Raw genomic sequence first — 71,541 nt, 5'->3', positions numbered from 1 at the left:
ATGGTAAGAGATGTCTGTACTTGGGGAAGTCAGACAATAGGGCAAAATACGGAATTAATTTTAGAGGTGATGAAGGAAATAACTGAGGAACAGGGCAGAAAGCAGGGAGGTTTGTAGCTTATCTTTCCAACTTTGTGAGCTCTTCTTTTTCCCGCCCTTTATGCTCCACCCCACTTCACTCCTAACATTAACTATATAAGAAAGAAGGATAGAGTGGGGAGAGAAAGTGAGATTTCTGAATCTAATTTCTTTCTTCTTTGAGCATGACTACTAACAAACCAACCACAATCCCTGCCTATCAGGGTCCTAGCTTTCATGTACCCTCTGAAAAGTTCCCAGAATTCCAAACGTCACAAAATTGCAGAAACAATCAGCAGCTGGCAAAACCATGCCTCTGCTAGAGCACAAGACAAATCATAGTTGCTGTGAAGCAGCCTCATATTCCCTCATCCAGGATTAAAACAAAAACATAACCTTATAATATTTCTGTGTTCTTTAAAAAAAAACAAAATTCTAAAATTCTCACTACAGAGGTTCCTTTTTAGTAAGGATCACTGAGCGAATATTTTTATTTTATTTCAAATCTTTTTCTCTTTAAATTTTGTTTATTTTTATGTATATAAAATAATAATTTTATTTATTTATATTTTAATTTATATCATATATAAACATAAAATATTTTATTTACATAAAATAACATTTTATTTATATAAAAATAATATTGTTTTGGTGGTTTATTAAATAATGCTTATTTGAATTTATTTTATTAAAAGCAGATATACATGTGTATTTTTTTCTTTTGAGACAATGTCTTACACCTCCCAGACTTGCTTTGAACTCACTATTTAAATAAAGATAATCTTCAACCTTCTGATCTTCCCTTTTCCCCCCTGAGTACACACAACTAGGCCCAGTATGTTATTAGCATATATTATGCATATGAAATTACAGATTTTTTCATATCCTCACATATATGAAATGTTATACATGTATAAAATGTACTTTGATAACCAAAAAATGTGGGCATAGGGGTCTTTTCTGAGACTGATACTCCAACCACGGACCATTCATGGAGATAACCTAGAACCCCTGCACAGATGTAGCCCACGGCAGCTCAGTATCCAAGTAGGTTCCCTAATAAGGGGAACAGGGACTGTCTTTGACATGAACTCATGGGCTGGCTCTTTGATCACCTCCCCCTTAGGGGGAAGCAGCCTTGCCAGGCCACAGAGGAGGACAATGCAGCCACTCCTGATGAGACCTGATAGACTAGGGTCAGATGGAAGGAGAGGAGGACCTTCCCTATCAGTGGACTTGGAGAAGGGCATGGGAGGAGAAGACGGAGGGAGGGTGGGATTGTGAGGGGCTGAGGGAGGGGGCTATAGCTGGGATACAAAGTGAATAAACTGTAATTAACATAAAAAATAAAATTAAAAAAATGTACTTTGATGATATCACCCCTCCCCCTCTCATTTGCATCCCACTAGGTCCAGTAGACCTTATTTAGTTTCTTGTCTCTTTTTTAAAATCTCTTTATGCTAACTCCAGAGGAGCTGAAGTGGGAAGAGGTAATTGTGTCCCTATAATCATGAAATAGTTGCTGTGACTGTGGCAAACTTCTTTTTTTGAGATAGGGTTTCTCTGTGTAGCCTTGGCTTTCCTGAACTCACTTTTGTAAGCCAGGGTGGCCTTGAACTCACAGACATCTGTCTCCAGGAGTGCTAAGATTTCAGGCGTGCCCACCGTGCCCGGCTGTAGCAAGCTTCAATGGAGAACCACATGTGTTGTAGGTGACTATTAATATTCACTATTGGTTTATTAACGCTTTTATTAACGCTGCTGTTAGTCCTAAACAGCTGTATGCCCAAATCACCACACAGAGACTGGGTTTATTTAGTTAACTAAACACAATGCTGGGCAATAGTTTGTCCCTAAACCTCCAAGCCCTCATAATTTCCTAACATTTAGATTTCCCACATTATACTTGCTTTTAGTGATATATTAGGTCCAGTCCATCTCTCTGCGTTGTTCCAAGATCTCTCTTCTGCCTCTGAACTCCCAGCTCTCCCTCGCCCCTTTTCCTCCCATTCTCTTCTTGTCCTCTGGCTCCTCCCCTCTATTGCTCAACATTGTGGCTGGTTGTTTTATTTTGGATGTTTACACCAAGTTGAGACAGGTGATGCTTAGAATAAGTATCACAATGCAATGTCCAGATTGAAACCAGAGAGGGGGGGGGGATCAGCATTTGAATGAACAGGGTAAAGTGTATACATTTCACCAACACACATGCCAAGATAACTCTATCTCACTTGAGCCTCACAGTAATTTTTTCTCCTCTTCCTCCTCTTCTTCTGATGTAGCCTAGGTTAGCCCCAGACTTGCTATGGCTTTGTGGCCAAGAAAAGCCTGACTGTCTGAGCCTCCTGCCTAGTTGTGGGTGGCGCTGGGGATCCAGCCCACTGCCCTGTGCATGCCTAGTGTCTGTACTACCTGGTCTACACCCCTGGCCCTCCAGGCACTTTCCTGCTTTTATTCGGGCACAGGGGGTGCTGCTCACAACTCAGGCCGGTAGACACCCCAGGGGTTCTGTCCTCAGTGGTCCTTAAATCTCGGCAGGCTGACAGCAGGGATAACCCTCTCAGAATTTTCCTGACTGGCAGACTGAGACACTGAGTAAAGCGCATTGCTCCGGCCACACGCTTGTCAAGTGGCAGAACAAGGGGTCCAGGGCAAACTCTCACCTTAACAGTCAGTTGATACCTGATTCGGTTGGTGTGATATAATTTGCCATCCCCTGCCCATCCCCCAATGCTACTTTTCTCTAGAGCAGAAACTGTTGGGCCTGGAGGCCACAGCCTACCCTTAGGCCATGGGAGTGACAGCCAGGCCTCTGGCTGCTGGCTCCCACAGCGAAGCCCGCCCCCACCCCCACCGGCCTATCTGCTGAGAGTGCACTGCTGGGGGCTATGGCTTGGGGGTGGTGAGCCACAGCAGCTCAGCTGGGCAGTCTGTGCTAGAAGGAAGAGTTCCCTGCCCGGAGCTGTGTTCTGTTCCCATCCTGCCTCCAGTCTGCCCCCTCCACAGCCCCAGACTTCCGCTTGAGTCAGCCCAAGGCCTGCGTGGGGGCGTCCTCTGGTCTTCGGCAACATCCTGTGCTCTGCCTTCTGCATACCTATTTTCCATTCCCAGGGAATTCCTCCCATCAGGTTCACTCTTTTTTCTTTTTTTTTTTTAAACACCCAGGAGCCAAACAGCCCACAGAACGATTAAAATGGCTCCCCTGGGGTACCCTAGAGCCATCCCTGTATTACATAGTCTCCTGCCTCCAGAGTCTGGCAAGGGCCTCCCTCCTTTATCCCCAAAGGCTCCAAGCTCTCCTTCAGCTTCTCTATGAAGAGTTTCTCTTCCTCAGAGTGGCTGTACTGACTCCACCAAGCTGTCTGAACTACCAGGGCACCAGGCCGCCATATTGTTTGCCCAGCATCCCTCCCACCCTGTCCGATGGCAGTTCTTACTTGCCCTGAGACACTGTTCAGCTTCAATTCCGAGGTTAGACAGGACCACCAATCATACAATGCGTTTACTTTCTTGTGATTGTGTGTCTTTTAAACACGTGACTCAAGTTGGCCAATCAGAACTGACTTGGGATTTGTATGCGCCGGGTAGGAACAAGAAAAGGTCTCTGTCATTAGTTGGGGTTTGATGAACTGCAGGATACAGGGTGCACGTTTCTTTCCTTTGCTTTGCCAGGGAGGGACTGCCATCACCAGTAGGAGAAATTGAGACCAACACAGAAAGAAAGGCAGAAGGAATAAAAACGCAAGCTGCTCATTTTAGAGTTTTTTAGCATCCAGGATGCCATGCCCCTCAGTCACTGAGCCAGATTAATGTATTACTTTTGCTTGGACTATTTTGGTGTCAGTCACTTGCAATCAAGAGTGCCAACATATCCGGTCCTACACAGGGATCGTGTGTTTTCACACACCAAATGCCGTTAGTGCGACCTCTTCTTAAACAGACATAGCCCCGTCACAGGGCGTCCCGAAGCATTTCTTCAAAATAGTTCTTTGTTGTTTTTATAGGTCTCTTAATTTCCTTGTTGTCGTTGTTGGTTTTGCGACAGGATCGCACTTTTAAGCCTCCTAAGCATGGACATTGCCAGTGCATTCCGGTGCATGCCGGTGTTTGCCGGTGTATTCCCAGAAATTGTGCTTTGGGGTATGAAAGAACATAGGTAATTAACAAGAAAAAAATTTTGTCATGTTTGTTCACATCTGTAATTTCAGCAGTTGGACAGTTAAAGCGGGAGGATTGCCAATATTTGGGGCCAGCCTGGGCCACAACGTAAGCCCTTGTCTGGGTCAGGGGAGGTCCTGTGTCTGAGTACATGGCCCAAGCTCTAGAACGTTGCAGATCATTCCCGAAGTGTTTTTCACGTTATTTCTTTCTATAAAAAGTTTTAAAACAATTTGTATGATTTTCTGGGAATTTTCAGGTTGGCTTGTTCCCAGCCCCTCTCTGTTTAGTCCAGGTTGGCCTCTTGACACTCCAGCTTCGGCCTCTTGCATGCTGTGGGTATTCACAGCTGACAACATCCCCTCCTGGAAGCTGTGCTTCAGACGAACATCTCTTAGCAATGTGGTGTGAGTTTCTCACTGTGAGCAGGCAAGCTCACACACAGCGGGGGTGGAGGAGAGAACAAGCTATGTCTTCCCCCTCTCACGCTCAAGGCCTACATTCTTTCCGTCTTTTTACTCCAAGGCCTGTAAGAAGAATTTTCTGTGGAAGGTCAGTAGCTTTGATTAAGTTTCTTTATTTAGAACATGCTTTTTGCTGATGCTCATTCCATTACCTTTGAGTGTGCGGAAGCGGAGCCCATTAGAAGAACGGGCAGTCGGGACCTCCAAGCGGACTTGGGAGTGCTGCTGAGCCCAGGCTCATTTAGCCAGTGCGGTTTATTTTATCGACAGCCTTCTCTCTCTCTCTCTTAATGCTTCCTGCATTGTCTTGGTTTGCCACTGCCAACCTGTTTATGGTGAAACAGTGCTGTTTCACCATAGCCGTCAGTGCCAACTTCAGCATCCATTCTTATCTCTGCTCCTGCTCCTCCAGCTGGTGACCTACTTCCGATGGCCCTTATCTGACTTTTGGACACTCACACTCAGGCCTGCGGCAGGCCCAGACAGAAGTGAGACACCTCGTCAGTGGTCCTGGGTGGGGTGGCTTTACAGACCTGCCCTGACTCTTGGCTTATAGCTTGTGTGCCCTCCACTCATCTGGACAGCTGGGGTCCCTGCATTGCTTGTTTTTTCTGTTCCTGTGGTTTTCCAGCTTGTGGCTTCTGTCTCCTCTCTGTCGTTTAAAGTACTGCTGGAGTGCTGCTCTCGTGTCCCCAGCTGCAGAATTGAGGTGATAGTGCTCACAGCATCAACGCTGGTGTCCTTACCCTAAAAAATGTGAGTTGTAAGGTCATGGGAGTGGCTCGCTTAGATGAAACATCTGCTCAGGACACAGTGAGGGCCTCTGTCAGCAGGGGAGGGAGAGAGCAGGCTCTGGGTCAACACTTATCAAGGCAGAAAAAAAAATATATATATAATTATCTCGGAGCAAGGAATTCTGCTTCTAGGAATTTAGCCAGGAGGGAGGACAAAGACCCACATGTCTTTGCAACAGTGTTTATGACACAGCAGAAACTGGAAACCATCTAAATGTTTATCCTCTGACAGGGTGGGTGACTGCTGCCTGCTGGTGAGTTCAGCTCTCTGTGGTGATCCACTGGGCAGCTGTGGGAGGAGGGCACATGAGTTTTCAGGAAATGCAAACATTGGGGTGAAAAAATACAGAAAAGGGTGTGTGTGTGTGTGTGTGTGTGTGTGTGTGTGTGTGTGTATGTGAATCCCAGGCATGGGTATGAATAGTGAGAAACTCAAATCATATTACTAAGAGATGTTCCTTTAAAGCACAGGCTATTTCTGGAAACAAAAAATAAGCAGAATAAGAGAATGTTTTCCAGGGAGGGGACACAGAGGTGGAAAGAGTGTTTTAAAGTGTGTTCCCTAATACAATGAATCTTTTATCATGCGGATATATGCAGTGTTAACAAAATTTTGAAACGGAAAAAGGGAGTAAGCAGGCCTGGTGTGCTGGTGTGTGCCTGTAATCTCAACATCCATGAGGTGGAGGCCAGAGGATAGAGTTCAAGGCCAGTTTGGGCTATGATATGGAGAATCTGTCTCACAAACAAACCAATATTTAAAAGAAATGGAAAGGAGAGGCCTGTAGGTTATTTCTGTCCTGACGACTCCCTGTTTATTTCTAGAACTTTCATGTGATACAGATATCAGCTCTGACAGTGACCTATGAGGAATGGAAGTCCACCACATACTTTTGGGACACACATTCACAGATTGTGCCCATGGGTGTGGAAGCCAGTCACCCAGCCCCTCATAGCCACACGTAGCCTCCAGCACCCCTCCTCAGGCTGCCAACTGCGCTGGTGTCTCTTTAGGCCTGCACTGTGTGCTGCAGTGTCTTCACACACAGCTCTCCGCCGCTGCCTTCCTCCTTTCCCACAGCCCGCGTGGTAGCCAGGCCGCCGGTGCATCCTGACAGACATTTGTCCTTGTCTGTCTGTCCATTCTTCTCACAGCTGCCAGCGTGAGCTATCTAAATACTAAGTAGTAAGGGTCAGTGCTTAATTCCTGACCAAGCTGGGCATAATAGCACATACCTGTAGTCCTAGGACTGATGGGAGGTGAGGAGGAAGGAAGGAAAGAAAGGAAAAGAAAGAAAAGTTAAGTTCCACTTCATAGATCATTGCTCTCAGAATAAACACAAACTCAGCACCATGACAAAGATGCATGGTCCAGGCCTGAAACGTCTCCTTGAGTCCCTATCGCCATCTCTTCTCTGCTCCAACCATCTTTGCCTTCTTTTTGCCCCCAGTCTCTTTGCATTCTTTGTCCTGGTAGTTGAATGCCTCTTCCTGGTTCTTCTCATAACTGTACCTCGCCACTCAGTTCTCAGCTGAACATGGCCTTTCTGAGAAGCCTCCCTGGCTATGTGGGTACCGAGGATGCTCCTTCCCTAAACCCAGCTGCCACTCTGCCTGAACCCCCAATACCCACACTTAGCTCCTTCATGGCAGGTATCATTTTCAGTAGTTGCTTGGCTGACTTATTTAAATTCTGATCACTTTCCATAGAATGTCAGGGCCTCGGGGCATTGCTTGTGTTGGTCTCGCCTGTGTTTCAGTGCCCTGCCTGTGCCTGGAGAGGGATGTCACTGGCATGGGTAGTCACCGTGAGCAGCACCGCTCTGAGAAGTATCAGCAGGTGCTCCACTCTGGCAGCCTGCAGCTTACTTGTGTGCCTCTGGGGGAAGTCACATGTTCTGCAGCTGGGAAGCAAGGCAAGCTGCGGGGCAGCAACAGCAGTTTTGCTAGAAGGCTGTTATTCTAGAGTCCTGCAGAAGCTTACCCTCCGGCTCTCCAGGGGGGGCCGTCTTCTGCCCACTTTCCTGTTCTGGGAATCAACAGTGTTCTTGGGAAAGACTTTCCCCGAAGACAGGGTTGGCCGGGGGAAAATAGCCCAGTGCCTGGGAGGAGGAAGGGGTGAGTCGGAGGGGAGGGGAAGGAATGCTTTTGGGAGAGAGGGCCTGTCTCCAGGAAAAGTCGAAGGACTGGACCAGAAAAGATGGATGTCAGGGAGGTTGGCACAGAGGGAATCCTCAGCCCCGTGCCCAAACTCACTGTGTATGCAGAGGGCATAAACGGATATTCACCATGATCATACCATAGAGGGTATAAATGGACTGTGCCCATTTTGAAAGGAACAAACCGGACCACCTCAGACTGTCTTCTGCCTCATTTACCTTCTAATATAATCCTTCAGGCTAATTCCATTCGCCCTTCCCCCTGCCCCCTGCCCATGACATGGTCTAGCTATGTTTCCAAGGTGGACTTAAACTCCTGGGCTCAAACAATCCTCTCACCTCAGCTTCTCAGGTAGCTAAGACTGTAGGTATGTGTCAGCTTGCCCAGTTTGGGCGAATACTCTTGGCTCTTCTGGTTGAGGAAAGCTAGGGAGAGGAAGGGACCTTGCCAAGGTCTCAGTTACAGGGCCTGGATGTAAGCATATTTAGGCTTTTCTGCTACCATTTGGGGGCTTCCAGGACCTTCCCAGGATTCATTATTTTGGTTAGACCTGTCTTGTTTCCTTGCAGTTACCAGAAATAAAACAACCACAAAGAGAAGAGAAAAAAGATGTCGTGGGTCTGTTGGGGGACAATAGGGCTAGGAGGAAGCAAGCCTAGAAGGTCTGTGAGGGACTCTAAGATGGACCTAATAGGGGACACCCAGGAAGGAAGAGGAGCAGGCCAAATCTCACACTGCTCTGTAACAGGCAGTGGTGTGACTGTCCAGCTCGAAAGGCCTCAGCTCTGGAAGAGGACTCAGGAGGTTCCTGCAGGGCAGGGATTGTCCTCACCCTGGGCTTGGGGCCTAGCCTCCATTCCTGATCTTCCAAATGCAGGACAGTCCCAGCCTGCAGGGTTTTCCTGGAAAGTCAAACACCCTGAGTGGGGACAACAGGTGCAGAGAGCATGTGATTCACAACAGACTTGGAGCCACTTCCCCAAGATGCCAGGCTGAGGGAGCAGAAAGATACCAGATAGAGACACAGTCAGTCTCGACACTGTGAGGCTGCGGGGCAGTTTGAGATTTGGCCTGCTTCTTTCCCTCCCTGGGTGGCCCCTGTTGGGTGCTCTTGCCCTGCCACTGAGGTGGTGGTGACCCTCCCAACCTTCACCCTCAGCTTTCCTTACACAGCCTCACAGTTCCTCCTCTAAGTAAGCACCGAGTGAAGCGAGTCACTAGAGTCTTCAGAGAGCTGCCATGGAATCTCTGTGTCCTTCTCAAAAAATGTGTGGGTGAGCTGGGTGTTATGGCGCGCACCTTTAATCCCAGCAATTGGTAGGCAGAAGCAGGTAGATCTCTGGAAATTGGAGGCCAGACAGAGCTACTCAATGGGCCGCTTAAAAAACAAAACATAACAACAACAACAACAACAAAAACAGAACAAAACAGGTGAATATGCTTCAGGAGCCGAGAAGAATGCAGAAGGAAAGGAGAAACACTCCGTTCAGCTGAGGGCCGGGCCTGGCAGAGGCTGGCTGGGATCCGGTGGAGAGGTGAAAACTTCATGAGGGTCTGGCATGTGACAGTTGGTGTGCTTTAAAACTGGGTGAAGGCTGTGTTGTCGGGGCCTGGTGCTCTGGGGTCTGCGCGTGCCTCCTCCTGTGGCCGGTTCCTAGCTCAAGCCCCTTCCCGACCCTCCTCCTCTCTTGTTCAAAGTTTCCAGAGTGGCCACCCACAGAGCAGCTCAGGCTGGGTGCTGAGTCATAAGACCACAGTGCCTACCAGGGGCTGAGAGTGACAGATGGCTCTCTGAGGGCACAAATGGGGCGGGGGTGGGGGAGGGGTGGCGGCTGCCGCGGCGGCAGGAGGCAGATGGAGGGGGCAGTGGCTTTGGACCCAGCAGGGGTTCAAAGAGGTGACTCGGGAGTCCAACTACACCCAGCTCTTCCTTTGTCCCGTCTCACTCCCAGTCCCAGCGAAGCTTGTCACTGCTGCAGCAACCAGCCACCGCCAGATTGGCCCGAAGCCTGAGGCCCAGAGCTTCCTCCCGCCAGGCTGGGTTGGCTGTGGGAGGTAGAACCTGGCTCTGTTTATCCAGGCCACGCTCTTCCGGAGCAGATGGGTGCTTGTCAGTGCTGCCAGCCAGGAACTGGACTGAAGCCCTTTCGCTGCCAAGTGGCAGGTGACTTGAGGGCTTGGAGGAGAGCATGTTTGGTTTGACTGTCCAGGAGGGACGTCTGTCCAGCTGGGAGCTGTCTGCACACCTGAGTGAGCACAGCCTCCAAGGAGCATGGGCCACAGGACACAGTATGGACTCTGACCTAATGAGGCTCAGTCTTTGCAGTGACTGGGAGCCGGGACTCAGGGGACCTCAGGCTCTCAGAAGCGCTGTTGGGTGTCTGCCCGTTGCCACCACAGGGCTTTACTACTGCCTCAAGCTGGGTGGCTCAACACAGTAGAAATACCCTCTCAATTCTGGAGGCCAGCCTTTAAACCAAGGTGCAGGAATCCTTGGTTCCTTTTGGAGGCTGGAGAAGAGTATCGCCACACTATCCTGGCTTCTGGTGGCTGTGAGAAATCTGTGCTTTCTTGCTTGGAAACTTAGACATGCCAAATCTCAGCAACTTCTTTTCTTTTTACTATGTCTCTCTCTCTCTCTCTCTCTCTCTCTCTCTCTCCCTCTCTATCATCTATCTATTCATCCATCTATCATCTATTTACCATCCATCTATCTACCTGTTTATATCTATCTATATCCATTCATCTCTTATCTGTCTATCATCCCCCTATCTAGTATGTGCTGGGAGGATGTGCATGCCAGGGCAGCATGTGTGTGGAAGTCAGAGGACATCTTGATGGAGTCAGTTTTCTCCTTCCACCATGTGGGTCATGTGGGTTGAACTCAGGTCCTTAGACTTGGCAGCAAGTAACTTTGCCCACTGAGCCAGCTCACTAGCCAGCATCTCCTTTTAAAAAATAAGGATACCAGTCATGTGGAGTTAAGGGACCATCATGTGCCTGTATAAACTTCATCTTAGTCACATCTGCAATGACCCTAATTCCACTGAGGTCTTGGAAAAATATGAATTTGGAAAGATGCTACTGAGCCAGGTACACCTGCCTCCTCCTTCCCGTCTTTTCTTCTCCCTTCTCCTAGTCTGCTGTCTAGACAAGTGATATTCTGGGCTCAGCTGGCACTTCCAGGGGGAAGGCATAAGGCTGCCATGTTTCTGAGAGCCAACTGACTCCTGAATCACCCCCTGTGAAGGAGAAAACCCATTAAAAGACTGTGAGGGTGTGGTGTGTGATTGTCATCAGCTATTTGTAACATGAGGCCGGAAGGCTGGAAGTTCAAGACTAACTTAGTTTCTGTCTTAGATAAAAGAAAAGAGAAGGGGCAGTGCTTCAGTGGCAGACTTGCTTAGCATTGCATGAGGCCTTAGATTCAATTTCCAAAGCAGAAAAGGAAAAAGAAAAAAAAAAAAGGCACTCAATTTACAACTATAGTTCCAATCCTTTTGGGGTTCTCAAGCCTTTGGTGATCCAGGGCAAAGCCCTGGATTTTTTCTCAGGATAAATGCAGATACAATGCAGACACAAACACAAATTCCTCTTTCGGTGACACAGTGCTCTGATGCCCACGGGTCCTGGAGCTCCAGGGAAGGCCTTCTCTGGGCTGTGGAATTCTTTATCTAACAGGTACCATAATGCTTGTGATGTCTTGCCATATTGGGTCAGGACTGGGAGGTGTCCTCAAATAAAGCTCTCTCTCTCTGTGTATGTGTGTGTGTGTGTGTGTAGGTGTGAGACTCACCTGGTTTTCAGGTATTAATTGGGTGTTAAATAGAAGACAAGCTTTTCAAGCACAGCTCTTGGTGTTCTGGGACTTCAGAACCTTCCAGAATACTTGTGAAGCCTGCAGCTGTGTCTTTCCAGTGTATCTGCTCACACAATCCCTGAACCCAACTGGCTTCCCACTGAAAAACTTGCATGTGCCACCAGTCAGGCCACTGGGATGTCCCACTCCACAAACAGTCCTCCAGTGAACTCTGGCCAGTGTCCTCTGGCCCACCCACTGAGTTTAGTTTTCCAAGGAGACACAAAATTCTCCCAAGGCTGAGCAACACGGTGCTCGTCAGCCTGACATAAACCTAGACATATCAGCTAAGGCGAGATCCTTTTGTTTGTTTTTCTGTTTTGTTTTTGAGACAGGGCCTCTCTACATAGCCTTGGCTGTCCTGGAACTTTCTGTGTAGACCAGGCTGTCCTGGCACAGAGTGAGAAGGTCTCAGGTCTCACCAGCCCCCCATTTCCCTACTCCTGCCTCCAGGCTCTGGTTCTTAGAGGGAGGGAGAGCGAGACTATGACCTGGGGACTGGATTAACAAGCTGGTGTCCCTGGCTCCTGGCATGCAGTTGGCGGCAGTGAATGCTTACTGAAGAGGAACAGCGGAGGTGGAGAGGTCTCCTGAGGTACCAATCCACAGCCCTCCCACTCTGCAGCATCTCCTCTCCCCAAGTGGATCCCAGCCTCTTCAATCCAAAGGGACTCCACTGTGGGATCTACCTTTTGCTCACTAGAGTGCATGCCTCCCACCCCGGAGCTGTATCATCTTAACACTGCTCTAAATTGAAACCCAAGAATGGAAAGGAGCCTCTGGGCAGGCAAGCCGTGCGTCGGAGAACCAGCAGCACTGGGGCCCCCCCAAGCCACGTCGGGTTAGCCCTCTTACCTCCTACAGGTCTTACACAGCTGCGGGTGGGATGTGTGAGGCTGACCCTGTGCATCCCCCACCACCCACCCATAAATTTTGCCGCTGCCATGAGCTCAGCTGCTGTGCTAGGAAGTCTGAGCAGTGATGAAGAGGTTGAAAGCCACCACATACTTCTAGGAGCTTCTGAGAGGACAGCCCCCTCCAGATTCTGGGTCTGACTTTGGTAACCTTGGGCCTGAGAAGCAGGATTCTGTCTAAGGGGGACAAACCCAGTTTTCCCCATCCACTTCCTTCTACCTGCTGGTAGGAGATAGGACACCTGCGGACCCCAGAAACGCAACAATATTCATCAGGCTCTCTGCTCCCTGCATCTCCTCAGCCCACCATGCCCAGCTTCTCCCTCGTTTTTGTTTTGTTTTGGTTTTGTTTGTTTTTTGTTTTGAAACAAGGTCTAAGGTAACCCAGGCTGGCCTCACATTCACTATATAAATAAGGATGACTTTGAACTCTGGATCCTTCTGAGTTAGAAATTCTGGGGCTGTAGGTGTGCTCCATCACACCTAGCTTCCATTAAATGATATCAATGCTCCCCCTCCTTAGTGTCTCCTCCCCCCTTCCTCCTCCTCTTCCTCCTTTTCCTCCCTTCCCATCATGACCAGCTTAAAAGGGTCTCTTCTTTAATAATGATCCCCTCGAAATATGAATTCAGAAGGCAAATGTCACTGAATAATGTGGACTTGAAGCTGAGTAATTTTGGGTGAGCCCTTTCATATCCTAAACTCAGCTTCATCGGCCGCTAAAACAGCTTCTGGCTTACACTTTAGGGTTAATTCCAGAGCCAAGGGAATGTTGCCAAAGGACTTATATCCACAAGGAGCTCATTTTGTCAGCTGAGATGGTAAAACTGACTTAGCATTGTATCTGAAAGATTGTGTTGGGACTAAAACCTAGAGGGTCTTTTGCATTTCATCTCTACTCAGGAAATTCCAGGGACCAATATCACACTGCCCTTGACTCTGTTTCCCGACCCTGTAGCTCTGCCTATATGGCTTCTTTGGCATCTTGACAAAGGCTTTGGCCAGAAGAGGTCCTTGGTGTTAGTGGCCCATGGTTGCAGATTGTCTGTCCCCTGGACAGGAGAAGCACAGACCCATGTCTGGCTGCATGCTCAGCTGAACAAGAGTCATTTGTTGGGTCCTTTGTATATGTTGCTGTTGTGGTGTTTTGTTTTGTTGTTCTGAGAAAGGTCTGTAATATACAGCTAAGGCTGCCCTTGAACTTGCTATCCTCTCTCTTTGCCTCATGAGTTGCTAGGACTATACATAGCTCAGGTACCACCACACCCAGCCTTTCCTCTAGTCTCTCATTTGAATGTGAGAATAAAATACTGACTAGTTTTATGTCAACTTGACACAAGCTAGAATCGTCAGAGAGGAGGGTGCCTCAGCTGAGAAAGCCTCTGTAAGATCAGGCTGTAGGCAAGCCCATAGAACATTTTCTTAATTAGTGATGACAGGGGAGGGCCCAGACCATTAGAGAGGGTGCCATCCCGGGCTGGTGGTGCTGGATTCAATGAGCAAGCAAGGCTGAGCAAGCCGTGGAGAACAAGTCAATAAACAGCATTCCTCCACGGCCTCCTCATCAGCTTCTGCTTCCAGGTTCCTGCCCTGCTGAGTGAGTTCCTGTCCTGACTTCCTCAGGTTCCTGCCCTGCTGAGTGAGTTCCTGTCCTGACTCCTTCAGTGATGAACTGGGACATGGAAGCATACGCTGAATAAACCCTTTCTTCCCCAAGTTTCTTGGGTCAGGGTATTTCATCACAGCAGTAGTGACCCCACCTTTCAGAACTGATAGGCACATAAAGCAGAAAAACAAATGTCAGGAGAGGAAGGAATGCCAGAGTCAGGAAGGGCCTCAGTGAGAAAGTGACTCCAGCCTGACTGAGGAGGGGCATCTGTGCCTGTGGTTGCCAAGTCAGAAGAAGGGGACCAGCAGCCTCTTGAGGAGCTGAGATGGGAGATCAGGAGGTGGAATCCAGCCTCCTCTCCAGGGCCCCGCTGGTCCTGCCCCAGGAAACCTAATCCCTACTTCAGCTAACTGAAAGTGTCCCTTCTTGGGGTAACCTCTTCTCACCAGGCCCTCTGTCAGTGGCTACTGGGGGAGATAAAGGAATGAATGGTCGCTGCTCTTTCTTTGGCCTTGGGGAAGATAGAGCCTTTCAGGACCACATGCAGTGTTTGACAAGGCAGGCTGTAGACTCAGCCTGAGGCCAGGGCTCAGGAGTATGTGGACAGCACTGGGCATAGGAGAGGAATTTTACCTTGGCAGAGGCTTTGATTGGTAGGAGAAAAGTAGCTCTGGATCACAGGAACTCATGGGCTGGAAGGAACCAGAGAACAATCCCATTCTAGACTTTCACTCAAACCAGAGTATAAGGCCAGAAATAACTACAAGGAACCAGGAGATGCTAGGACAAATGAAGGAGATGCTAACTTTTTTTTATCTATCTATCTGTCTGTCTGTCTGTCTATCTCATCTATCATCTCTATCTATCATCTATCTGTCTGTCTCTCTGTCTATATTTGAGATAGGGTCTCTTGTAATCCAGACTAGCATTCAACTTCTGATCATCCTACCTTGCCTCCTAAGTCCTGGGATTGCAGAGTCATGTTACCATGTTTTATGACTAACATTAGGAATGGTTACACTGAGTGAACACTGGTGAGTGTGTAAAACCCCGTCATGAAGGCACCAGGAAGCTCTCAGATGTTTCAGAACCATGCAGGAAGGAAAGGCCTAATGAAGTGAATGGATCTCAAACAAAGAGATACAGATGACTCAAATATTTGAGCAAGTGTTCAACATCTTTAGCCATTAAAGAAATTTAAATCAAAACCACACTGAGAGACTATCTCATCTCAGCCAGAGTGGATGTCATCAAGAAATTAGATAGCAGCAAATGCTGGTGAGGATGTGGGAAAACGGGAGCAGAGGCACCCACACCCACACCCACAGTTTTTATTTTGTTTGTTTGTTTGTTTGTTTGTTACAAAGTCTAATTCTATAGACTAAGCCAGTCTAAAACTCATAGGAGTTTCCTGGTCTCCTAAGAGCTAGGATTACTGGCATGAGCCATCATACTCTGCTAAGAGAGACCATTGTACGTTACTGAAGGGAATGGTGCTGTCACTGTGGAAATCAGTATGTGTACTCTTAAAAAAATAAAAATAGAAATAGAAATAGAACTGCCATTTGACCCAGCTATACCACTCCTGGGTAACTGGAAGGATCCTAGGTCGGCATGCCTATCCATCCATGTTTATTGCCAGCTGAGGTATGGAGCCAGCTTAGATGGCCATCAGCAGATGAAGGGATAAAGAAAATGTGGGCCATAAATACACTGGGGTTTGGTTCAGTGAAGGAAGAGATGACGGCGTGTACAGGAAAATGGATGGAACTGGAGATCGTTATCTTCAGCAAATAAACCATTCAGGAAGACAGATAGCGTGTGCTTTCCCTAATATGCAAAGTCTACATGTGTGCTTGTGGGAGTGTGTGCACAGGCGTGCACGTGTGTGTGTGTGTGGTGTGTGTGTGTGTGTGTGTGTGTGTGCGCGAGCGCGCTCGAGGAACATGAAAGTAGAACTAAAAGGAAGCGGCCTAAAGAGGTGGACAAGAGAGGTTAAATGAATTTACAAGTCAAGAAAAGAGGGGGAGAACTATTGAGAGGGACTGGCAGGCAGGGACAGAAAAGTGGGAATGAATGAGAACAGAATATAATTATATATCGTATGTATATGAAAAATGGCAGAGTGAATCTCATTTCTTTGTATTATAACCAAACAATTACCTTTGAAAACATAAGACAGGGTGGCTAGGGGGAGCTGGAAGTCATCTGATGAAAGGAAAATGTCAGCACCCCATGGAGAAACATCACCCTTGAGGGGGGCGCTTGCAGTGTTCTGGCCAGTGTCTCACACCCTGGGTCTAAGGGAAGAAATCCTTTGCGGGGTGGATTCTGGCTCCTAAAAAAAAATGTTTGGAACAGTTTTGTTCATGGCTCGGCTGGCTTCTGTGCTAGGAAGGTGGGAAGGCTAGGGTGGGTAGAAAATGTCCCCACCCCCTCTGCAGCTGGCAGAGGAAAGTCCTGCCCATGTCTGCCACTTCCAGCCCCTCAGCCATGGTGGCAGGCGGGTCCCAGTCACCTGTGCCCCGGTGTGGGGGCCAGGAGCCCTCAGTCTCACACTGACGTTTCTGCTCCTGCCTGTACTCCCAGCTGGTGTTCAGCAATAGTGCCATTTGGTTACTGATTTCCGTTACCAAGCTCGGATCCATGAGAGCAAAACCAAATTGTCCATTAGCACATTTTGGGCATTTACTGTGGTCAAGGCTCCACATAAGGCACAGAGCCCAACGTCAAATTAACTGCTCTGCTCCCTTCTAGAATCCACACTGAGCTAGGATCTTTTTCCTCTTTTAAATTATTGATATAGTGTCTCAATATAGGTATCAGATCTGTCTCCTCCTTCCAGTCATGCAGCTCTTGTTTAAGCCTGGCTTCCCATAAAGATTTGTTTTGTTGTTGTTGTTTGGAATTTTTGTTTGTTTTTCAAGACAAGATTTCTCTGCATAACAGAACCCTGGCTGTCCTGAACTCTATTTGTAGGCCAGGCTGTCCTTGGACTCCCAGAGATAACCCTGCCTCTACCTCCCAAATACTGGGATTAAAGATGTGAGCCACCATGCCTGGCTTAGATTTCTTAATTATGTAAACAAATGTTTTTGAGAAGTTCTTGAGATTAGTCCACAGCGTTCATCATCTCAAAGATGTGTGCGCACGCGTGCTCACACCTGTGCATGTTCATGTAGGTGCTTGTGCCTGTATGTGCATGTGCGGGTGGTTAGAACTCGGGTTCAGCTATCATTCCTTAGGCCACTATCTACCTTGTGTTTTGAGGAAGTATCCTGCTGGGGTTTGCCAGTTAGACGAGGGTGGGCTGGCCAGAGCGGTCCAGCATTTCTCTTGCCTTCACCTCCCCAGTACTGGGACTACAGGGCACCATGCCTCTTATTCGTGGACCCTGGGGCTTGAGCTCAGCTCCTCACGGTGTGCGGCAAGCAGCTTATTGGCTGAACTTTCTCCTCAGCCCATCAGAGGATTAGGATTTTGTTGTTGCTCCTTTAAACATATTTCTTTTAGGGCTGGGGCTTTGGCTTAGCTGATAGAGTTCTTACCGTTCAAGCATGAGGACCTGTGTTTGGAACTCCAGCACCCAGGTAAAAGCTCAAGTGTATAGCTGGTGTCTACCATCTCAGCCCAGCCAAGGGCTTGAGTTGAAGGTTCAGTGAAGACCAGATGTATGGCCTGTGCTGGTAGACACGACCCTCCTACCAACCACATAAGCCCCTATTTTAATTTTTCAAATGCATTTGAAAAACAATTCAAGTGAAATGGAAAGAGCACGATGGGATGCAAAGCTTCTCTCATTGCTTCCGCTTCATCCTGTTCCTCTTCCAGGATCCCGCTCTTAGTGGTTTCCTATACAGTGCCCTCCAGAAAATACTTACTGCATTTGCCAGCATTATAAATGTATGAGGACTTCCTACGCTTAAAAGGTTCTTCCAGAATGTTTCACTATGCATTGATAATGCATCTTTACTTTGGTCCTGTCATGACTAAACCTGCCAACAGCAGTAGGAGAAACTCACTCCATGTGGCAAGCTGCTGCCTTGGACTAGCTGGTACTCAGCAGTAGGCTTCCTCACCTCCTGAGGTTTTCTCATTGTGAAAGTCATTTTCAGGAGCTCAGAGAAGGGGGCATGAAAAGGCCTGGCTGCACATCAGCTCTGGTGCTTGGAGCATTGCCCTCACCCCTGAAGATAGGGGAGGGACTGCCAGCTCTAAATGTCATGGAACGGCTTGCCAACAGCTGTCCCTCAGAGTGACATGCAACTTGTAGTTTTCCAGCTATAGAAAGGGGAGTATAGAGTCCCTTAACTGGAGATGACAGGGTCACATGAATTCCTCACCCACGGTGCTGGTTCCCACCCCAGGTGCCAAGACTTAATTCCATCTGTCCCTGGCTTGGACAGGTCCCTAATGATATGTGGGCCTGGTTACCCTTCTCCTCTTTGTCTCTGGTCTCAGCTTTTAACATCTGTGTGACCCCAGCATTGGAGCATGTGCTCATAGCAAAGGTCTTCAGCATTTTCTGGGCCCAGAAAACAGTCTGGTTATTGCCAGCCAAGCTGTGTCCAGCCCTACAAACTCAAAAAGAACGATCAAATCTCAGCTGGAGCACACAGGTACAATGGGGACAGCAGAGATGGCCCAGGGTGGACGAGGCCATTTGTGACATGGCAGCAAGCGTCAGCTATAACGCTGGACTTTGCAGGCACCACCTATTTGGCTCTGCCAGCTTCCCTTCCCTTTAGAAGATGAAGATACTGAGGTTCAGAGAGGAGAGCCAACTTGCCATGAACAACAGGAAGAATAGCTGGCATACCCTGTAGGGGAGGATGAGCTAAACTGGCCATGTCCCCAGGGCTCCATGGGAAGTCATGGTAGGCTTTGGAAAGGGCTTCTGGCTCCACTTTATTAACATCAGGTTTCCTGGAAGGGAGGGAGGGAGGGAGAGAGACAGAGAGAGACAGACAGACAGAGAAAGAGAGAACGTGTCCAGTTAGAGTTGCGGCCAGGCCCAGGCCAGCCACTTACTGGCTGACCTTGGTACTACTTCTGTGCTTCCAGCCTGCTGCTTTTCATGCTCTTTGGCATGCTAGAAGATGAGGGGGTTCGGAAGCTCCTGGAGCACTGGCTGGCTGTGGCTCAGAGCAGGAGCAGGGGGGAGGTACGGACTGAAGGTCATGGTGAGCCTGCCCTGGATCCCACATGCCAAGGCATCAAATAGATGGAACAGACGTCTGTGGGTTCAGTCTGTGCAGAGCAGGCGTTAGGGTGGTGCTGGAGATGGAGCCTTGGGCTTCACATACACTAGGTAACTGCTCCACCATTGGCTTATACCCCAACTAGGAGCACAAATCAGCGAGAGCATCAGCACGCCCCGTGGCTTTCTAGGTACCATTCTCATTGGATGCTCACAGAGGAGAAAACAAGGTGCCAAAAAGTAAGGACGTATATAGAATCAGAGCTACAAAGCCTGTTTCTAGGGCCCCTGTGTACCCCTTGCCATTGTCAGAGCCATGCATCCTCCCCAGTGGGCTACACTTTGTGTCCTCTAAGAAAGACCCTGTCAAGTTGGGGCCCTGACTCCCTGCACCAAGCACGCTAATGGGATGTGTGCAGAGCTGAGGAACAGGCAGCGAAAGCCAGTTCTGGGGGAGAGTCAGGAAAATGGAAGGTGTTGGCTAGATGAACAGTGTAGGAAGGGCATTCTGGGTAAGGGACTAAGGCACAGAGGCCTGGGCTGTGCCTAGGAGCCAGTTCAGAGAGAGCAGAAAGCCTGGTGGGGAGGGCTCTCTGGAAGCTACGACTGTAGGCAGGGGCAGAAGGGCTGCTGTCTCAGACACAGTAGCATGAGGGTTAGCAGGTGCTCATAGGGTAGTGGGATCCTGAGAGACGCAGGCGTGCCATCTGTCCTTCCGAGCCACCTGTAAGACTGTAAGCCACTCTTTCTATCCAGGCCTCAGCGTTAGGGCCTGGCTCTGTCCTTGCAGAGCCTGGAGCTTCTGGGTAAGCAATGCAGTCCCTCTGCTGAAAGAGCCGTGTGCGGAGTGCGCAGCCTTGGTGGAGGAAGGACACAGAAGGCTATCCACGCCATGTTCCAGTTGAGTCCTGGACTGAGCTATCCCCTCAGCTGGCCACATACAGCCACTTGAAGCAGGAAGACCACCCAGGTGACAGCATATGAAGCAGAGGTGAGCTCACGGTGCACATGGAGAACAGAGAACACACACTTGTTTGAAGCCACAACACTCGGGGGTATTTTAATGAAGCAGCTGATATTTGAAACAGAGACAAAATGGCCTTGGTGATGCTCAGGGAATGAAAGCAGCCATTGAAGAAAGCCAGAGTTCAAGTAAACCTTCCTATGTGGTTTCTCTGGCTCATCCTTGCCAATCTTACCACTGTTCTTTGTCCAATCCCATTTTTTTAAATGTGTGTGTGTGTGTGTGTGTGTGTGTGTGTGTGATGTAGGTGGGAAAAGTGTGTCAGAGTGTGTCTGTAGAGGTTAGAGGACAACTTTCTGGAGTTGGTTCTCTCCTTCCACTCTTTTGTGGGTGCCAGGGATTGGACTCAGATCACCAAGCTTGTGTGGCAAGCACCTTTAAATGCTCAGTCATCCCATTGCCTCTCAGCCACTTATGTCTGTTTCCAGGGCTCTAATGGTGGGTTCCCTGGGTCGAGACCGAAGAATCTGAGTCCCTTCTTCTGCTGTGTGGCTTGTACAAGAGTCTGATTGGTGCTGCAGCTGCCTCCGACTCAGCCTTTCAATCTAAGCAAGGTGGAGGTGGACAACCACCTTCCCAAAGTGCCTGGTTCAAACCCTAGTTCTGCCACTTGTCTGCTGTGTGGCCTTGGACACTAGAGCTACTTCCCTGAGCCTCTTATCTCCTTATTTCTAAAAGAACCACATGCTGGGCTTTGTGGCAAAGGCCTATAACTTTAGCACTTTAGCTGAGGCAGGAGGATAGCAAGTTTGAAGGCAGCTTGGGCTACCCAAGTTCAAGGCCAGCATATATGTACTGAGACCCTGTCTCAGAGAACAAACTAAAGAGTAACAACCAACCCTATAAAGATGAGTGAAATCCCATTCATGAAAAACCCAACATCTGCCCCATCGGTATATATGTATGCCCACATGTTAACACGCTGCCCTTTTCTTACCTACAAGCAGAGTGGGCAACCCCAGGCTCCAATTAATGACGATATGACTAATCCCTAAAGTCTTCCCACAGGTCAAGAGTGGACCTAAAATCCAAGCTTCAGTCATTGCTCTTTGCTGGACTCCCTGGTTGCAGGGTAGACGAAAGAGTGGGGTCAAGCCGAGCCTCTAAGTCTTGAGACCTGCGCTGTACTCTCAGCCCCTCTTCCTGCTCTCTGCCTGCCGTGGGTGACCTGCCTGTGTGCTGTGCAGTAGTCCTGCCCTGCCCATGGAAGAGTCACTATCACGTTCCAGTGACCCATGGACACAGACAGGCTTTGTCACCAGCAGATGATGACATTGATAGTGTCTTCAGTGGGACCTGGAGAAATCAAATTAAACTTAGAGTCCAGTTCTAGAGTCGCCTGAGACACATGTTGTATATGCGGAGGCTACATGGGGCTGATGGCCACCACACTGACTGCGTCCATTATGACAGAAAGTTCCAGCAAAAGCACGGACCAGAGTTTGTCCAGTGGGAACTGGAAGGGAGAGACAGAAGGGAGAGAAGAAACCTGAGCAGAGAAGAGTGGGCATCATGGATTGTTCTTCCTTTTGCAGCTATTAGAAGAGTAGACGCAGTGGCCACCACCTTGGGTCATCCCAGGCAGGTTCTGAGAAAACAGCCCTCTTCTCCTCCCCGTGGCTCCCACAGAAGGGGCCACTGCAGGTGGTGGGCAGGCTTCATTGGCATGGCTGCTGGTGGACTGAATGGCTCTGGGGTTGACAGATCACCCCTACACCCACTGCAACGTGAGCGAAAGGGCACAGCAAGGAGCAGTCACCACAGCGCCAAGGTGATGGTGCGCCTCAGCAGTGCAAAGGGACCAATTAGCTAGTCACAAGCAGCCTCCTGCTGAGGCTCCCTGAGCCCCAGATCTGCTCTAGACTCTAGGCCAAGGCACCAAGAAACCAGCCCTCTCAGAGCCCAGAGGATCAGCTAGTACAACCTGCCCATCAGCCAGTGAGGCAGGGGTTCTCGGAGCAAACAGAGCCTACTGAGAGGTCAACCCCGATAATCCGCATTTTCTGACCTGCTCTATCAAATGTCCCATGCCCACCCCATTAGACACCCAAGCCACATTCATGCACATGCAGATATGTGACTCACACAGGAAACACTCAGATGTGCACATACAGACATGCACACCAAGAAAGACACAGACACACAGGCACTAGAGTGTCCAGGCAGATGACCCCGAGGGCTGCACAGGCACTCACCCATACCCTGACTCAAAGACACTGAAGGTTAAATGTGTGTTCCTCGAAATCAGCACTCCCCAGGAAACTTCATGGAGGCCAGTGATTCAAACTAAACCCCCTCAAGTCCTACCAGGAAACCCTAAACTTGAACTCATTGTGGGGAAGGGAACCCTGCTAGACATATGCCCTTGCTTACCTTCAGCCAGTGGCTGTTTTTACACGGGACAATGGGAACATGAGAGTGCAGAAATTGCTCCTGGGCCTCCCAGGCTTCCTGGCCTGAGAGCTGCCTCTCCCTCTCTTCTCCCTTCAATATCACTACAACTTCATCTTTCTTATGGGACTTCCAGGTCTCCTCCGATTCCTTACAGCGGGCAGACAGCATAGCAAACAACAAATCAAAAGTCAGGGCTACACATGCAGCTGAGAGTGTGGCTCCCACCTGCAATCTCAGTACTTGAATAGTAAAGGCAGGAGGATTAGGGGCTCAGGGTAGCTGAGGTCAGCCTGGGCTACAGGACAGCTTATCTCAAAACACCGAACTAAAACAACAAAAGTTATTCTCTCTTGCACTAGTGTGTCCCATGTCTTGGAGCAGATCTGGGAGGCTAAGGCTTCGTGGGAGTTCCTAAAAGGCTGAGGGGTGTAATGGGTCTGCGGCTGGCTTCCCTTCCTTCCCTGGCCCCAGGGTCAGGTCTGCACTCTGCCCTTAGGAACTTCGGCTGCTTCCTCAGGGCCAGGCTTTTCCCTGGACCAGATTTTTAGAGGACTCTGAGAAAATGGCATCTTCCCACAGGGTCTGTAGAAGAGCCACACTCCAGCCACATTGTCTTAGCCTGTTTCCAGGCTTTCTTCCCATTCTGTCATCCCAAGACTGTGGTGAGTATCAGCTGCCATCCCTACACCCATGTGAAGCTAAGAAAGTCACTCTATCTCTGAAACTACAGAAAATATCTTTTCATCAATTCTGAGTTAAATACTCCCTGCTTTGGGCCCTTGACACCAACAAGACGATTTAGTAAGTGGTGACCGACCATTTTCAATCATACTTTTTATTGGTTTGAGACGGGGCCTTACGCTGTTGCTCGGGCTGGCCGACTGTAATTTTAAACCACTAACAGCCAAGACTACTTATATAATAACAGTTTACTTAAAATAATTGCAGCGCAAATCACACAAGGGCAGGCGCCCAGGTACTTTGTCAATTTCTTAAACCAATATGATCCCAGTATCCTGGATGAGTGACTGGTATGTTGTTGGCAGTTGCTGAGTATTTGTTAAATAAAATGTCGGCTATGAATGCTTTTCAAGTGTTTTAAAAATGCGTGTGTGTGTGAGTGAGTGAGTGTATATAGTGTGTATGTGTGTGTGTATGAATACGTGTGTGCCTGAGTGTGTGTTGTATGTGTGTCTCCACATGATTATAAAGGCATAGGATAATCTTATAGAGGCAGTTTTCTCTTTTCATGTTTGTATGGGTTCTAGTGATCCAGCTCAGGTTGTCAGGCTCACAGTGTTGAGCCATCTTTTGAAGTATTAATTCATTTAATCCTTACAACAACATGAAATGGGTTAATAGTCTCACTTTGTGAAAAACAGAGGCACAGAGAAACAAATTAATTGACTTCAAATCTATACCTGTTAAAGGGAGGCTCTGGAGCCAGGGATTTGGTCAGCAAGTTCTATTTATCTCATCAGCAGTGACACAATGCAGCTGTCACTAAACTGGGTTTGGGACAGAGGAGGGATTTGCTGGTGATATAAGCTGGAGCCTTGGGCAGCTGAGAGCTCTGTCACCGTTACATCATCAGTCCTTTGTTGTAGTTCTTTATTGATATCAGTTTCCCCCCCAGGCCATAACATCTCTAATATCAAGAGAGAATTAAGAGGTGGGAGATGTGTATGCCAAATACAGGAAATGCTTGATAAAGTTCATGGAATGCATGGGGTGTCCTTCCTTTTCTTCAATAACATATGTCAATCACCCAAGTGAGATGATCTGGGGTGACTGGAAGGAGTCAAGGGTTATCAGCAGAAAGCACAGATTCATGAGTCTGGATGACTGAGTTTGAGTCCTCATTTTTATCCCTCACAGGCTGTGTGACCTTAGGCAACTTGTCCAACCTTCAAGGCCTCAGTTTTGTCATGTGTCAAATGGGTGTAATAGTAGCTTCTACCAGATGGAATTGTTGTAGGGGTTAAATGAGAGAATGCTTGCTCAGTGCTTGGTGTACAGGAAAGATTCCATAAACAGCAGCTATTATACTCTTAATATGATGTTGGTGTGACTTCTGTTTGTCATGTATCTGATATGGAGCCAAAGCACCCTATTAGCTCTCCCACAGGCTGCAGCCCGCAGCTTGTTGGCAGGTGCCTAAAGCAGGTGTGACCCACTCCTACCCATCTGCCAGGTGAACCCTCTGCCACTTCCGGTCAGAGCGAACAACCTACTTATTAGGTTAATTAGATGCAACAGTTTTCCAAAGGTACTATGGCTCCAATGCCAGCGCCACTGTCTGATGAGGGCTACAGGGAATTGGGCAATGGCAGATTCTCACCAGCCTCTGGCTGGAGCAAGCAAAGCAGTGTGGGGTGGAGGAAACATCTCTGTCTTCTGGGGTAGCTGGCTGGCTCCTGGCATCTCTGCTGGGTAAGGCTGCCAGAAAAATACAGAATTTCCTCATACGTTAGGATTTCAGACAAGCATCGAATAATTGTAAGTATATACGAAATATTAAATGGAATATGCTTACCTTAGAAAATGTTTGCTGTGTATCTGAAATTCAAATCCAGCTATTTGTTTTCCTCTTAAATCAATATCCTTAACTCTGGGCATGTAGGAAGGGAATATGGGGTTGGGGTTGGGAAGAAGAGGACCAAGACCCGGAGCTGGTGTTACTGGGCCTTGCTGGCTCTCCATGGCTCTGGCACTGGGCTCTCAGGCCTCTTGGGTCTGAGGTGAGGTTGCCTGGGGACCTGCTGGAGCCTTTCCCTCAGAGGGAGGCCTTTCAGGAGGAGCAGGGCACTACTGCCAACTCCATTTTGTTTGTAGTTCCTGAGCTCCCTGGAGCCAGGCCCCCTTCCTGGATAACATCCTGGATGGGAGGTCCAAGAACAACAGCGCCGTCCCCCAGGCACTGAGGCAGTCCCAAGAGCACCTTGGTAGCATCGTCCTCTGAGGTGAACTGCCCCTGGGACTTGGAAGGCCAGCCCTATGCTCCAGAGGGACCTTGAGAAGGTACAGGGCCTATTCAAGGCCACACAGTGTGGCAGGAAGGACCTGGATGCTGCCATCCCAACATCGAATTCCCAATCCCTTCCTGACCTCTCAGGACAGGCACAGCCATGGCCCATGGAACTGGCAAACGCACCTCTCAAACACAACACGTTTTGAACTTTGCCTGTCTTTTCTCTCCTCCTACATATTCTCATAGCTTGATACCTCGCCCCCACCCACCTGGCTGTGCAAACAGACACCCAAGCACCAGGCACACAATAACCCTGGCAGTGTAGCTTTGATGAGACCACAGGCCTGGCTAGATGAAACAACGGAAGCGTGTGTTGTTATCTTCAGGAGACTGGAAGTCCCAGGTCAATGTATTAGTAAGACGGTTTCTCCCCTCTCCTCCTCTCTCGGCTTTTGACAGCTTCTTTTTCGTTGCATTCTGTAGTGTTCCCTCTGCACATATGTATCCCTACTGTCTCTCTGCATCCAAACTTCTAGCCATAAGAACAGGAGATGAATTGGGTGAGAGCCCAGTAAGAGCCTCATTTTAATTTAACTATCTCTTTACAGCACTGTCCCCAAATGCAATGGCATTTGGGGCTACTGCCGATTAGAACTTCAGTTGTGAATTGGGGGTGGGTGTTGTGGCTTGGGTATGAAACACTCTCTGAAAGGCTCATGGTTGGAAGCTTAGTTGCCTTGCAACCTAAGGGACTGGCCTTATTTGATGGACCCAGTGATGGGTTCAAAATTCGAATGCACTGTTAGGGGTGGTGATGGCAGAAGCATGTCACTGAGGGCATGCTGTGGGAAGATATGCCCTCTCCTAAGTCCATTCTGACACTCTCTCCCTGCCCACCAAGCAGCCCTTTTGCCACCATGATGGCCTGCCTCACCACAGGCCCACAGCAGCAGACTTAAATCTCTAAAACTCTGAGCCAGAATAAATTCCTCCCTCTAAGCTGCCCCTCAGGTATTTGTCATAGCAATCACAAGCCTGACTAACACAGAGGACATGCTTCAGCCCACAGCAGTGAACACCCCTGCTCTACTTCTTACCCTGTGAATCACTGAGGCCTGGACACACCACTTCCTCTGAGCCTTGAACTCATCTGTGACCTTCCACTGTCACACAAGTTCAGTGCCCCTCATTTCCCATCTAGAGACCTTCCCTGGAGTCCTAACGAGACCCAGCCTCTACATTCATGCCTGGTGTTCACCCATTAGCAGATGAACTTACAGACCCGCTCAAGTCCATCTCTCCTCACCCATCTTGTAAATCTATCCCTGGGTGCTTTAAGATTAAAGCTGGCTTCCTTAACATGCATTACAAACCCTGTATCTAGCCCTTCCTCTTCCCCACCGTGAGGGTCTTCTTACTGCCCGTGGCAGGCGGTCTTAACCTTTCACCCTTACATGAATCCAACTGTTTCTTCTTTGCTTTTCTCTTGTTTATTTTCAAATAATATATTTTAATCATATTCCTTTTCTTCCCCCAACTCTTCCCAGATTCTCCTTACCTCCCTCCCCATTCAGCTTCATATCCCCCCTCTCAACAACAACAACAACAAAAACAACAGCAACAAAACCATAAGGAAAACAAATTAAAAACAAGCTAAAAAGACAAAAAATACCAGATCAAAACAAAAAGTGCACAAAAATATATGGAGTCTGCATTTGTGTTGGCCCGCCCTGGAGTGGGGTTGATACACCCAGTGACACTCCGATTGGAGAAAATTGGATTTCCCTTTCCTGGCAGGTGTCAGTCACAAATAGCTTCTCGGTTAGGGATGGGATTCTGTGTCTATTTCCTCTTCTCTGTGCTGGGATCGCTTACTTTCTTTTATCTAGAGCCTCCCACTCTCCCCCTCTGCTGCTCCTTCCCCCACCTCCCCGTGTCTTCCAGGCTCACCCCGACTGCCCCATCGTTCATCTTCCCTCCATTCAGACTCCCTGTCTCCAGAAGCTTCTCCCTTCCCTGCTGCCTCCAGGGTCAGAGGTGGGGGCTCTTCCCAGGCTCTCTTATGCTGTGATTACAATTTCTTGTTTCCTAGTCCATCTTTTCAGTAGCCATTGGCTTTTGTGAAGTCAGGGCTTTTCTTTGCCAGATTTGTAGGCCCTGGATAATTATTAGCTGTGGTTGTTGTGATTACATTTCTGGGATCATCAGGCTGCAAGCATTAGGAGGCAAAGGAAGAAAAACGGGGCCAACTAGGCATTTTTTCAACTATAGCCACCCACTAGAACCCCTTGTGCCATGTTAAGGAGACACTGAGGTGTAGCTACCACCCGGAACTCTGGCCTCTATTGCTTGGAGGGGCGTGGCCCAAGCACAAACCCTTTTCAAACCAGAGATGGTCTACTATGTGAGGCTGGGCTTGAGATACTGTGGCAGAGCCCAGAAACAGACCATCTGGTCTCAGCTCAGTGGACCCTTGATGGCTGGTGTCCAGCTGTGCTGCTGATAGAGAAGGTCCCTCAGATTTTCACTCCTGCCCCCCCCCCCCCAGCTTTCTTTCTTCATAACATGGCTCCCTGGGCTGAGGACCAACGACTTTTTCGTGCATTCTCTCTGCCCACCCCTCCACAATGGATACTCAAGCAGCCTCCTTGGTTCTTTGTGGCCACACCAGGCGCAGAGGGGAAAGCAGGTGTTGGAACCTAGGGTGAGGCTGGGTACAGGGTCTTCTGTTCAGAACTGGCCCCTTGGGAGCTCAGTGGGCTCAATATTTACTGGTATCAGTGACTGGGGAGCCAGAGTGACTCTGGTGACACAGGCTGGCTACTGATTGGCCAAGGCTCAAAGAGAGCTGAGAGGGGAGCAGAAGTGGAACTCTTGCTGACATTTATAGTTCACCCCCATCGCTCTTGAACAAAGGGGAGGGTGTGGTCCTCCTGTTTCCAGCTCAGGTGCCTTCTGTGTATCACCTAGTGTGACTAGAGCTGTTGCCTCCTTCAGGGCTTACCTCAAACAAAGATTCCTGCCCTGGCCCACTGAGTACAGGCACTTGCTTATGCAAAGGTCTGGAGTTCAACTATTAGCACCCACATGGTGGCTCACAACTCCCTGTAACTCCAGTTCCAGGAGACCCAATGCCCTCCTCTGACTCCCTAAGACACCAGGCGTGCCTGTGGCGCACAAGCAAGCAAAGTGCTCATGCACACAAAATAAAATAAAATAAAATAAAATAAAATAAAATAAAATAAAAAAATGTTTGGTTTTTAAATGCAGCTTCCTTGGCCTCAGTGATGGAAATTTGATCCAGAAGGCCTTGGGTGGGTCCCAGCATTCTGCATTTCAGCAAGCTGCCCAAGGGAGGGAATCTGATGCAACACATCACCTATGACTCCTAGGCTTAGCTGCCTTTAAGCTCAACAGCAGGCCGGGCATGGTGGTAGACTCCTGTCACCCCAGCCTGAGAAGGCAGAGGCAGCTCATAAGCTCCAGACAGGCAGGGACACACACACTCCCAACAACCTAATTTCCCTAGGTGGGTGTCAGGCATTTGGGGAGGAGGTAAATGAGGAGCATTGAGTTTCCTGGGCTCGGTAGGCCCAGCCACACCTGGTCCTAAGCAGTGCCTCGCACAATCATTACTTCATTATTCTCCCAGTGTGTGCTTGAGGCATAGAGCTGGGTGTTTTCCTTAATCCTCACCAGCCCAGTAAAGCAGGTGACACCCCAGATTTACAGACAGGAAAGGTCAAGTTGCTCCCCAAGGTTATAGGCAAAAGTGACCAAGTTGACATTCCAACTGGTCTGGATTTCTGAAGGTGCTCACAGACCCTGAGGAGACTAAAAAGTTTCTTGGGGCAGAATGAACTGGAAGCATTAGGAAAGATAAAAGCAAAGCCCTCCCCAGGCACAGAGAAAGGTGGCCAAGTTCTGGACCAAAGAAGGGGGCAGTGTTTGAGCTGGACTTGGGTAGATTATGTTCGATTTAAACGTTCTGAGAAGGAGCAGGCACACCAAGCAGAGGACCCAGCTTGAGGGAAGTCCCAGGGTGGGGGAGGGAATGTGGTAGGAACAGCAGGTGGTCTGATGTGTTTTGGGACCCTGGGCTTGCATGGCTTCTTGTTCAGTGGACACTGAAAAATGGCCAGAAAATCCAACAGGGAAACGAGAAGGCTGATGTGGCTTTAGGAAAGGGACAGAGGGCTCAGACAGATCCTGCATAAGCTGATTTAGGAGCTGACTAGGCCCGGGAGACGGCACAGTGAGTCACTCTACTTCCATGGGTCAGTTTGGTCATTTTTAACAATGGTGACCATTGATGTTCCTTAGTATCTGCCCCAGGTTTCTGTGAAGACAAAAACAAAAAAATGGGAAAGCATTGGTGAGCTCCAGGTTGGCAGAATCAGAATGGGGGTGGGTGGTAGGTACGGTATTACCATAAGGCACAGTAGCCGAAGAGCCCAGTGGCATGGCTACAGGACAGCTGGGCACTACAGAAATACATGTGCTGGGAAAGACGGAGGCTTCAGTTCCCCAGAGGCATCCGCATTTGAACTGAAGGCAGAGGCAGGGGGACTGCTTCAAGACCCACGGACCCATCTGCTTCTCCATCTGAAGGGGCCCAGTGGACTGATTCTGGTTCCTATGCATCCTCAAGGTACCTACCCTGAGCCTTTACCATGTGTTTGTCTGGTCCAACCCATCCCAGCCTCTTCTCCAGGATAGGAATGACATTGCCAGAAGAGCTCAGGTCCCTGTGCTCCAGAAAGAAGAGCACCTCCAGCCACTCATGGGATGCTCAGTCCAAATTTATGCCTTGGCAGGAATTGCTCCTGTGTCACCTTCCTACAGAGGCTGGAGACTGGATGTGCTCCTCCAGACCTATGAGGACCAAATGTCCACCCACACACATCAGGACAGAGCCCTGGGCCTCCCCCGACTCTCTTGCTGTGTAACACTCAGGCATTGTCCTCTCTCCCCACGAGGTCCCAGTTGAATCCAGAGCTCCCAAAGAAGGAATTCGTGTGGGAGGAAGGAACTGGACTCTCCCTCTCCAGCAAAACCTGGACCTCTCTAGAAAAGCCACCCCCTCAGGAATGAGTAAGCCCTGGGCCTGGACTACCGGTTCCTCCAAAACGACACTCCTCCGCCAGAAATGTCCCCTGGTGAGCTCGCCAGCATATACCTTGCCCTTACATAGCGTCTCTTAGTGTTCTGAGCTCCAGATGCTCTAGCTTAGAGGACATTTCAGCTCCTGTCTGAGGGAATGTGGCATAGTGAGGACAGAGACAGCCCTTGGCATCTCAGGCCTGGGGCCTAGAACCCAACTTCTCTACACCCTAGTGTCAAGGAACAAGGCTGCAGCAACTTTCAAGATCTTGACTGGCTTGGCGTTGTTTCTAGAGTCAGGCAACACTTGATTCCGTAGACTGGATTCTGTTGACGGGCACAGCAGGGAGATAGACAGAATGGCTGAAGAAGCAGAAACAAGAACAAAGACCGGATTGCTCATCTGCGAGTTACCTTCCTTGTAGGGCTGGGACAGGAAGGCAGAACAATAGAGAGCTAGATGAGTATTATTTGAGACATTTTGTAAGGATTATAGGATGAAAAGGATTAAAGTTTCAGCAGTGGGGACTCCTGGCCATGCCAGCCAGCCATTGGGAGAGTCTGGCTTTCTCATTCTCCTGTTTTCTTGGAAGGCCAGGTGATAACTGGGTTTCATGGAACACAGAACTCTATTAAGCTTGGGTGATCCCATTTTTATTTATATTTATAATTATATCCGTCGGGCCCAGGGCAGGAACCTAGTATAAAAAGGGGCCTTTGGAACCAGCAAGGAGGCCTAGTGCAAAGTGTGTAAGCCTAATGACCTGAGCTCAGTCCTCAGAACCAACAGTGGAAGGACTGACTCCTGAAGGTCTCTGTGGCATGTCTGTGAGCACGCGTGCACGTTCCTTCACACAGATACATACACAAGAACAGACAGACAGCACATTCTTGCCTCTCAGGCCCCAGGCTGCTTTGTGCAACATATCCAAGTGTGTGTCTGCCCAGCCATTAACCTTGCTCGAGTATAGCCCCGTTTTCAGGAGGAGACTGCCCTTGAAGCGGAGACCACACTTTTGTTTTGCATTTGTGTGCAAAAGGGCCCACTTGGCTTTGTGGAACTCAAGAAGTATGCCCTTGGCTCTGGAATGACCAGACCTTCTTTTTTCTCTAATTGATTCTTCTTTAAATACCTGCCCCCTCAAACTCTCCTCATCAGTTCCAAGGGACGCCACCGTGTGTGTCTGGTGTGTGTGTGTGTGTGTGTGTGTGTGTGTGTGTGTGTGTCTGTGCATGCATGCTTGCTCGATTGTGTGTGCCTGCAGGATCACACTCAGTCTCTATCTTAGTGTTTGAGACAGCATCTCTCACCGGGCTCTCTGATTTGGCTATTTGGCCCCAGGGATCTTGTTTTTGCCTTCTCAGCTGAGATCACATCAATGAGCCCAGCTTTTTTACACGGCACTGTGAATCAAAACTCAGGTCTTCCTGCCTGTGCAAGGAGTACTTTGCCGGCCGAGTTTATTCTTTCAAACAGTCTGGTGTAGTCCAGGCTGGCCTCAGATTTACAATGAATCCCAGGATGACCGTGTAGCCTGTACTTTGCCTCCACATCCAGTTTTCTACGATGTTGGGGTTTGAACTCAGGAGGACCTTGTAAACGGTAGGCAGACACTCTACCGTTTGAACCACATTCTCAGCCCAGGAAATCACTCGAGTGTGCTTGCCACCAATGCCAATACCTGATTCAGGCAGCTTTTCTTTGCCAGCTCCCAGGTCTCTGTTCTCTTGACCACAGCCACACGCCTTCCTCCCTGGGTGGTGTCAGAATTCTTTTTATTTTTACTTTGGATATTTGCTTAATTGTAAATCAAAGTTAGGTATAAGCATTTATCAAAGTCATTCATAGATGACTGATCCTTCTCCAGAAGTAGCTACCTCCAACTCTTTGGGTTATTTGCTGTTTTAGAGAGGGTCTAGAGAGGTAGCTTAGACTGGCCTTGACCTTGGGGTCTGACCTTCTTCCTTCAACCTACTGGGGACCAGGGTTACAGGCATGCACCAGCATGCTTGGCCCAGGGCTGACCTTTCAGAACCATGAAAACTATGAAGAGCTGAGCTGCATTTAGACTGGAATTTTTTTTCACCTTTCTTTTCTATTTAGGTTGCTGTGGGGCCCATGAGATGACTCAGTGAGAAAAGACACTTGCCACCAAGCCTGACAACCTGAGTCTAATAGAGAGACCCAGGAAGGAAAGGACTGACTCCTACAAGTTGTAATCTGACCTCTACATAGCTGTTATTGTGTGACCATTCTCTCTCTCTCTCTCACATACACACACCCACATAAATACACAATAAATGTTTAAAAAATGAATCTGTTTAGGCAGTTACAACCCAAAGACAGTATGAGGTAGCCCACACTGGTACTAATAGGGTTTCTCTGCCATGTAATAAGCCAATTCAAGCTAAATTAAAAGTATAAAAACACTACTTGGGGGCTGCTCTCTGGCGAGTTCACTGGTCTCAGAGAATGAGATCAGGGAAATCGCCATGAAGACAGGGAGACAGAGAGTGAGGGCAGAGAGAAAACTGGCATATACAGGGAGAGAGAAACACAGGGAGGGAGAGGGAGGGAGATTGCAAAATGTGTGGACCATGTAGGGAAGACCCTCTGGAGCGAAGCCCAGCCCCTGGGCTGGTAAGCTCAGGGTAGAGAGCGGGGAGGGGGGAATGCCAGCCATACCCTGTAATAGGTAGGTACTAAGGGATGCTGGGAGAACCTGAAGGCCAGGTCCGCTTTGGCTGAACCCCAAAGTATGGCTCAATTGATTCCAATCACAGGCATCACAATTTCCTACTCTTCTGGGCTCCTCTCCCCTCTTTTCCTCTTTCCCTTCACCTCTTCTCCCCAAACTCTTCTCAGTGTGAGAATAGACCCTATCAATGATTTCTGAATGCGATCTCTAAATTCGAGCCCTTTATCACTGACCACACCCCTAACTCTTTGGCTTCTTCCTAAGAAGCAATTGTGGTCAGCCTAATGGTAACTCAGAAAGAAGTTATGGTCTAAAAGCTCTGCTAGTATACCCTTGCTGTATGTGTCCCTGGAGACCACTAAACGGTGGCTCTGAGGTGAATTCCAGAGTCAGGGGGAGTGCTGCTTGTGAGCTCAGCCTTTGCCCTCTGTGGCTATGTGACCTTCAGCAAGCCTCACATCCCTTCCACCCCACCCCAAGCCTCAGCTTCCTGGTTGACAACGCAGAATTAAAGGTCAGAGCCACTTACTTCACAGTTCTGGCTGAGGTGGGACAAGAGGACACAAGTCATGGAGGACATGGAAAGATATGATGATCTGGGCATCAGCTGTGGGGTTCCTTCCTCATAGGCACTTCTTTAGTGATATCCCAGAATGCACAGAGTATGCCTCAAAGTGTTCAGGATTTCCAGAGAAGTCATCTGTCGGTGCCTGACAGCCCAGCATTCCCAGGCCATCTTCTAGTATCATAGATGCTCAGGCCTCAGTCAGGCTCAGGAGGGTAGATGTGTGGATGAAAATAGTCATTGGACCTAGGAAAAGGGACTGGTCATCCTTGTCATGTCTTGGTCTTCACAGATATATTTGGGCCACCATCCACACCTTGGATCTTCGTCACTTTCTTCTGGTTAGTCTAAAAAGAAAGTGGTTCATTTGACTCCTTCAACTCGGATAAAATATATGCTAAGTCTAAGAAAGTCAAGTGGTGCAGAATTATAAAAAATAAAAATTCACATGTTTCCTACATTAGAGAAAAATACTCCTATTCAGGGATAAATTTTCCTTTCCAAGTTAATTAAAAATAAAGATTTGAGGGGTCAGGCATTATGGTGAACAAATTTAATCTCAGCTCTTGGGAGGCAGAGGCAGAAGAATGTCTGTGAATTCAAGGCTGTTCTGATTTGCATAGAGAGTTTCAGGTCAATCAGGTTGCATAGTGAGACCCTGTCTCAGAAAAATGTATTAACACATATTGATTTTGCATAATAATTGGTTTATTACAGTATTTTCATAAGTTTATTTATATAGTGTATCTTGATGATATTCACCCTATTTCCTACTCCTGCTCTTTTCTACTCAGCAATTATCTCTTTCCTCTTGTGTGTGTGCATGTATGTTTGTGTGTGTACATGTGCGGGCATCACAGGTCAGAGATGACATCATGATGTCTTCCTCAATTGTTCTCCCCTTTATTTTTCCGGATATTGTCTCTTAGTGAATCTGGAATTGCCTGTGTAGGCTAGACTGTCTGCCCAGAGACTTTTGGGATCTGCCCGTCTCTGTCACCAAGCACTGGTCTCACACACACGTGGTACCCTGCCTAGTTTTCACATAGGTGCTAGGATTCTGAACTCTGGACCTTGTACATCAAGAACTTTACTGATTGAGCTGGCTCCCTGACTGCCCTCCCCCCCTCTGCTGCTTTCATGCTCACCATCTATTGTTTTGGTGACCCAGTAACTTTAACTAGACCTGCTTACATGAGCGTGGGTAAGGCGTTATTTACACATGCATAGGCAATTTAAGATTTCTACTTCTATGTGTCACAGCGTGTGTGTGCAAACATCCCATTCACCTGCAGAACATGTACTCGAGGCATGAGGTATAATGAGATCTGTAGCAGCATGGTCTGGTGCTTTGTATTTGATTGTTAATTAATTTGCTCACCAAGGTCTGTTTGCTGTCTTTTAGGAGCAGAAACTCATGTACCTTGCCTAGAAATGTATTCCTGTTTGACTAATAGATATCCTTCACACCTGGACAGGGCAGATGGGGTGGGTGTGGCTAAAGTTCTCTGCTTTGGGAGAAGACAGTACAGGAGTAGGAGGAGGAAGGAAGGAGCACAGGGCTATGGGTTAGCATGGGAGAAGCACATGGCCAGCATGGATGAATTGGCCAGGTGAAGAATAAGGAAGTATTTATGGAATTATGAATGGCAGGTAGCCTGAGATGGGGCTGGGAGGTAAGGATAGTTTTAGAGAGTTAATATCTGCCCTGCTCCAGGTGAAATAAGGCTATTCTAAAATCTAGCAGGTGTCTGTGTCTTTTATTGTGATAGCAGGTTATTTATAGAGCCATAATAATCATAGGGCAAATAATAAACATTATTAGCCCTCTATGATTTTTTGTTTTTTGAGACAGGGTTTCTCTGTGTAGCCTTGGCTGTCCTGGACTCACTTTGTTGACCAGGCTGGCCTCGAACTCACAGAGATCCGCCTGCCGCTGCCTCCCTGAGTGCTGGGGTTACAGGCTTACAGAGATTACAGCAGGCCTTCAGCTCCTCGATTTGTTTCGGCATCCCAGTCTCCACAGTGCTTCAGCACCCTGTTTGTCCCTGCAGGCAGCTTTCTGTTTTGACCCAGGGCCTCAGTCTTGGGCTGTGGATGTTCCGGAGCATGGCTTTACATGCTTGTGCTGGTGTTTTTGAACAGAGACCCAGAAAGATTCCTTCAGCAGGAAAAGGACAGTTCAGAAGTTACTCCTGGTATCTCTTTCTCGGTGGTTCTCAACCTATGCGTAACGCCCTGTTTGGCAAACCTCTGTCTGCAAAAGTATTTACCAGCAACGACAATAATAATATAGTTGGGGTCACTACAGCAGGAGGAACTGGATCAAAGTTTCCCAGCGTCAGGAAGGGCGAGAACCACTGTGGACACTTAGCCCTCTGGACGATGACTCTCCTTGGTCTCTCAGTGTCCCCAACCCTTCCACTAACCTCCATCCATCCTCAAGTCTGTGTTACGGCCCATCCTATGAGGCCTAAGCTGCTAGTGGGTCTGAGATGGCTAATTTTCCTGCCTTTGATCTTTATACAAAGTCCCCAGTTTTAGAAAACAAGGAACCTGAAATCTGGAGAGGGAAGTGACTTACTCAGAAACCGTTCCCTGGCCGCTGGGGCTGATCTGGATCTAGATGTTAGGAAAGGTGTGGGTGGAGTGGAGGAGAGGCAATAGGTCACAGAGGTGGGGGAGGAGAGCAGGCTCTCACAGTTCCCCCGTCCAGCAGCCACGGTGAGAGGCAGAGGCTGTAGCATCCCACTTTTTCCCCAAGTGAGGAAACTGAGGCAGATCCAAGTGTGAGCTTGAGATGTGTAAAGGCTCCCCTGCACTTCTTTCCACGACCCGCAGTATCTGAGATCTGAACTGTCCTGCTACTGTCTGCTTGGGGGCCCGAGGTGACCCAAGCCTGTCCCACCTAGAGCACAGGTTTTTCTGGACTCCTCCCACTCATCCAGTGCGGTGAAGGAGCGTTGGCTTAGGTCCCCAGAGGACAACATATTGACGTTGCTGGCCATGAGATCCAGGAAGAGGACGTGTGGAGCCCACTCCACTCCTCCGTCTGTGAAATCACCAGGTTGCCCAACTGCGGGTGCAGAGGTCGGTGCCCTGCAGGTCTCCCCGCGTTTGAAGGCAGTCTTCCTGGCCGCATGTGCAGGGATTTGGAACTCCCTGCTACAGGGCGGGGTCTAAGGACAGGTCCAGCTCTAGAGTCAGCTTCACCTCTGACCCACGGGTCTGCCGACCTCGGGGCAGGACCTTCCTCTTGGGAACTCCAATCCCCTGCTGATAACCCAGTCCGGGTTGCTGGGCACTGTCAACAGAGCGCTCCCGAAGCCTCAGAGCTCAGTGACTGAGAGTGGGCTCCCTGGGGAGAAGCTTCGACCCCCCAGGGCCGCCCAGAGAGGGGGTGGGGCTGGCTGGAAGGCGGCTCCTGCTGATTGGGGTTGGATCAGTCCTCATCCCCTTTCAGCTCCTCTCTTCCCTCAGGCATTTTGGAAGGTCAGGCTCCCCAGACACAGAGAAAACACAGATGTACCCGCCCAGAGGGGAGAGGCGATGGAGCATAAATGTAGTTTAGCAAGCCCTGAAGCCTGGTTCTGCCCCGCAGCGCCTGTCTGTGCACAACTCGTGCTGACAGGGGCTCCCAGGCCGTAGGGCATCAAGCCTGCCTGTGTCCTAAGCCGTTCTTTAGTTTAATAATCCTTAATAGCTTTATAATTATTTTTGTTTTTGAGACAGGATCTCATACATCCCAGGTTGACCTCAAACACCTTGTGTACTCGAGATGACCTTGAACTTCGGATCCTCCGGAGGAGTGCTGGGATTGCAGGCCAAACCGTCATATTTAGTTTATGTGGCGGTAGGAATCAAACCCAGGACTTGGTGTATGCTATGCAAACTGCGCCCCCAACACTAACTCTATCACTTTTCCTAATGGTAAAAGCAGAGCAGACTCACTGTTAAAAAAGTCCAGGGGCTGGAGAGACAACTCAGAGGTAGAGAGCACTGGCTGTTCTTCTAGAGGATCCAGGTTCGAGTCCCAGCATCCACGTGGTGGCTCACAACCGTCTGTAACTCCAGTTCCAAGAGGATCGAACTCTCTCTTCTGACATACTTGGAGGCAAAAAATCCATAGACATAAAATAAGAACAAATACATCTCGAAAAAAAGATTTTTAAAATGTAAACAACAAAAGGTGGAAGGCAGCCTTACAGCTACAGTGCTGTGTGACAGGCTGCACTGCCATGACTGACAGGCTCACACTGGCTGTGACAGGCTCACACTGGCCATGACAGGCTCACACTGGCTGTGACAGGCTCACACTGGCTGTGACAGGCTCACACTGGCCGTGACTGGCAGGCTCCTATTGGCTGTGTGACTGGATTACACTGTCTGGCTGCGATGACCTTCAGCTTGTCTCAACAAGAATTCTTGGAAACCCAAACCAGCCACTTCACCTCCGTGTTTGAACAGCTCCAGTTCTTACCTCTGCTCTCACTGAGGACAATTTCTCTTGGCCTAAAGGCCTTGGCTGCCTGCATCTGCTGTGTCTAGAGACAGCTGACCTCAGTCACAGTGCCTGGCGCCTGTCTTTCTGCCCTAGACCGCCCTCTCCTTTCCCTTCCGCCTTTACACGGGAGCCCTGTCCACCTGAGGCCCTGCTCTTTCCTTAGCTCTGGGCTCCTGCTTCAGAGAGGCCTGAGCCCCGAGTGTGAGAAAGCTCCCTCTCTCATACATGTGATGCACAGACATACATGTGGGCAAGCTATGCATTTATGTTACAGGCTTGCTTTCCAAGACCATATAACTCAAGCCCAACAACTAGAGAGGAGCGGGACCTGATTTCCTCATTCTGCCTCCCATTGTTGACACTTTGTGATGCTCACTGATGGGTGAGCATGAAGTATCAAGTTTCTGATTGCTCACAAGCAGGGAATGGAGAAACAGGTGAAATCGCTAGACGCCGGGATGCTAGAGACTGCGATGGCTGATTTCCTGCCGCCTTGACACAGGCTGGTGTCATTTGGGAAGAAGAAACCTCAATAAAGAAAATGCCCCTACCAGATTGGGCTGTGGACAAGATTACGGGACGTTTTCTTGATTAATGATTGATGTGAGAAGGTACAGTTCAATATGTGTAATTCCACCCCTGGGGTGGTCCTGGGTTGTATCAGGAAGCACTCAGTAGGCAGAAGCAGGCAGATCTATGAATTCGAGGCTAGCCTGGTCTACAGAGGGAGTTCCAAGACAGCTAGGGCTACACAGAGAAATCCTGTCTCAAAAAAAAAAAAAAAAAAAGGAAAACAGGCTGAGCAAGTCACGAAAAGCAAAGCAGAAAGCAGCATTCCTCCATAGCCTTTGTATAAGTTCCTGCCCTGTTTGAGTTTCTGCCCAGGTTTCCTCTAGTGAGGTGGAATTCTATGCTTAAATAAACCGTTTCCTTCCCAGCTTGCTTTTGGTCATTGTGTTTTATCACAGCAATAGAAGCCCTAAGACAGAGGCTATGAGGCTCAGTCAGGGATAATGCAGGTAGGTGGTTGGGAAATAGGATGCTATTTCAAAGGGCTGCATGTATTGGGATGATCTTCCCTCACACTGAGAAGGTGTGTCCCTGTATTTTCATTTGTTAATTCTGTTCTGAGAGAGAGCTAAGTGCTGGCAGGATTTTGGTATTTGTCCTTCTAAGGCCCATCATGACATTTTTCTATTTGTAAATGCATGTACTTCCTCACTTGCCAAAGGGAAACCAATAAGAGATGGGTCAGGCATTGTCTTCTTGCTGATTGGTTCCGACTGGAAGGTGGCTTTCTGTGTAATAAAGAGCTGAGGGCAAGAACTGGCACCGGAAATACAGGGGCGGGACTTCCGGGCAGGCAGAGCGACTGGAAGAGACATGGAGATGGACGAAGCTGGAAACAGGAGAACCACCATGGAGAGATGGTATGGCAGAGAAATCAGGGTAAGTTCAAGAAGCTAGCTGAGAGACTGCCTCAACAAAAGGCCAGCAGCTTTAAACTGTAGAGGTCTCCGTGTCTTCATAAAACCACAAGGATTTGCGAAAGCCCTGCAGTATGCGTGGATATGGCTTTTGGGGTTCTTCTGGCATTCTTTTGGGTACTGTGGTAGTCTGAACGAGAATGACCCCCCATGGGCTCACATGTTTAAATACTTGGTCCCTGTTGGTTTGGGAAGAATTAGGAAGTATGGGTTTGTTGGAAGAGGTGGGCTTTAAGGTTTCAAAAAACTAATGTCACCGCAGCCGGAGAAGCTTCTGCAGCATATGGGAGCAAATACAGAGACTCACAACTGGGCAGTGTACAGAGCGAGAGGCCGTGGAACACTCAGTCCTAAATGGGATGTCTCCAGCAGTTCCTCTCCTCAGGGCCCAGGGAACTCTGTAGATGTTTAGAGGAGGTCAAAAGGTCCTAACAGCCAGCGGGATGAACGACAAGGAAACAAGGTCTTCCAGGTACAGCAGGACAAATGCACACATCACAGAGGTCATGGCAGTACACACAGGTCTAAGCCGGATGAGGTCCACATGCCGAGAGGGGAAGTGGGGACATAGGCCCCCTTCACAAACCTAGGAGCTATCTCCAACTGGTAACTGCTCCCAAAGGAAAAATCAATTTTCTCCGACAGTGCCTCACTGGGTATACAAACTAATCCGACAGTGCCTCACTGGGTATACAAACTACACGTAAGGCAGGTCTCAGGCCCAGCAGTAATGGCCAACACAAAACAAAATCCACGTTTTGTCTGTTTGGGCCTTTTCTTTCCTTACAGATCTTTTGCTTATATACTATGATTTCCAATTTTGTGTTTTTATGGGATTTCTGTGTGTGTCTTAGTATGTGTTTCATGTGTGTGTGTTTGGTTCTTTTTCTGTTGGTTTGTTTGTTTTGTCCTATTCTGGTTTTTTGTTTTTGTTTTTTGATGCCTGTTTGTTTCTAATGAAAGAAAGAAAAGGTGTGGATTTGGCTGGGTGAGGAGGTGGGGAGACTGGGAATGGTTGGGGAGAGAGAATCATGAATAGAATATATTGTATAGAAAAATATTTTCAATAATAAAAAGAAAATAAACAAACTTGGCACAATGGCACACTCCTGTAATCCCAGCACTCAGGGAGGCAGAGGCAGGCAGATCTCTGACTTTGAGGCCAACAAAGCAAGTCCAAGACAGCCAAGGCTACACAGAGAAATACTGCCTTAAAAAAAAAAAAAAGAAAGAAAGAAGAAAAAAAAATAATAGTAAAAAAAAGGCACGTGCCTCCCCTGCCGTGCTCTCTGCTTCTTGTTTGTGGATGGGGATATATCTCAGTCATGGCTTCAGTGCCATGCCTGCCTGTCTGCCTGCAGCCATGCTCCCTGATCTGATGGTCATGGAGACGATTCTGCACCTGTTAGCCCCAAGTAAACCCTTCCTTCTGTAAGTGGCTTTGGCCAGGATGTTTTGTCACAGCAATAGAAAGGTAAATTAGGTATAGCAACAGCTTCAGTGGATGACGGTTTATTTTGGCTCACAGTTTAAAGGCTACCATGGCTGCAGCAGCTCTGTCTGTGGTGGTGGCAGCTTCCAGTGTGTCTTGCTTACATGTTGGAGAATCAGGAAGTAGGGCAGGGGGCCTGAAGCAGGGCTGGCCTCTAGTGGCCTATGTCCACTGGCGAGGTCCTACATCCCCAAATGTAGTCATGTTCCCCAAACAGTACCAACCAGTTTGAGGTCCAAATGGTCAAACACATGAGTTTATGGGGGTACATTTCATGGTCAGGTCACAACATTTTGTGATGTTGTTATGTCCTTCATTACATGATACTCTTCCAGTTAAACACAGGCTCCTGAAGTGGTAGGATAGGTTTGGCTCTTCTCCTCACTTCCTCTTTGCATTTCTCTAATGCCTTCCCTTTAGCAATTAGCCCAGGCCTAAAGATCTAATGAGTATGTCATAAAATGATGGGTGGATGGAGGGATGAAGAGAGTAAAGGAGAGGAAGTTGGATGGATGGATGGATGGAAAGACAAAAATTTCCTATGAAATGTTTTTTGTTGTTGTTTGTTTGGCAGTTTTTATGTATACCAGGCTGTGTGCAAACTCTAAGAATCCGAGGAGAACCTTGAACTCTGAAACCCCTGCTTCTCCCTACTGAGTGCTGAGTTTGCAGGCATGCGCCACCATGCTGAGTTTACATGGTGCTAGGGATCACACCCAGGGCCTCATGAAACTAGGCACGCAGTCTAAAATTCAGCTACACCCACCCCACCTTCTGATTCCTAAAATAGGGAAAGCAGAGATGGACACACCTTCAGTCACCTCATCTGCTCCTCTTAGCACCTTCTGCCACCCTGTCCCTCTGCCTTTCATATTCTCATTCTGTACGCCCCAAACATGCCAGGGTGGCCTCTGTGTGCCAGGTACCTCATTTGGCTCTTGTGCCACTTGAGAAATTCCCAGACTGATGGCTTGTTGTAGGTATATCCATGTCGTCTGCAACTGTAGGTGGAGAAATAAGACCCGGGGAATAGTTGCTCAGCTGATAAGTGGTATCTTCAACCCTTAACCAAAATCTTGCTATTTCCAAACTTGTATTCTTAGAGCCAGAGCCATGTCTTTCTCAGTCACGCCACCCACACCAAAACCTCATGTCTCACTTTCTAAACATGTTTGGATTAGATTTACTTATTGTGTGTATGTCGGGAGGTAGTCTGCCGCAGCATTCATGTAGAAGTCAGAGGACGACTTGCAAGATTTGGTTCTCTCCTTCCACCATGTGGGATCCTGGGATGAAACTCGGGTCACCAGGCTTGATGCATAGACTCTATCTGCTGAGCCAAGAATATTAACTCTCAAGTTAATATTCTAGAAATAGCCTCCTCTGGGCCTCCAGTGTTAACTCTTCCAAAGTCCTGATGACTTTTTTCTTCCCTGTTCTTCTAAAATCTTGAGTCTGTTCCCCTCAGATCTGTTGCAGGGCTGATCTTACCATTCTGAGCTTTGCTGTCCGCTGTGGTTCCAGGACCTTGTGGCCAAGGGGCAACCTCAGGCTCGCCTGTGACCTCACCCTATCCTGATGCGCTTCTGCCTGCTCCTGCACTAAACCTCTCTGCTTTCTCAGAGCCCAGGCTCTCTGGAGTTCCCCTCTGCTTGGAGGTGACCCCACTAGATGACATTCTTACATGTTCCCTTGGCCTCTACTTACCTTCTCTTTTGTTCCTAGAAAAATGTACTGGCAGGAGAAGTTCTAAACATCATTGGTGGATCCCTCTGCATGATGAAGTTCCAGATGATAATATACATATACACACATATATAAACTTCAAGCGCTGAGACTCTAGCATGTGCCACCACACCAGTTTTCTGGCACAGTAAGGACAGACTGGAGGTCTTTGTGCCTGCTAGGCAAGCACTCCACCATGAGCTCCAGCTCCCGTCCCTAGGGAACTTGCATTTTCACGACTCTTAGTTTCCCACATTTCCTAGGAGATTGTTCTATTTTATAATCAGAATAAAGGTTTTAAAAATAAATCCAAATAATGAATCTTACTCAACCATGCTGCCCACATCCTTTTTGCAGAGGCCTCCCTCAGGTCCCTGTGGGGTTTCCTTGGCTGCCTGAGAGCTTCTTGCTTTTAGAAGCAAGAAGAGTAGCATTAAGACATGTTCACACCAATGTTCATCAAAGGAGCTGAACACTGGAGAGGCATTAAATGCCAATCAAGAGGGAGCAACCAAGCAAACAGGGTGAAAAATATTAAGTCAAGGTTTATCCACAGCTATTAGAAAGACAGAGTTTCTGTGCCCTCCCTCCATCTCTCCCCGCCTGCAGCACTTGGGAGAGCGGGCATGCACCTCACCTAATTGGCACCGTAGAGCTGGTGGGCCGACCAAACCAGCTACCACCCAGACCCAGGGCTTTGAGTTGGCCCACCCCAACATCTACCCCATCTTTATCTGCTGGAGCACTTGAAAGGGCCAGTCCTGCAGATCCAAAGCCTCAGGATCTCCATGACACAGGGCAACAACAGGGTATCTGAGAGGAGTCCCAGTGAGGATCCAGTATTGATAATGTAGCAAAAGCCAGAGGCCTCAAACCACACAAATGACTCAATGCAACGAACATTTGCAAGCAAAAAAAAAAAAAAATGTTTACTAAAGGGTAAATTGCAATTTCCATGGAAAGATTTTTTTTTTTTTTGGTTTTGTATGTATGTATGTATGTGTTTAGTTATTGATTTAAATCAATATGTATATTGATTTATATTTAGTTATTGATTTCAAGAGCAAAGGGTGGATTTGAAGACACAAGGAGATGAGTGGAATTGGGATACATGATGTGAAATTCACAAAGAATTAATTAAAAGTTAAAAAATAAAAAAGGAAGACAGGTTTCAGTTAACAATATGATTGAGTTTCCAAAGTACAGTATTGAATGAAAAATAAGAGTGCCAAGAGAAATGTATACACTATGTTCACATTAATGTAAAAAATGATGAGCTACACATGTACACACACACATATGTAGCAAAAGTAATTGCTTTGAGGCAGAGGAACCTGGTAAAAGACATTAGAGGAGATTTGAGTGTTGTTCCTGTTTAGTTTTTAAAAGCTGCTTGCAAGTACCATTTTAAAGGGGATGGGGGGCGCTGCAGAAAAGCCTACACAAAACAGAATTGACTTAGTGAGCTCAGAAGCTGGTGGTCCTCAGTAGAAGGATGCTTAAGCACTTTGAGCCATTTTCTGGGGCTTTTTCCCCCCCACTTCCCTCCTAAAGAAGCTTCCTGAGAGAGGGAAATAACAAGATCCCTCCATGCCATCTCTGGATGGATCTTGGACCCTACTCCACCCAGGACCTTGCTTTACTGAAGCATATTGTTCTGGTTCCCAGAAGGAGCCCACAACAGCAACCCGCCCTGCTGGCTCCTCACACGTGGCAGGGTGGCCGGCCACTCCCTGGAGAAGGTGGACCATCCCCAGCCTATTGGCATAGGTGACTTGACACCTTCACTGGGGACCACTCTTAGGGTAACCCAGATTGACTCAGCCTATTGGTTCTGGTCAAGACAAGATGACCATTGGCACCTACTTTTTATTGGTTTTTGCCAAAGAGGTAGTTCTGGCTGAAAGATGCCCTGAAGGGGTCTTTGGGCACTGGATCCAGGTGAACCCCTGATCCTTCCTCCATTCCCATTTTCCTATCAAGAAAGTATGTGTGTGGTTGGGGGTTAGAGGTCAGACTTAATGACATCTAGATGTTCCTCCTGCTTTGACATCCCAGGAATCCATGCCCTGCCTCTGAGGCCTTGGCAGCAGCCCAGGATCTAAGAGGTCATGTCTTAAAGGAAAAGGGTGTGGCCCAAGTCAATCATTGTATGGTCAAGCCTACCTTTAAGCAGGCTACTGGCCTCCAGGGCCACCATCGTCTTAGCTCCCAAACAGTGCTGTCCTCCAAGGGCGGTATCATGCAGATGGTCCACCCAGGCGTAAGAGAGGTTACGGTCTACAGGAAAGCTACAAATAATAACGACTTAACTAGAGCAATGCACACACAAACCCATCCCCAAGGGCAGGGTTGCTCTCACTGAGCCATCTTAGTGTGTCCCCATGGTCACTCTGCCACACTCTCTTTTATGGCCATGTGAGTGACTTTCTTGCAAAGAAAGCTACTCTGAGAAAGGAAATGAGAAGAGAGGGTACCTTGGTTGGGGGAGGGGATCCTCTGCTCTATGGTGTTCATCCAGTCACACTAACCATAATGAAAAACAAAACAAAACAAACAAAAACTCAAGAGAATGTGGTCTAGGTGACCGAAGAGTTCATTACCTCAGGCTGAAAATAGGTGTGTTCCCCCAGCAGGTGACTCAGCAGGCCCAAAAAGTTCCTCTCCTAGGAGGAAGTGGGGTGCTCAGGGACTCTGGTTTCCCCTGGTGCCACAACAGGGAGGGGCTGATAACAGAAATGCTGCTTGCATTTCCCAACTTCCTGGGCCAGCTGACTTTCCCATGCTCTCCTCGCTTCTGCCAACCCACAGCTGAATGGTCCACCAGCTAAAGGACAGCTTTCTCTCAGGCTTTAAAGAGGAAAATAAGGGAGCATGCCTTCGTATGTACATGAGTGTGTGTGTGTGAGTGTGTGTGTGTTTGTGTGTATTCAGATCTGGCTGGTGAGAAAATACGCAAGCTGTGCATCCTGAGGGCTGCCTCCATCTCTGACCTCCCCGTCTCCCACCCACGTCCACCGGGGACTGAGGAGGTCTGCTGCTGCTCTGAACATGCTCTGGGCTCTTCTGTGCCCTGGGGAATGAGAAATGCTCCCTTCTCTTTGCCCTGGACCCTTTAGAAAGCAGCACAGTCTTAGGGTACCAGGTATCTCCGGGGACTCAGTGGAAGCTGAAGAGCAAGGCAACTGTCTGGAGAACAGAGCCTCACCCAGGACAATTGTCTAGTCAGGTTGGTGTGATGAGAAGAGGCAATGCTGAACACTAAAAGACCTAATTTATGGTCCTAACTTTGCTACTTCTTCATGTGACCTTGAACAAGACAATTCTTTCTGGTTTCTCCTTCGTTTTCTTATTTATGATTTTCCCTTCCTTTTCTGTACTTAGGGAACAAATGTAAGCTATTGTATGCCACCTGCCACTAAACTAAATCACATGTCCAGACCTGTCATTTTTTTGACATGAGCTTACCTTGGCCTTGAGCTCAAGATGCTCCTACTCTGTCTTTCAAGTGCTAGGATTATATCCATCTCTACTTATTTATTTTTTAATAAGAATAAATTTAATGCATGCTGAACCAGGCACCTCTGTATACATGCTAGAAACTGGAAAACACAATGAAGACTAAAGAAACAACCACATGTAGAGCCTGAGGGATTGCTGGGCATACTACCTTCTAACAAAACCTACCACATTTCTTCTTTGGTCTCTGGGATGACCTGCTTTGACTAATGCTGTGAAAGTGGCACTAGACTTTCAGGATTGGCCTCCTCCAGCTCAACTGCCATATGTGGAAGCCTTAGCTAGCCTGCTGGAAAGGGCACATGGAGAATGGTGTTTGAGTGACACCCTCAACCAGTGATCAGGTGAGTGAGTGAGACCACAGTCCCACAGACAAGCCGATGAACCAAAAATCTGACTGAATTCAGCCTAAATTGCTTGCAGCAGAGATGAGCCACTGTGGTGAGCCTTGACCAAGCTCTCACAGAACTGCGAAACACTAAGTGACTGGAATTTGTTTTTTTGTGTGTGGGCAGAGGAGAGCACACACATGCTGCAGACATATAGAGATAACAGAACAGCCTTAGGTGTTGGTCCTCGAGTACTTTGGGTCTTTCATTGGCCTGGAACTTTGCCAGGCACATCAGGCTAACTAGCCCATGAGGGACCAGGGCACTGCCTGTCTCTGTCCCCCATCCTGCCATTCTGGGATTACAGGTATGCTCCACTACACATGGCTTTTTATGTGGATTCTAGGGACCAGAACCCATATCCTCCCCTTGCATAGCAAATGCTTTAATTGGCTGAGCCATATACCTAGCCCGGTTATATGTTTCTCTCTCTCTCTCTTATATTTTTGGTTGTGACTAGACTTTAATGGCTGAGCCATCTCTCCAGCCCTTGTTTGTTTATTTCTTGTTTTGTTTTTAGTTACTAAGTTTTAGGGAATGGTTTTCTCTTGAGATTTTCTCTAATATCTATTGACTATTTCCTATGAGCCAAGGACAATGCTAAGTGGTGAGTACAGTGTCTTTAGCTCCTTGTGCCAACCATGTGATATAGTTATAAATTCTAATCTCTGCTTTTAGAGAGGGAAAGACTGAAGCCAAGGAAAAGGAGTCACGTGCTTAAGGCCAAGGAACAGGTGAGTAAGGGAATGGGAACCTGAGGCCAGGCTGTTCAAGCTTCAAGTTCACCGTTAATGCCCTGCGCTCCTGCCAAGAACCCAATAGGTCCTGTTCTCACCTTCATCCACCTTATGATCTGTGCAGGAGACAAGTAATAAAGAAAGAGAAATCAATACCAACAGATATGGTGCCCTGGGATAAGCAGGTGTTGGGTGAGCTCATAGGGCCAGAAAGGTGGAGCACTGAGCTGAGAATGTTTCCCTAGAAGGTTTGCAAGATCAGGGTCAGGTCGGGCTTCAGTTGGAAGGAGAGCCAGGCAGCCATCGGGCTGGACCTGTTCCAAGGTTTGGGTGGTCGGTCCAGAGTCCCCTGCTTGTACCCTGGAGATTCTGCCATGGAGGGCGAGGGTGATGGATCTGAGGCTGACATGTGCTTCTGCTTAGCCACCGTCTCCAAACTGAATGGCTTGACCCTAAAAGCCTCTTCTTCGTGGCGTTCCCTCCCAGAAACCGTTCCCTTGTGGTCTCCCTGTTCCCTTAGTGTCTGTTTATTTTAAGATAGAGTTTGCCTCCAGCTTTGATCCACAACTTTAAAGTAAAGCTGCTATGAACAGTAGCTACAACAATGGTGCACATTCTTTCAAATGCAGGTAGAGAATTATTATCTCGTGTGGGTTCCTGTCCTGCTTCATGGCCCTCTGAGACAGTCCCTCCATTTTACTCTCTTTCTGACATCCTGCTCAGGGTCCTGGGGCAGGGATGCACAGAGCTCCCTCTTGGTGAGTCAGCACTTGCTGTATGGCCTGTAAGCACAGGTAATTTGCATCTGGATTCCTGCTCTTCTTCCAAATATGGCTGCAGTCTCATTGTGGGACAATCAAGGCAGCTTGATTTATACCTGAAAGAACTAAAGCATTTATGTTTGGCTGGTGGCCTGGTAGCCTCCAGTTTGAGAACAGTTTTCCTGATAAAGGTAGAGAGAAGGAACTGACTGGACTCTCCGCTGTCTTAGCCAACAGTCTTGGGGTGGGCCGGGGGTGTAAACAGCCTGGGCCTACGCACCCTGTCAGTTCTGGTTCGTGGCTAGCCTTGCTGCAGACTGTGACCAGAACTCAGAGTTCAGGTGGGGCCTGTACTCATGGGCGTTCTCGATTTTTATTCCTTGTCTTTGGGGCAGAGAGAAATGAAGATGAAACCTTGGGGGAGAACATGAAGCCGAGGGATGTCTCCCCTCCTCCCCCCCCCCTTTTTTTTTCCATCAGGGATAAATCCCAGTAGCCATACTCTTCAGGCCCTAGTCCATCAGGGTACATTAGAAACTGAGCAGTCTACCTCCCCAACACACCCAGAGACACTGACTGAGTTGGCTGTGGGAACAGCCTGGTGTGTACACAATAGGGACCCACAGGAAATGCAGGCCAGGGGAAGACGCTGAACAGGGTAACAGGAATGAAGAGAATGTGGGCCTGAATCACCTCTAAGACCCTGCTCAGGAAGGAAAGGGTGTGGAAAGATGAAGTGAGGTTAAAGTATGCAAGAGGCTTCTTAGCTCAAGGATTAATCATCCTGGGCCAAGGGCCACTTAAAAAATATCAATCAATAAACAAACAGCAACTTGGTCTCTCCTCTCTCCCAGGTCAACCTACCGCCGAGGTACTACAAGGACAGGGTCAGAAAATTAAGTCAGGGTGGAAGCCTTTCTTGGCTCAGCGTGCTGTAGGCACCATCTTTCCAGAGACACAGAATTGCTTGGGGCTCTGAGTCATTTTGCGTGGGAGGTTGGGGAGGGGGTCAGTGTTTGCTGCTGGGCCTTGTTCTCTTGACCCCCTTTCTCATCTCTTGCCTTTTCCCTCATCACTAATTCATATTTTGCCTGAATCCTGGTTGAGTTGTTCTGTATAGTATAAAGCTGTTCCCATACAAAGATGCTTACAGGCTAGTCTTGGGTTGCCCCGGACATCTTCTGTTTTACAAGTTACTTTGCATGTGGGTAGATGGGCCTCTGAGGAGGAAGTCTGGTGAAAGGGCAGGGATGGTGTGGGAGGGAAGGGAGGGCTCCAAATCTTATGCTCAAGAATGACTGTTTGTTTGTTTGTTTGTTTGTTTGTTTCCTGCAACAATGGAATCTATTGGCCTTGAAACTGAAGTCCAAAAAGTTGGCCAGTGGCCAGTTTCAGATAGAGCTTCATTGGAGAATCTGAACAATGTCACCAAGACCCAGTGTTCCCTGCGGCCTTTTATTTCAGCTCTTCCCAGTAACAGCTCCGCCTCAGGCGAGCTCTGCCTCATGGACTACAAAGGTGCAGGCTTTACACCCATTCACCAGGGTGAAGGTCTGAGTCACTTCTGAGCTAACTCTGTTCTGGGGCTGTTTGGTTGACCTGACTCTTCCATCTCTCCAGTCCATGGCTGTAGGCAGATGCTGACTGGTGTCTCCTAATCTGCCTCCCCCCTTTCCCACTCCCCATGAGTGCAGGACAGGTGTATACAGCAGAAGTTTAATCATGGTGCACATTAGAACTGAGTTGAGGCTTTTACCTCAGTTGTGTAAACAGAGGCAGGCTGACAAGAAATAGCCCTTTCCTCTATGCCACCACACAGTGGCTTCTTCCTCCACTCCTCTTAGAGAGGCGGCTGCTAAGAAAGGTGGAGGGGCTTCTCTGGGGCCTGGTTGCAAAATGGGACACAGGTGAGCTAGAGAACTGTCTCTTTCTGCAGCAAGCACATACGTGTTTTACTGTGGCAAGGGCCACCTACATTGGCCAGCATTGGGTATCAACCCTAAGAAGAAAGGACTTGAGACATAGCAGGCCCTGGGCAGGGGGCCAGGCAAAGGTCCCTGCTTTGGCTGCCTTGTTCACAGAGGACTTGAATAAAGAGTGGAAGAAGCAAGAACATACTGGCCATGAGACACGCTGGGTGGCCAAGGGGCTTCCAGTGGTGGTCAGCACACTAAGGTTTGGGGAAGCTGAGGGATCTTCCCGGACTGCAGCGCCCAGGCACTGCCACAGGCGTATTGATGGACTCCAGGGAAGAAGCCTCAGCCCGCAGTTCCAGGCTTTCATTCCAAACATCCCAGAGCACTCCCTGCTCCAGAGCTTGGGCAATCTTCTCCAGGCCTCACTTCTCTATAAAATGGGAGTGACACCTCCCACCTGCTTGGGAATGAGGCTGAGCCACAGTGATGGGAAGCAGTGACAAGGCTCAAGGGCTGCTGCCCTCAGGTCAGGCTGGCCAGTTCTCTTCACCCTGGTCCCAGTAGGCCACACGCCTCTGCATGCAGAGACACTCATAGGAGAAGTGCAGAGGAACAAGCTGCCTGCTGTGGGGAGACCCTGGGAGCCTAGCTCCTGGTACCGGTGGCTTGTTGAAACATCCCTCACCTTTCCTGAGTCAGGAGGGAGCAGGCTGGCAGAGGCTGTGCAGGCCCTACCATTTACTGACAGTTAAAAGGAGACAGAAAAGCTCACCCAAACCACAACACAACCTCCTCCTCCCTCAGGCATGCACAGATCCGGGACTCTCTTCCATCCTCGGGAGAAGTGTTCTCTCATCTTCCATCATTCTCAACCCTGGCCTCTCCTTGTAGCCCATCCTGCAAGGCACAGTGTTTGAGGATTTACCAGAATGTATGTGTCTCTAAGACCATGGCCCCTCCAGCTTCTGTGAGTGGCTCGGACTTACGACTTCTCAATTCTGGGATTCCTCTGTCCCCTTCCCCCCAGAGGGTTTTGCATGACATCAGGCTCTGCATCTTGAAAAGCCGGGTGGCTGGAGGCCCTTTTCCCTGCTATGCTTGGACTCTTGTTCATACATGACACGCTCCTTTCCATATTTGTGTGGGCCAGCCGCCTGCTCTTACGTATAGCCTTTTGTGCTCAGCTGACAGAGATCGGACCTCCCTCGGCCATGTGAATAGCCACCGTGGTAGGAACAGCATGTGTTTGGAACAACCTGGGTGGGGACGGTAGCTCTGCTTGTTGCCTCTGTGATATTGACCTGGTAACTTTTGCGTCTCTAAATCCCAGCGCCAAATATCCTATCCGGTTGTTATGAGGACTGAGAAGAGGCACAAAGCCCAGGGAAGGGTTCAGGCCTTCCCATCTGTTCATCAGACCTTATCCTCCTCCATGAGAGTGATTGGCTGTATGTGCAAGCAGTCACCTGTCGGGAGTCACCATCACCTAACAGTGAGGACACATCTTGAGCTTCAAAGCCTGTGAGGCTGACACCATTCATTTCACATGACTCAAGAGCTGTCGAGGCTCTTGAGGGAGGGGGTCAGTGTTAAAAGCTACTGGGCTGTACAGTGTGGGAGGGATGCCCACCACCGAAACGCGATTGAAACGGCCTTTTCACCTGGAATGTCCTTATAACTCCCTGGCTCAGATTCCACCAATGATCATGAATCTTTTCCTTCACATCTCCTCCAGGACGCTTTCTGAACAGAAGATGACACTTTTCACTTGCAAGTACAAGAAACCAGCTGGGCATGATGACGCACACCTGTAATCCCAGCACTCAGGAAGGCAGAGGCAGGTGGATCACCATGAGTTTAAGGCCAGCCTGTTCTACAGAGTGAGTCCAGGACAGCCACAGCTACACAGAGAAACCGTCTCAAAAACAAAACAAAGCAGAACAGAACAAAACAAAAAGCAAAGACAAAAACAACAACAAAAAAAGCAAGTACACGAATAAACTTAAGGAAAATAAAAAATAATCAGTGAGTACATAAACAAAGAATAAATAAATATTTTGGTTCAAACCCAGGTGATCTTGTATTATGCAAGGCTGGCTTTAGAGCTCAAATAATGCTATTACATTATTTCTCTCTAGATCTCAGTTCTACAAACACATTTTTAGGCTGGTGCTTTAGGCTATGCATTGTAACAGGGCCCCAGACCTTAACACAACTGACTCCATGCTGGAAGTACTATTCAGGCTATAAAATTCAGCATGTTGACAGCACTACCTGCCAAAACTAAAACAGTGGCCTAATCCATCAAAGTCCATATAGCTCTGGAATTTTTAAAAAAAATATCGTAACCTTGCTTTTTAGCTTCTGTAGTTCTGCTTCTGGAGAACTGTTCTTGCTAACTGAAGAATGTAAATCTCGAACATGGTTTTTGTGCTTAAAAGCTCGCACTAAGAAAGACTTGGGGATCTTGGGATCCCAAACACCCAGTGTAGTCACTGACTAGCTTAAACTGGCTTAAACCCATGGCTGAACAGTCTTCTCTGATGGATAACTCCACAACAGCACAGAGGCAGAAGGGCGTGGTCTTCAGCTCTCAGCCCTCCTTAGTAGCTCCAGCTTCGACTTGGGATGGAGTCATGTGATTAGCTCTGTGAAGCAGTGGTCATGGGGTGTGTGGCCCTAAGGACAACCTCACTAGCTTTAGTGGATGAGGAAGAGATCAGGAGAGCACACACCAGCTCTGGCTCACCTTGGAAGGCTTTCTGCAGTGTTACGAAGAAGAAAATGCCCTCCAGGTGCTGTGACCTGCTGTCTTAGCCCCCTAACCTCTGAAGCATGAGGCAAGTCACCTATTTATAAACTGCTTACTCTCCAGTTTCTTCCCTTTTCCTTTTTCTCGAAAGGGTCTATGTGGCCCTGGCTGTCCTGGAGCTCTTTGTGTAGACAAGGCTGGCCTCAAACTCACAGATATCCTCCTGCCTCTGCTCCCCAAGTGCTGGACCTAAAGACATGCACCAGCACACCCTTCCCTACCCTGTTTTCTTTTTTCTTTAAAGTAACAGAAAACAGACTAAGACAGGAGGCTTGCAGTCCTGGGATGCTGAAGAGGAAATTGAGGCCCACAGAAACATTAGCCAGATTTGATGAATGAGGGAACCCAGACTTCACCTTGAACTTGTTTAGCACTGGCCAAGTGGAAAACTGGGATCCTTGACTTGGTGGCAGTGGCTGTGGAACTGGCCAGTGGGGTCATCTCTTCTTCCTCGGAACTGCTCAGCATACCTTTGCCCACACAGTCAGGGAAGCACCGCGTTATGCGCTGTGGTTGGGCTTCTGTTCCGGGAATCCATGTAGAACAATCATTTCCTCTATCCTCATGGACATATCATTTCTCAGAAGGAACCCTGCATTACTTATGAGTCCGTGTTGTCTCAGTTACAATAACTCTTCGCATCTTTCCACTCGGAGGTGTCATCCAAATTTAGAGTCTGGGTGTCCCCCGTTCACTTCTGTCACACACTCCTGGAAGTCTCTTGGATTGGGGTGTTTCAAGAGATTCATGCATTCATGTAGCTAAGCATTTGGGGATTGTTCATTAAGTGCCAGGTTTCAGAGATACACAGGTGAACAGAACTTTTGAGGGACTTTGACCAGAAAAGTGGTGACATTAAATACTTAGCTTTTGCAGAGGACTGTGGTGGAGGGAACCTAGCTGGACACTGGGAAACAATGGAGGGATAGGAGATAATGTGGCCTTGATAGTGTGCTGGGCATAGAATTGGAGAGAAGGGGTAGATCAGATTTGAGGAGGTAAAGTCACATGACTTTATGTATATATGTAGGTAGAGGCAGTAGGTGACAAGGTCCTTCATTGTTCCTCATGTCTGAGAGCCTACCTTGTTTATAGAACAGTAAGTCATAGAATCATAAAATTTGGAGATCAAGCAAATATAATTTCCAGCTTCTTAGACAGTGGGCACTGCTCCTAAGCTAGGATGCAAAGGAAGAAGAGCAGGTGGATTTAGGATGCAAGATGCTCCATTGCATTTGGGGTTCTTACCCTGAAGAGCATCTCCCTCAAGTTGCTCTCTAGGTACTTGGAACCCAGGCTTCGAGGGAGGGATCTGTTCTAGAGTTTTCCATTTCATCTCAATTTTTTTAAAGAAGCGGGGTATACAGGCTACAGCCTTCAGAGAGGGATGGAGTTGGAGCTCTGTCTCCTGCATCCTACGTCTTTCCGCATCTCCATGCTACAGCCCATCCTCTTAGGGTCCCAAGGGACTCTTAGCAGATCTTTCTTTATCCATCACTGTACAGGGTGAGCACTCACTTGAGTCGCCTTCTCTGGACTTCATGACTCACTGAGATAGCTGCTGCTCCAGATGAAGAAGCCAGGAAGCTTCAGGAAGCCAAGCGAGTGGCCCAGGGCCACAGACCATCTGCCAGGCTTCCACGTCCATGCCCTTAAAGCTTGCCTTCCAGCAGAGCAGCATCCAGTAGAACTTTCTGGGAAGAGGATGTGCTTTATCTGTATTCCCTAGCACAGTTGCCACTGGTCACATATATAGCTGAGGAACTGAGCTTTTCATATTATTCAATTTAACTTTAAATTCAGTAGCCATGCTTAGCTAATGGCAGCCTAGTCCTTTAGAAGGCCGTAGAAAGACACAGAAGTTGCAGCAACTCATTCGGAGCAGTTAGCAATGGGTCCAGAGAGCTTCTTGAGTGAAACAGTTTCCCCAGTGGGCTCCTAAGCTCCACCAAAAAGCTGTTCTGGCCCTCGAGGGTTAACTAGCTATTTCCTGCTGCTCACAGTGTTCAAAGACACCAGATGGGAAAGTTGGATGGTATTGGAGGTGTGAAGGCCCCTGGTGGCTTCCGAGATGGGAAAAGGAAATGCCCTTTTGCAGCATCCTGGAATATCAGCTTCCAGGCTGGCATCTCAAGAAGTAGGACTGTTGCCTTGGAGATGAGGAACAGGAAAGAACACCCAGGGTAGGGCGGGGGCTACACCAAGAACCATCCTTAGTGGCTACATGCCAAAGGAAAGACTGAACAGGCTGCACTGGACCCGGGGCAAAAGGTGAAGGCGTGCCAACATGGCGTCGGGCTCCAAAGGTGCAGGGGGATCCATGAAATGGGAAGAGTAAAGGAGGTGGCCAGGACCCACACAGAGAGCAGAGTGAGAGGCACCAGTTCAGGAACACAGTTCCTGATTGCCAACAACCTGCTTTTGCAGCACAACTGTTAGCAACAGCCACGTAGCAGTAAGAGACGAGGGGCTTGGACGTGACCTGTTTCCATGTAAGCTCAGCAGTCACCATCTGCCTCTCTACTCTCCCCTCCACAGCTATGGTAATGGCTTAGTTACTCCTCTTGCCCAGCAGGACGATTTTTTAATTACTTCTAGCCAGGCTCACCAAGTGTGCTTCCCCCTGGATTTCATTTCCGGGCAGGCTGAATGCCAAATTAATCTTTCATCACCTTCGAGGTGTTCAGTTTAATTACCTAGATTGAAAGTGACAAGGAGAACAGGATGTACAGGGGAACTTTGGGGGTCCTTCCTGGGAATGAGGAGCAATGCTTTTCCAGAATGCTGTGGGGGAGGGGAATGCCTGACTCTCCATCTAGGGTGCTGGTATATCTGAGAGCCTCCATATGCCCAGCTACACATACCATGGACAGTATGAGAAAAAGGTAAGTGCAGGATCCCTGGAAAAGCCTGAGTTTAAGATAGAATCTCACTTAAGGACGAAAAACAGAAGATGGGAGGAATTCCTACGTAGCTGAGGACTATAGGCCTGTGCCATCAAGCCCAGTGTGAGTGACCTGTGTGGTCAGAGCCCAGGTCCAGATGAGCACTCTCCCATCCAGCTATGCCTCACACCCTGAAAACAGATTTTTAAAAAAATTAGTTTTTTTTTTTTTTTTAAGTGTATGAATGTTTTGCCCAAAAGTATGTACGTGCACCGTGTGTGTGCAGTGCCACACACACGGTGTGTGTGCAGTGTCCGTGGAGGACATCAGATTCCTGGACCTGGAGTTACAGAAGGTTGTAGGCCGCCAAGCAGGCGTTGGGGATGCAATGCAGGTCCTCCAGAAGAACAGCTAGCGCTCTTGACCATCAGCTTCTCACTAGTTCCAGGAAACAGATTTTTACCTTTATTTGACATTTTTGAAGAAAGTTAGAATAATAGTTTGCGGTGCATGGAAACTGCCAGACATTCAGGTGTGTAAATGCACATACGTGCTTTTATGGGAGCACAGCCATCCATGCTTACATACGGCTGTTGCCAACCCTAGAGGCTGAGGGGAGCAGTTGTGACCCACACTGAGTGGACCTTTGACCTAAGCCAGCTGTGAGACTCTTCTCTTTGTTTTGTCCCAGGCTTCCTAGGAGTGGCCGCTTGTTCTCCTTCTGTCCCCAAAGAACTAAGCAAAGATCTGATGGGGATTCTGGGATAGAGCCCCGCTCTTCTGAAGGAAAGGGTGGGAGGTGGTGGGAGACCCCCACTACGTCCTTCTGAAGTGAGAGCTTGCCCTGGGGAGCCCACCCACTCTCTTTTAGAACCCACCTCCTGCTAAGAGACAGGAAACACAGGATCCTGAGCTCAAGTAGGAGAGTTGGTTCCCCCATTGGCTGTGGTCGCAGAGAAGGGTTAGGCTACTTGTAGCCTAGACTTGTCATCTGGGTTTGACTGAGAAAGGGTCCGTCCATGCCGGCAACTTGTCCAGTGGCTTCTGATTGCCCGACTCACATCAACATACGGAAGGGTGTAAGGTAAATGAGATTTCTTCACAGATGGATTCTGGGGTCCTAGAGGCAGCATTTCTCAGTGTCCCTTCATCCCCTCAACTCCTTCTATAGCTCCCAAAAGATAGTACTCAAAATAATGTTGCATGGTGAGGGGGATGTTTGAAGGATAAATGAATAGATGAATGAATGAATGAATGAATGAATGAATGAATGAATGAAAAATAGGGTTATTAAGAGGCAGCTACACAGAGTTGAAAGCAGCCTGGAAAATCTGACCGAGGTGTTAGGTTATTTAACAAAGGAAACTCAATTTCCTTGAGGATAGTTGGCTTTCCTAGAGTCAAGAGATTTAGAAGAAAAAAAGTTTTCAGCTCCAAGGCTGGCCCAAGTTCCTGGATACAGGCCTTTCCAGCCTCAGCTCCTTAAACATTCTCTGAGGCAACACTAGGCCCAATCTGTAAAAGCAGGTGAAGAATCTGCCATTACCTAGGGGAAAGCATGAAAGGAAACGTCATGAGTCTGGGAGACTGCCAGCCACTGCCTCTGCCTCACATCCTCCAGTTCTGCTCCTAGAAATGCCAAGAACACGTCACCTCCTTAGCAGGCGCTTAGAACATATTTGGAGGATGAATGAGTCGCCTTCTATCAGTGCAAATTCCTCAGCAAAAAGTCACAGGCTGCAAAACTTCAATAAAGCAGGTAAAAACTGATGTCATATCTCCTAGCTTTGCAATAGATTGGAATGCGCATCCTGGTAAGTGTTCTACCATGCTAAGCAATCCCAGGATATTCATCACTTGCCATCATAGAAAAAGTGATACATGTGCTTGAGAGAGCTGCTCACTACGCAAGCATGGCGGCGTAAATCGTCTCATTGGAACATCACGGCAGGATGGGATGGGCATTTATGGCCGAGGCTCGAAGAGAGTAAAGCTTCACAAAGGCCATAGGACCAGTTGGTGCCAGGGCCAGGCTCAAACTTATGTCTGTGACTGCGTGGGATAAGGGGAGGCGGAGCGTTGGGGATGTGGCTCAGCTGGTAGAATGCTCGCCTAGCATGCACTGACCTGACCCCCAGAACCGCATAAACTGCGCATGGTGTCCCATGCCTGTTTTTCGGCACTCAGTGAGTGAAGGGAGAAAGACCAGAAGTTTAAGGTCGTGCTCAGCTATTTAGTGAGTTTGCGGCCAGCCTAGGAGACCCAGAGCAGGGACAGTGAAGACCCGCAGGCGTGAACCGCTGAACTGCAGTGAGGAACATTTGCTGCCCCCGGACTCGGCACAGGGAACCTGTAGTCAGAGAGCCGCTGGGAAGAGAGGAGGAGCACCGTACAAAGGAATGGGCGAGGCTCCGCATGCCCACAGGACATGTCATTTCAGCAGGTTCCTGGGCCAGGCTCAGGGCAGGGTGGCTGCTCAGCTGATGTGTGTGTGCTAAGGGGCGGGGTCCACGTCCTAGGAGTGGCTGGGCTGGGCTGGTGTGGTGTGTTTCCCACGGAGATGCTGGTGACTCACTACCCATCCCAGCCCGGCCAGCCTCTGCATGGTGCAGTAAACAAGCCAGAAAATGACAGCTGGGGGAGAAGGACACGGGGAGAAGGGGGCTCCCGAGGGAATCCTCAGTCTCCTGCCAGCCCCAAATCTTACCTGGGAACTACATACTGGATTCAAGGCGCTCAGACCGTCCCTCGGCTGTGGCAGAAAATCCTTCACCCAATTTCTGAAACTTTTTTTTTTCCTGAAAAGTTCTAGGAACTCTATTCTCCTGGCTGGCTCTGAGGGTCAGCTACTTCAGCCTGAGCTGGGGTGCACCGCCCAGAGGATATTTGTTGGGATACTTGTGGGAGGTGCGCCTCGATAGACCAACCTGTGCGTGCCATTTAATCAATAGCTGCCCCAAGTCTGGCCAGGCCAAGGCAGGCTTGTCTAGTGAGTAAGTCTGGGATTCTCAGACCAGAGCAAACAAAAGACAAAGCCCAGCCCTCAAGACACGTAAAACCACATTCACAGTAACAACACAATTAAAGGAGCGATTGAGTGTAAATGGTGAGAGTCTCCCTTGATTCAACAGGACTTTCAAAATGACAGGCAAGACAAACAAGTTTGAAAAAAAAAAAACAGCCAAATAAAACTAGAAGGGCCAAAGACCAGAAATGAATTGTCTCAAAGCTCTGGAGCCTGGGAGGCTGAGGTTAAGATGGAACCAGGTTTGGTTCTCTCTGAGGCAGTGAGGGAGACTATTTTTCACTCCTGTCCCACTTTCTGCTGGTGCCTAGCATTTGTTTCTGTCATTTTCTGCCATGGAAACGTTTTGTTAATGAGAAGCACTGTACTCTCCCAGCATCATCTTCACTCCGCCTAACCTCATCTGCAGAGACCCTGTTTCCAAGCGAGGCTGCATTCTGAGGTGCCGAGGGCTAGGTGTTCACTCCATGAATTATTGTGACACATACTTTAAGGCACAGCAAGTGGGGCTCTGCCTCCAGAAGCGGATTCCACATCTGGGTCATGAACATGACCTTCTGCTGCCAGTCCAAAGATCCCCGAGGAGTTGCCCTGCCCTCTGAGGTGGTAGCAGCCCCCACTTTATCTCACTTGCAGCACCGTGTGACCAGTCCCGCCCTGGGTGAGAGGCTAACTGTGAAGAACCTGCACTGGGAGATCATGGCAGAATGGACCGAGGGGGACACAGGTTAAAAACAGCCCTAGCGGCAGTGATAGGCGGAGCGTGCCAGGCTGGCTTTGGCCTTTGCCACTTCTGTTTTCAAACAGGACAGCCAGCTCTGGATGACACAGCTCTCCCCTTGGCACTCTGGAAATTTCCAGCCCTGGGGAAGCGTGACCATACATGGCAGTTCAGTTCTCTTTCACCTTGCCTGGCAGATCGTAGGACCTTCTAGAAGCCTGGAGAGGGTCCCAGGAGGGCTTTGATGTAGTCCTGGGTGTCCCTGTGAGGGGGCTGTGGGGCCAGGACTGAGCTATTTTTCAAAGCAGCTGGGTGACTCAGAAAGCCACACTCTATATTCCCGCCTCCATTTTCTCGTCTGCACAGTAAGAATGAGAAAGAATACTTGCCTGCCTGCCACTACACAGTGAGGACCAAGCTAAGCCGAGTGAGTTGGCCGTGGAGTGCACAAAGGATTTGTGGCCCTGAGTCCCTTCCTTTGCCCTTATGTATCCTTAACAAATATCCTTAATGCTTTTGTTAAAGATATTTGGGAAGAGCTATTAGCTATTGTCAGAGCCTTGCTAGCTGAATCTTGAATGTGTTTCCCAAGTGGGCAGTGCCAGCATGGAATGGTGTAAAAATATTCTGATTCTTGGGGGCTGCTGAGATGGCTCAGTGCAAAAAAGCACTTGCTGTCAAGTTCAATGCCCTCAGAAGCCATGAGGTAGGAGGGAAGTGACTATGGAGAAAGTTGCCCTCTGACCTACACTCCTGGATGTACAACCAGGCCCCCACCCCCTGCAAATAAATGAATAAATGTATAAAACATTTCTGACTCTTGGGCCTTGCCCCAGAACTGTTAAGCTAAACTATGTGTTTTAACGAGAGCCCTAAGAGATTTGTGCACCCGTTAAAATTTGATGAGCACTACTTCCGGGCCTCGTTCTGGCTGTTTTGGGTCCATTCCAGTCCTCTGGTGAGAATTGTGCCCCTCCCGGACTTTAGCTCCGGACTTAGCACTGGGACTGATGGGCCCTTAAGCCAGCTGGGTAGTCCTGGCACTCACTTCCAGAGGCACTGGCTTTATGCATATCCTTCCTCAGTGGCTTAACGGCTTACCGGCTTACCGTGGAAGCCTGGAGCTAGGAGCCCTGCAGGTGACAGTAAATCTAGGAGGAGTTCTCGGAGACAGGAAAGGACCCCCCAATGCACTTCTGCTGCAGTGCGGCAGACAGAGAAAATGCTTCCTGCTCAGATCTTCTGAGCTTCCCGCCTTGTCCTCCTCTCCACAGACTGACCCTTGTCTTCTCAATCCTTGTAAGATCTAAAGAGCAAGTCTCCTGTGGTGACCACCTGAATGAGGGGGGAGGGGGCTAGAGCTGTGTACCAGGCAGGGGGCGTGTCATAGTGTCCTGCCCCCTGAATGAGGTGGGGGGCTAGGGGTGTCTGACCAGGTACATGATGACTGAACCTTCAAAACCCACACTGGAGCCCTGAGGTGAGGCAATGGACAATGGACACTTTTGGGCAGGAGGTCCTGTTTGCACTTCTCCAAAGCAGACATGGAGAAGTGTTTTCTGGAACCCAGGTGCTACCTGTCTAGGTGTTTCTGCCCACCCCTCAGGATTTGTTCTGAGAGCTCTGGACCCACTAATTTAGGGGCTAAGCACCATCCTCCTCCGGACTGAAAGCCCGCTGAGAGAAGAGGCAGTGACCGTGGCTGAGCACAGTGGCCAGGGCTCCAGGGCACCAGTTATACGAACATACACAGCACAATGCACAGACCTATCAGTTCAGGGACAACCTTGGAAAGCAGCTGCCTGGAGGCGTGAGCTTATGATACAATACGTGTTCGTTGGCTGGGGCCAAAATGAGTTTCTTTGATAGTAATGGACTCCTGGGTTTCTCCAGGACTAAAGAGGCTCTAGGATGCTGGCATCCAGATAAGCTGGTCACCCTATTCTATGAGGCTTCTGGAGCCTACACCCACACCAGCAGGGGCGGCATGCTGCCAAGGAGGGTCAGAGCATCTCCTGGCACAAAGATTTGACCTGGAGTCCTGTGAGGGAGGCCCAGGAGGATGCAAGCCTGAGTGTGAATACGGTTCTCCTCCATGTGCCTGTGAGGGACTGACAGGACACATTCCATATGAAGCGGCTGGGTATAAACCGTGAAAGCTGAGAGCGAGAGAAAGAGAGAAAGAGAGAGCAAGCATTAGCTTCACATCTGTGAATCCACCATGTGAGTGTGCCGAGGGTGGCTTGAGTGGAGAGTTCTGTTGCCTGCGGGACTGTTCTGTGTGCACATTCATATGACTGTGTCAGCTATGGGGGCTGAGAATGGCAAGTGTTATCTCCAAGCGTCTGGGAGGTTGTTGTTTTGAGAGAGGGTCTCACACAGCCCCGCCTTCCTTGAACTTGCTGTGTAACTGAGGATGACCTTGAACTTCTGATCCTCTTGATTTCACTTCCCGAGTGCTGAGATTACAGGTATGCACCCCCATGTCCAGTTTATTTCGGGGTTCCCTCATGCTAGGCAAGCACTCTACCAGCTGAGCTACATCCCCACACCCACCAAGAGTCTGATTTGGCATTAGTGTGGTAAATTGGTGGTGGTCCTCCATGTGAGTAGTGAAAAGATGTTGCTGGTGGTGAGATTGATGTATATGTCAAGGTCCTATAGAAGTGAGTGCTCCCAGTAATGTGATAATAGGACGTCAAGTGTGGACCCAGTAAGACGGGCAAACTGAGTCCTTCTAGAGTCAGGCCCTTGTCTCACTCACTATCTGTCCCAGGAGTAGGATTTCCTGTCCCAAGACTCTGACTGTCCTTTGGTTAATCCCCACTCTATCACGTGTAATGCCCGCCCTGAGGAAGGCTGTTTGCCCCATGGGCTCCTTCCCCCACATCATTTGTTGCCTCAGAGCTGAAGGAGCTCCAGCTGCTAGGCAGCACGAGGCCCTGGGTTGCACTTGCTGGTTTTGTGTGTGTGTGTGTGTGTGTGTGGGGGGGGTGTTTGTTTGTTTTGTTTTGTTTTTGTTTTTTAAGAGATAAAAATCTCTGGTGACATTTCCTCCCTCCAGTCCCAGACAGCAGCTTTCAGCACAGATGCGCCCCTCAACAAGTCACCTCAGAGCCCCTGAGGACTCCTCAGCACTTTTGCATAAATCTGGGGAATGTTGGGCTAATAGCATCACATTTCAGAGCCTTTGTCAAGCCTGAGAGGAAGCGAGGAAGGGGCAAGTGCCGAGCAGAAGAGGAGGATGGGGGGCTTCCAGCCAGAGACAGAGAAATAGGCGCATGCTGCCCACAGGTGAGGCAGGGCTGTGTGTCTTCTCAGCCTAGGGAAGTGGACAAGTTTATATACTCAAGCAGGAAACCTCCACCACGACAAGGCAGGCAAAGAGATGTTGGCCACCTGCATCAGACTTCCAGATCTGCTTATCTGCTTGGGACCAGCAACACTGGAATGAAAGCTCTGCTGACATAAATGTGTGGGTGCTTGCCTCTGGTCTTCCAATGTTTCATCCCCACCATGTTCCATTTCTTCATCTCCTCAGCCAGGGGCACATTTCTGTCAAGAAAGGGAGAAGGGGGTCTCACCTGGGAGAGATGGTCAACACCAGGACAAGAAATGCTACTGTGCCTTGAGGGGAATCCATCTACACCTCTCAACACACAGGGCTCAGCCTCGCAAATAGGGCTGCTTGCCCATCGCCACTGCTGAGTTTCTGGGCAAAGCGATGCCAAACGCCTTTCTCCTCTCAAGTTCCACTGAGGGAAACTGAGGAAATAAATTTCTTCTTAATACCCTCGGCCTAGCTTTTCAGTGGTTTGTAAAATAATAGCAACACTTAGTTGCTTTTGGGTAAAGCGCAGTAAAACGGATCTTAAGGCGCAAGGATGCTACTATCTCCACTGCTTAGAAGAGAAGGCAGGAAACTCTCCCAAGGTCACAGATACCTGGAAACCCTGTGCTGAGGCTGGCACCTCAGCAGCTCACTGCCAGGGACCTGGCATAGACTGCCCACCTCTTGGGAAAAAGCAATTAGTAAGATTCAGCCATAGTTTATCCTCTGGATGCTGGACCACAGGATGAGTGTGTTTGTGAGACTTGAGCCTAGAGCACATGGTGAGCTCTCTGAGACAGTATAGCCAGGATGCTGGAAAAGCCAGCTCCAGTGCGGAGTCATGGAGGAGAGAGCAAAAACTCAGCTTGTCCTGCAGAGAGTTAGGACAGAAGCCAGTGGAAAGACAGAATAAGAGGAGAGGACAAGAGCTCCACAAGGAGAGCAACAGAATCAAGAAATCTGGGCCCAGGAGTCTTTTCTGAGACTGATGCTCTAACCAAAGACCATGCATGGAGATAACCTAGAACCCCTGCACAGATGTAGCTCATGGCAGCTCAGTGTCCATGTAGGTATCCTAGTAAGGGGAACAGGGGCTGTCTCTGACATGAACTCAGTTGCTGACTCTTTGATCACCTCCCGCTGAGAGGGGAGCAGCCTTAATAGGCTATAGAGGAAGACATTGCAGACAGTCCTGATGAGACCTGATAGGCTAGGATCAGAGGGAAGGGGAGGAGGATCTCCCCTATCAGCGTACTGGAGGAGGGGCAGGGGAAGAGAAGAGGGAGGGAGGGCAGGATTGGGAGGGGACAAGGAAGGGGGCTACAGCTGTGATACAAAGTGAATAAATTGTAATTAATTTTAAAATGCTGGGGTTAAAAAAAGAGCAAGCAAGACTCAGCTCCCACAGCTGGCAAGCAAGTTAGGGTCTTTCTAGCACCAGCTGAGCCAGGCTGCAGTCCCTGGGCTTGTAGGACCTCAGGGGTCTCTTGGTCTGTAGATGGATCTGTGCCCTGTGGAACGGGGGGGGGGGGGGGCCGCTCTCTGGTTTGCCTCCACATCTAGAATCTTTATCTTATTCCTCCTGATTTTGTCTCGGTGCCTGCTGCAGGGAAGCCTGGACTCACGGCACGAGGCATGCAGGAGAGCAGCAGTCTGTGGTGAAGGCCACTGTCTTGGGAAGGCATGTAGCAAGCACCCACTGTGGTGGAAGGGTCGTATAACCCCCACAGGCCAGCAATCAATGCCTCCTTCACCAGCGAGAATGTGCTCTCTGGAACTGGGCAGGAAGCCCCTCCACACTCCTCCTGATAACCCCAGCCTCCTCTGAACAGCAAACAAAGCTGGTCATTAACATGTGTCTTTTGGTCAGCTATCAATCTCAAGGGGTTTTAGTTTATGGTCTGGAGACACAACAGGAGAAGCTACCACTGTCTCTCCAGTTACTGAGGAGGCGTAACATAAAGGACCCTTTAAGCGCACCAGACATCTCTGGGCCAGCATGACAGTAAGTCTCCTCCCCGGCAATCATGCAGGTTCCTTAACTGGGAACTTTATTACCACTGACACAATGGAGCTTTATTTACAATTGTTAAAAGGTCACAGGAGGTGCATGGTGTCTTGAACCGTACTTAGACTCCTTCCTGCCCCTGTCTGGGGCTGAGGAGAGGGGCAGTCACTCATGGGTGCTACCCCTCTATCCACACTGCACCTTCATCCATTCTGCCTGCTACCCTGTCAGATTTCTCGTCCTGGACCACATCTCTGTCTTGCCTAAGATCCCCCCCTGCTGTGCCCCTCACAGTGCAGCGTAGTGCGGGAACCCTCAGTCCAAGGCAGATATGCCACAGGGAGCTGGCTAAGGGAACCAGAATCACCAGGTCCACTCTGTCTCAAGCCTGGAGTTTGTGGGGGCTGCCTGTGCCTCGTAGGATACCTAGCAGGATCCCCAGCCTCCACCAAGAGCAGGCTGCCCACCTGCTGGACAACTGAAACTGTCCCTTCACATTGCTCTGGGACAAACTACCTGGCAGAGAACCAGAGCCACAGTTGTGTATGGCAGGAGTCTGTGTGCAGAGAGTGTTGAGAGCTGCTTATGATGGCTCAAACCAATAACCTAGCACTCTGGGGGTTGAGGCAGGGGGATTGCCTTGAGTTCCAGGCCAGCTTGGGCTACGTTGTGAGTTCTAGAATAGCCTGGACTACAGCTGGAGACCTTGTCTCAAAACGAAACAAAGATAAAACAAAAAGAATGAAGTGTGAGGTTATTTGAATAAGAATGGCTTCCACAGGCTGATTTGTTCTGAATGCTGGGTGGAACTGTTTAGAGAAGGATTAGGAAGTGTGACCTTGTTAGAGGAGGTGTGTCACTGGGGGTCCATGACAGGCTCTTAGCTTCTGTTCTGGCTCACAGTTCGAGGTACACTCTGTCACAGTGTGGATGTCAAAGCAACAGGAGCTTGAAGCAGCTGGCCACACCGTGTCTGCAGTCAGGAAGCCCAGCGTGCTGAGTGCTCGGCACCCTTTCTCCCTGGAGCCGTGCGGCCCACAGTGGACAGGCCTCCTCATCCCCATTAGCCTAATCAAGAAAATCTCCCACATGCCCCAAGTGTGCGCAGAGGAACATTGCTCAGGTGATCCTGGATCTCACTGAGTTGACAGCTGAGGTTAAACCCTCACAGTCTCCAGCCTGGGGTGGTAAGTAGGGATGGTTTGGGACGTCCACAGAACCTTGTCTGGAGATGACCGTGCGCATGCGGTGCGGTAGAAGGTACCGCCCTGGCAGTCTCTATAGGGAAGCTGTTTGTCATTCCTTTTTAGAAGGTGTCAGGAGACGGGGTTGCTATGGACACCCTCGGCATTTGATTATTGTCTCTTGGAAAGCACAGAAAGCCCCAAACCTGGCTGACCTCCCTCTTGAGACAAGTCCTGGCAATTGTGATGACTGCGCAAGGTGTCCAGCAGGCAGGGACCGGGACAAATGCATCAGTGTAGAACGATGACCGGTTAAAACTATGGCAATAGCACCCATGACGTTATTTTATGAGACAATTACACGATAGAGGGCATATCTTCTTTTCCTTTTCTTTCTTTCTTTTGTTTTTTTGAGACAGGGTGTCTCTGTATAACCCTGGCTGTTCTGGACTCTCTTTGTAGACCAGGCTGGCCTTGAACTCACAGAGATCTGCCCACCTGCCTCTGCCTCTGCCTCTGCTGGGATTAAAGGTGTGTGCCACCACCGCTCATCTTAGATAGTATATCTTACTGTTCCTAAAATACTCCTCTGATTTTACATTTGTCAAAGGAATTTGAAAATATATCATAATTATTTTGAAAGCTTAAAAAAGTGTAAGTACTAAAATTAATGGTATCAGAATAGAGGCTGTAGTAGAAAAGGGCTTTGGCATCAGACAGATCTGAACTGAGCATGGCTGCACTGGAGCTAACCCTTCTTTGAAGGACTCCGGGTCCTTGCCCGGTTTGGCTGAGGAGGACTGTGGGTGGTTGTGGTTCTCTTGGGGCACACAAACTTTTTTCTGCCATAATCTTGTTTAATGAATGATCAGTGTTAATGTTTTCCTTTTGTACTTAAATCAGTTGGCTACAGGCATAATTCTTTTTAGAATCAGGAAAAAAAAATCTCATGAAACAAAATAAAGGTGGTGAAAGGTTTACAGGGAGCAAAGGGCAGAAAGGGAGCCTCTCTTTAGAACTGGCTCTGGGGGATGGGACCTGACCTACCCTGAGAAGAGGCAGAGAGAGGGGCGGCAGCACTTGCGGCTTTCCCGACAGCGAACTTCCTGCCTTTGAGCCCACTCACCACACTCCCTTTACAGATCTCAGGGAAACCCCAGAGCCATTGTGCCACCCCCCCCCACGTATACCCACACCCGGGCCCAGATATCCGGTTTCTTACTGGGACTTGAAATAGCACACGTGGTCTCTTTTTCCCAACTACCCCATGTCATCAGCTGGGGCTTCCCCAGAGCTAAAGATGTCATCAGCTCAAGAGGGCAAACACAGAATTCATTTTGTTATTGTTATTCTTGTTGTTGCTTTTCTTTCATCATCTTTCTTTTGTTATGCTTTATTTTAAATATTTTAAGCTCTTCCATTAGATGAACTGTATTTTATTAAAATGTCACTTTTGTATATTTGCAAATTGTGTATCTGATAAAGAACCAATATCCAGGATATATACAAAGAACTCCTACCAGCAGCCACACCATCAACAGCAACACAAACCAAAACAAGCCAATTCCAGCATAAGCAATGACTTGATGTTTTTCTCTAGAAGTCATAAAAATGGTCAATAACCATGAACTCAACACATGAGTCACTGGAGAAATGCAAATCAAACCCACAATTAGATACGACTTCACACCCATCAGAGCACCTACCATTTAAAAAAGATAACTAGTGTTGGTAGGATGCCCTGGGCACTGTAGGTGGGAAAAGAACATGATTACCTCTGTAGAATACAGTATTTTTCTTGGAGAGAGAGAGGAAGAAGAGGAGAGGAGAGGAAGGGAAGGGAGGGAAGGGGAAGAAAATAGAATTATTGTATGGTTTAGCAATTCCATTTCCAGGTATGAACACAGAAGAATGTTTTAAAGGTCACGGAGGCTAAGGATGGCGGAGGAGCAGGGTCTAGCTCTGGGTCACCTGGGTCACCTGGCAGCCATTGCAGCCAGCCGGTAAGCTGTGTGGAAGGTGGCAGTCATGTACTGCATCAATATTTTTGGCAAGTTCTGCAGAAACAAGTTAAAATGTGGATGGAGACCAGCCCTACTGGACCTGTATCCACCCTGGCCTGGAAGCAGCCTTTCTCCTTCCCACCAGGCCTACCAAAGAAGAGGAGAGGGGAGCCTGAGCCTTGGAGAGAGGGGGGACTTTCCTTGGATAACATGCCAGAATATTCCAGAATTCGGACTTTTGAGGTCAGACTCTGCTTCATAGCAAAGCCACCACGGGCCTCCACACGGAGGTAACCTGGAGGCATGGGCGCTTAGAAAGGCCTTGGAAGAAAGCATGGGGAGAACTTCAAAAGCCTAGTGTCCATTTGCCCGGCAGGCACCATCGAAGGTGCACCTGGCCCAACAGGAGGCGTGGGTTTGAGTAAGACCCAGGCGCTGCCCACGTTTGACCCAAGTGTTAGACAGGTAAAAAGGGATCACAGAACAGTGTGGAAACATGCACACAGAAAACTGAACAAAAAGCAAAAACAAAACAAAACAACAAAACTCTGAACTTAGAAGTGGCTGAAAACCAAATATGCATTTCCCAAAGATATACAAATGGCCTGTGAGTATGGGAAAAGGGGCAGGTATTATTACTCGGCAGGGGAAATGCAGATCTGAACCACAGTGACAAGCCACTTCAGGCCCAGCAGGTTAAGAAAAAGGACCAATACTGACAAGTGCTGGGAAAGGTGGGGTCTCTGGGATTCTCACACAGAGCGGGTGGCAGCTAAATTGAACAGTTACTTTTTTTTTTTAATGAAAGTTTAAAAAATAGGAAATGAAAGTTACAAGTACATTAGGATTCTGTAATGAAACAAAATCTAAGACTTTAAATTCAAAATGAATTGTATACTACAAAAATTGTAGTATAATCCTTAAAAATCGATATTTATTCAATTTATAGGCTAAATACATGTAAACTGCATTGGACTGTTTTTATTATACTTCTAATTTATTTAGTTATATTTTGAGAATAAACAAACAGAAGAACTAGGAATATCAATAGACTTTACCCATGGTGATTTCCCCCCCCCCCCCCAAATCTTTTCTTTAAATCAGTGCTTCTCACCCTGTGGGTCCCGACCTCTTGGGGAAGTGAACAACCTTCACAGTGTCGCCTAAGACCACTGGAAAACACAGGCATTTACATTATGATTCATAACAGTAGCACAATTACAGTAAGGAAGTCACAGCAAAAATAATATTATGGTTGGGGGTCACCACAACATGAGGAAGTGTTTTAAAAAGTCGCAGTGTTAGGAAGGCTGAGAGCCACGGCTTTCAATGCTTCATTTTCAAGGGCTGGGGCAGCTTTGTTGGTAAAGGACCTGAATTTGCATTCCAGCACCCACAGGAGCTGCGAGTGGTCGCTGTGCCTGTGACCCCAGCACCGGGCGGCAGTGTGCCGTGCCAGGCAGGGTGGCCACCCTCTGAGACAGACTGCCACCATCTTCAGACTCTGGCTGGGCCTGCTTGACAAAGCTCCTCACAGCTGTGTTGAAGGAGAGGACACAGAGGGTCACCAGGCCCTCACCTGAGTACCCAGCCCCCACCCCAACCAAGCAAATGAAATTCTTCCCTAATTTCATATGGCCTTGTGGTCTTTGGAATGGGTTCCAGGATCTAGGTGGGGAAGGATGAAGGGTAGGCTCCATCTATCTACACAGAGAAATGGGAGAATCATTATCCCTGCTGTGTGCAGACCTTATGGGGTGGCTGCTTTAAGGTTGCCCATGTTTCTCCCTATAACCTCTCACCCATGCTCTATAATCACACCCACCCACCTACCCCCCCCCCAAACCCTTTATTGTAAATATAGCATGGTGGCACATGTTGAAATCCCAACACAGGGAAGAGGCAGGAAGATCAGAGGTCCCGATCCGCTAGCCTGGCCTACATAATAAGGTGGAAGCCGGCCTGGATTAAGACCTGTCTCAACAACCAACCGACTACCACCACCACCACCAAATAGATAAATAATGTCTGTCCCCGGGTATTAGGTGAGGTTGGTAACTATACTAATATTTTTTCCTCTCTATTCTTTTGATAAGCAAAGGGACCTCACAGTCATACTGGGCATGCAGATCCTTCCAAACAATGAAAAAAATTGACTTGTCCATGTCCTCTCCTCTGTAAATCCTGCTAGGAAAAGGTGGGTTCAGAAACACATGGGGAAACTGATTAAGTTCCCAGAACTAGACGTGTGTAAATGAGATGCTGGGTTTCCAAGATGACAAACAGCTCCGGCGGATCAGACTGCACACTGCTTGTTAACAATTTCACCAGCTTGACGAACAGCGAAACGAGCACACAGAAAATGAGCGCTTACCTTTTTATAAAAGGGCAAAACAGTGTGACGTGGATATGCAAACTTACCGTTGGTGTTCAGTTTGTCTACAAAGTAACACATGCTAAATTAGGAGTAGTTGTTTGATAAGAATATTCTTTTCCTTTTTTCCCTAGTTTTCTTCTTGTGGTGTTGGGACTAGTGCTCCAGCCTTGCTTGTGCTAGACTGGGCCACATCCCAGAAGGCAATTACTGGTTCTCCGTGGTGTGGTAACTAGGTTAACTCTTAAAACAGTTTATATATTGTCAAGTCTCTAAAATTTGCAAGATGTCTCTCTCTCACACACACAGACACACTTTGCCCAGACTCAAAAGACCACACTTTGCACTATTCCATCTATATAAAGTGCCCCAAACAGTCAAATCCTAGACAAATAAGTTAGTGGTGGCTAGTGTCTATGGCTGAAGGAGAAAAGGGTGACCACTAACTGTGACTGGCTTTACGCTGGAGATGACAAACCTACTCTGAAATTAAATAGTGTAAGGTTTGAATATGCTAAAAACACTGAACTGCATACTAAAAAGAGCAAGCATTATCTTCTATGAATTGTATCTTAACGCAAAAGCAAAAAAGATACAAATAACCATTTGGAGATAAAGTAGCAGAGAGAGTAGGGAGCAGGGTGTCTTCTTCAGGGTTTTTACTGCTGTAATAAAC

The 71,541-nt window shown here is 48.6% G+C and overlaps 1 long non-coding RNA gene across 1 annotated transcript; it reads left to right on the top strand.

The window, feature by feature from the left end:
* Positions 1–39,880: 39,880 nt before the first annotated feature.
* Positions 39,881–52,532, top strand: LOC129693264 (uncharacterized). The gene is made up of 3 exons (XR_008722855.1): positions 39,881–39,945; positions 47,787–47,842; positions 52,258–52,532. It is a non-coding gene; the product is annotated as an uncharacterized LOC129693264 (long non-coding RNA).
* Positions 52,533–71,541: the final 19,009 nt, after the last annotated feature.

Source organism: Psammomys obesus, unplaced genomic scaffold, assembly GCF_907164565.1.
Source record: "Psammomys obesus unplaced genomic scaffold, mPsaObe1.curated_primary_1811, whole genome shotgun sequence".
In the NCBI taxonomy this organism is placed as follows: Eukaryota; Metazoa; Chordata; class Mammalia; order Rodentia; family Muridae; genus Psammomys; species Psammomys obesus.
Note: the sequence above shows the minus strand (reverse complement) of the source record. Positions and strands in the feature narration are given on the sequence as shown.